Source organism: Rhinoderma darwinii, chromosome 8 (genome assembly GCF_050947455.1).
Source record: "Rhinoderma darwinii isolate aRhiDar2 chromosome 8, aRhiDar2.hap1, whole genome shotgun sequence".
Taxonomy (NCBI): domain Eukaryota; kingdom Metazoa; phylum Chordata; class Amphibia; order Anura; family Rhinodermatidae; genus Rhinoderma; species Rhinoderma darwinii.
Window position 1 is genome coordinate 44,776,277 of NC_134694.1, and position 72,089 is coordinate 44,848,365.

Here is a 72,089-nt window from a genome sequence, read left to right on the forward strand (position 1 = left end):
TTTTGTTGGACGTTACACGGCTTAGAACTTTAGCAGCAATTTCTCACATTTTCAAGAAAATTTCAAAAGGCTATTTTTACAGGGACAAAATGATAGTTTTTTACCGCTCAGACGGTTGTAGATGTAAAGTCTGAAGTGTCCATCAAGGGTTTGACCTTCCCCTCAGCTAGCATGCAGAAAGAACGATCCAAATTTCCACTGGTGTGTATATCTCGCTCGTACTTGTGGTTCCACACAGAAATGTAACTGCAGAAATGCAACTGCTTGCTGTGTAGATCCTCGTACTTGATGTTCTAAATCTCCAACAAGGGAGAAAAAGGAGATAGTGCACTACCTTTTGGAAACTACAAATTCCACGAGTTTATTCCATACTTACAAAAATAGATATAGATAAAAGCATAAGATAAGCTCTTGTAACACGCCAAATAATGCAACCCGACCCTGGGTTTCGCCCTTCTGGCTTCTTCTGGGGCATATTTTTACAGGGACCAGTTCAGTTCTGAAGTGGCTTTGAGGGCCTTATGTACTAGATAGACCCCATAAATCACCCCTTATTAAAAACTGCACCCCTCAAAGTATTCAAAACAGCATTCAGAAAGTTTCTTAACCCTTTAGGCGCTTCACAAGAATTAAAGCAAAGTAGAAGTGAAATGTACAAATTTTCTTTTTTTTGCTGAAATTCATTTGTAATAAAAAAAATTCTGTAACACAGAAGTATTACCCGAGAAATGCAACTCAATATTTATTGCCCAGATTCTGCAGTTTTTAGAAATATCCCACATGTGGCTCTAGTCTGATAATGGATTGAAACACCTGCCTCAGAAGCAAAGGAGCACCTAGAGGATTTTGGGGCCTCCTTTTTTTAGAATCTATTTTAGGCACCATGTCAGGTTTGAAGAGGTCTTGTGGTGCCAAAACAGTGGAAATCCCCCAAAAGTGAGACGGTTTTGGAAACTACACACCTCAAGGAATTTATCTAGAGGTATAGTTAGCATCTTGACCCCACAGGTCTTTTGCTATATTTATTGGAGTTTGCCTGTGAAAGTGAAAAATCTACTTTTTTTCTGAAAAAATATTAAAATAAATGATATTTGCAAGGAATAAAGATTAAAAAGCACCCCAAACCTTGTAAAGCTACTTCTCCCGATTACGCCAATACCCCATATGGTACTAAACTGCTGTTTGGACCCACGGCAGAGCTCAGAAGGGAAGGAGCACCATTTGGATTTTGAAGCGCAGATTTTGCTGGATTGGTTTTCAGTGCCATATCGCGTTTGCAACGCCCTGGAGGGCGCAAAACAGTGGAATCCCCCCAAAACTGACCCCATTTTGAAGACTACACCCCTCAAGGAGTTTTTCTAGGGGTATAGTTAGGATTTTGACCCCACAGTTTTTTTGCTGAATTTAGTGGAATTAGGCCGTGAAAATGAAAATCTGAAAAAACATAGAAATGTTTAATTTTTACAATGAATAAAGGAGAAAAATCACCCCAAAATTTGTAACGCAATTTGTCCTGATTACAGCAATACGCCATATGTGGTAATAAACTGCTGTTTGGACCCACGGCAGGACTCAGAAGGGAAGGAACAATATTTGGCTTTTGGAGCTCAAATTTAGCTGGAATGGTTTTCGGGTGTCATGTCGCATATGCAAAGCCCCTGAGGTACCAAAACAGTGGAAACCTCCCAAAAGTCCCTTTAGGGGACTGGAACGAGCGATCATTAGGTCGCTGGTACAATACACTGCAATACTAATGTATTGCAGTATAATGTCATTTTACAGGCTCCTGTAACAGCGCGATCGCTGTTCCTGTCCATTAGTCCCGGGTGTCAGCTGTAATAAACAGCTGACACCTGCAGAATATGGAGCGGGCGCAGCGCGAGAGCCTGCTCCATATATAACCCCTCGCACCACGACATGCTATTAAGTCGTGGTGCGCGAAGGCGTTAATGCGCAGCGGATGGTGCAAATTGAAAATTAAACTGTTCCACTGATATGCCATTTTAATGCACAATATATTGTGCCTAGTTTGTGCCACTGAAGACAAATGCCTCATACAATGTTGAGCGGGTTCTCCCGGATATAAAATATCATAGATGTGCACGTAAGCTGGTGTTTGGGCACGCTGTGTGGTTCAGAAGGGAGGGAACGCCATTTGGCTTTTGGAGCGCAGATTTTGCTTGGTAACTGTTCTGTTTGGGGTTTTGCTGGTATTTCAATTTATAATGTGGGGATATGTGTAAACTGGGCAGAGTACATCCAGGCATAATAAGAGGGTATAATAATGGGGTAAATAAATAATAATTCGCAGATATGTGGCCGGTGTCGAACTGATAAATGTCGCCCGATCTTATCCGCTTTTGGAACACTGCACATTTTGCATCGCCATATTCTGAGAGCCAGAACTTTTTTATTTTTGCTCCGACGGAGCTGTGTGAGGACTTATTTGTTGCGGGAGAATTTGTACTTTTCATTGGTACCATTTTAGGGTACATGTGATTTTTTTTTTATCACTTTTTATTAGATTTTTTTTGGCAAGCAAAGTGACAAAGAAACATAAATTCTGACAATGTTTTTTGTATTATTATTTTTTTTTTACAGTGTTCACCTTGCGCTATAAATGACATTTTACCTTATTCTCCCTGTCGGTACGATTACGGCGATACCATATGTATATAGGTTTTTTATGTTTTGTGGCGATTGCGCAATAAAATCACTTTTCGATAAAATTATTTATTTTTTGTGTCACCATATTCTGAGAGCCATAACTTTTTTATTTTTCAGTCAAAAAAGCGGTGTAAGGGCTTGTTTTTTGTGGGACGGGTTGTCGTTTTTATTGTTAATCGTTGGCTTTAGATGTTGTTTAGACTAGTAATTGTAAGGGCATTGGACTAAAAGCGACATTCTTAGGCTTATTCAGACGAGTGTAATTCTCATCCTTATGACGGATGTTTTTTAACGGCAGTCGCACGGACACATGTATTTCAATGGGGCTGTTCACACGGTCGTTGTTTTAACGGACCATTTGAAGGGCCTGTAAAAAAAATAAGACGTCCTATTTTTGTCCATTTTCACGGTTCCCGCAATAGACTCTGAGGGATACTTGAAAGCGGGTGCTTCACAGGTGTGACTTGGACGTGAAAAACTGACGTTTTTCACCTCCGAGTTTGCACTTGTTCGTCTGAATCAGGCCTTAATATGTAGTATGGGCTTGAGCCTCTCATAGATAACTACCAACTCAGCAAGGCAAGCTGTGCTATGGTATCTCTGAAGATGGGAAAATCTGCAGTCCTCTAGAGAAATAAAAGGTCTTCCTGCTAACGCAGTAATGTGATTCCATCAGAGAGGCAGTTTGTTTACGTGGAGCTTGTTACTTCGATTCTGGCACATGTATGCGAAACGGGTGTGTATTAATAGAAAAAGTCATGTATATGTGCTTCAATGGGCAATTTCCTCCTAATAGGAAAAAATAAACCCACCAATAGAACCCAGTAGGTTTCATATGCTGATTTAAAGTCTACGTTAACTTCTTAGAAAAAAAAAGAAAACTTTTTTTCATATATATGTATATATGGTTCCTAGCAGGAGGAACTTGGAGAACTTTTCCTTCCTCCCTCTGCTTCAATCCAATCCCATTTTTGGAAGAAATAGGATTATGGATCAGAACAGAGACCTCGGATAGGGTTGTAAAGCTAAGCCCTAAGGCATCTTTGAGCGCTCAAGCAGTTTGTTCTCCTATCCTGAATATAAGGACTGTTCTCAAAGCCAGGATAATATTTCTGTTGGCAGTAAAACAAGTAAAAGCTACTTTATTTCTGGCTGACCTAGAGAGAGAACCTGCAAAATCTTCTTTTTTTTTTTTTTTTAATTAACTTCAGACAATTTATCCCTTGTTCTGGGACACTGCAGAATTGGGACGAGAGGGGCAGCAACTTTCCAGCTGCATTTTCCCGAACAGCAGAAGTAAACAATTAGTCTTTTCATTGCTTTACAGTGAAGTCCTTCCCCAGCCACAATCATTACACGCTCAGCTCACTCCTGTCAGTGTCATTAAAAGTCATACAAGGCAGCCTAGCTTTTTCATTATACAGTTATTCATTCCCATTCCTTGCGGTGCCTGACTCCCCTCGCCTCGGCAGGATAAACCTAGCTCCTGTGATTACAGTATTTACAGTGCACCCGGAGATATTTTGGGAAGATCCATCTGACCAGTTCTTTGGAGTACGCTCGGGGAACAATGAAAGGAAATGCTTTCTTAATCACTTAATAAACGTCATCTCCACGTAGTCTCCAAATTTTCCTCTTCTGGATCAAACTTTTATCTGTTCCAGTACAGAAAGGTAAGTTATGTGAACTTCTGCTAAATTTCTAGTGTAGAGTTATTTTTCTGTACGTTTATGTGTAATCCTTGTGATTGGGAAACAACATTCCAGTTATGTAGCTCTGATATTAATTGGTCCCTTAAAGGGTCCCTCTGTGAGTAAGTCAATTATTTTTATTGGAGCACATGACACACTTGTACATTGTAAAATGCCATTATGTACACTGTGCATCCCTTAGCCATATGCCACATGTAAATTCAAACTACAGCCCCTGTGATTGTGGTCGTTTACATCTGCACCCGGAGACTGAACTAAAGCGTATAGGGTAAGGCCTCACGCACACGATCGTATTACAGCTCTGTACAGGTTCCAAGTGGAATAGAACTGCAATATGGTGGCAATCTTAACCTGTGAAGATATCTATACCTTCATGTGACATGTACGCACGCCGTATGCCTGAAAGAAAAAATGTGTGCCAAGCTCCATTACATATTGTATGGTTGCCGACTTTCCTCCATAGAATAGAGCCAATGGCGACAGAAAATTGCAAAGGTGTAAACATTTCTGCCCGTGTAGTTTTTCACTGTAAACTATTGGCGAAAAAGAACTGTTTTTTAAGCAGGAAATACTTAGGTACCAGTGGAACCATACAGAATTTTAGAAGTTCAGTTTTTACATCTAAACAGTAGTGTGCTGGGTTGTTATATTTATGAAGCCCCCACCCCATCATTCGTGTTGCAAAAAGAGGGTTTTGCTTTTACATCACAACAATGAGACTGATTTATAAATGTTTTCCACTAATGTCAGGTACAGCCTGGCTATTCTCCAATAGTGCACGTAAGGGGATATACTTACCTGCTTACGAATCTCATACACATTAATGTAACATCGGGATGCTGTAGAGGCCTCTTTTTTTTTTTTTTTTTTTTTTTTTTAAGCAAAGCTCAGTATTTTTCTTCAGTATTTTTAAGCCAAAACTAGGGAGTGGAGCCTTCACAGAAAAAGTATAATGGAAAGATTTACACACCTTTCATGTCTTGGACTCCCTCCTGGTTTTTGGCTTCCAAATACTGTTAAGAAAACTGATTTTATAGCAAGATTGTAAATTAGCTACAAATATAATTATCCAAAAGTACGTGTGTTTTTACTTCTGACCGGTTATTTTTTCGTAGTTTTTCGTTTTATATTCACCTTTTTTTTTATTTTTTTTAATGTTATGTATTTTGTAACTGAGTTCACACAAACGTTAAGGCCTTATTCACATCTGTGTTGGAGGCTCCGTTAAGGGCCTCCGTTGCAGATCCAGCTGAGATTACCAGGGACAATAGTGCAGCATGCTGCGATGTCTCTGGTAAAATCACGGACACCCGACAGAAATCTGACGGAACACACTGATGCAGGTGTGAACGAAGCCTAAGAGCATTATTATTCTAAATGTGCCGATCTCACGTCACATCGTAGGGGTGAATGACACTACTGAGTTTATTAATTTACCACATAAATCCACGTCCACCTACTCTAGATGACAGGATTATGCTAAATTACTCACATAGGTTTCCAACACCCCAATAATTTATACCACAGTATGCTACCACTACCTATACTTAACTAGGCAATAGGGGCCTACATACCTATATTCCCTTAACACCAGTTAGTCACAATAACACAGGTTATCTTAATGGAAAATAAAAAACTCCAAATTAACACTGGTAGCGTTCTTCACTTTAGCAAGATCTGTTAGACTACAAGGAAGAGACTTATTAATATTTCAAATTTAATACACGATAGTGAAGTGCAATACAAAAAGTAGTAGTCAAATTAAAATATGAAAAAATATAGATACAGTTACAATGCATTCAGTTTGAGAAAATAAAAGGGATAAAATAAACAGAAAAAAACCTTACTGATGTACAGCAGGGATATCCTGGCTGTGGGGACATCTGAAAATATGGGCAGTCACTTCAACCAAGATATGGATCCCCAACGACTGATAACTGACCCTCTCTCTTCCTACCAATTTAAACCCAATTTTTTCCCTCCAGTTCACTGGCTGGTGTTGTCACTCATGATCGATAGGTATCACAGTGGTAAGACCCACAACGGTCAGACACTGGGTATAAATGTCTTCTTCTGAAGTAACCCATGAAGAATAGCAACATTTTATTTACATTTTATTGCACTTGTTTCATTGTTTGTGGACATGACTGGACAACTCCTTAAACCCCTGCCGTATACAGTTTGTACAGCATAAAACTATAGATATCAGCATGGACTGAACAATGGTAAGGATATGCAGAGAGTTGCTGTTTCACAAAAATGAATGCTACCACACATCATCTCGCTGCAGATCATACAGTGATTACAGTACTGATGGGTCACAGGGAAAATAAACATTTACATATAGTGACTCACAGGTGACGTCTACTCAGATTGGAGTAGTTCTCTCTTCTCCATCCGGTCCGGACCTCCATGGTAACCTCTCCTGGCCACGGCCCATTTCTGCAGAGTTTACCACTCAGACCTCTTTGGCTCCTCACTTTTCCAGCATTTCTGCACCAATAAATGAAGATAAAATTCTCATGGTGCCACACTCTATGCCCCTGAATATAATAGCACTATAGACTGTGTCCCTGAATTTAATCACAGAGCCCCCTCTAGATATTGCCATTCACAATGCCCGCTTATATAGTGTCCCATATAGAGCCCCCTGTAGATTGTGTCCCTCACAGAGCTCCTGTAGATTGTGTGCCCTGCAGGTAATGCCCCTCATAGAGCCCCCTGTAGATAGTGCCCCCATAGACACTCCTGTAGATAGTGCCCCCAAAATGCCCAATATAAAGCACCCTGTAGATAGCACTCGCCATAGATTCCCCTTTAAAGGGAATGTGTTGCCAGAAAAACATGTTTTTTTTTTAAAAATTAAACATTTAGTGTGTGGGTGATTAAACATGGTTCAAATTTTTTTTATTTTTTTCACGAGTCAGGCAATAGTCAGGAAATATTATAAATTAATTCTAATTTATAATACTACCCATTTTTGGTCACTAGATGGAGCTAGTTCCCAAAATTGCAGCATTGCAACATTGGGTTAAAAGCCCTCGCTCTAGTGAGCTCTCAGCATCCCCCCCTCCTTTATCCTGGCTAGTGCCGGGATAAACGAGGGGTTTGAACGGTGTAACCTCCTACACTGTGTGTCGCCATTTTTTGAGGTAACCCACAGTGTAGTAGGTTTACATACAGTAGTAAACACACACAAACACTAACATACATTGAAATCTCTTACCTGCTCCTGCCGCCGCGGCTCCCTCCGGCCCGTCCGCTCCCTTTGCTGCCGCTGTTCCATGTGCACAAGTCCGGAAGCCGCGACCGGAAGTAGTAATATTACTGTCCGGCCGCGACTTCCGGTCCACAGGAAAATGGCGCCGGACGGCGCCAATTTCGAATAGGACTGTGTGGGAGCGGCGCATGCGCAGTTCCCACACAGACGCCGTACACGGCAGTCAATGGGACGGGAGCCGTTCGCAGTCCCTATGGGACTGTGGCTGCCGTACTCCATGTCTGTGTGTGTCGTTAATCGACACACACAGAAATGGAACAAAAAATGGCAGCCCCCATAGGGAAGAGAAAAGTGTAAAAATAAGAAACAGTAAAACACAAACACACAAATGAAAATAAACGTTTTTATTAAAGCACTAACATCTTTAACATATAAAAAAATTATTTGTGATGACACTGTTCCTTTAAATAGTGTCCCCCAGAGAGTCATCTGTAGATAGTGATCTCAACACTGCCCACTGAAAAAAACATTACATTCTCACCTGTGCCAGCGCCATCCTCCATTGACGCAGGTGATAGGGAATAATTAAGAAATGAAACTTTTTACAAGTGTATCAATTTGGAGAATGGTGGCATACGTATCTTGTATGAGAACAGAAGCTATACTGATTCTATTGTGTGAGTTAACAGACCGGGAGTGACAGGAATTCCATCTGTTCAACAAACCATTATATATAATAAATTAACCTTTATCTTTACCACATTATATTATATAGACATGTACCACTTTGTATATCCTAAATTAACCTAATCTTGATTACATTGTATATTCTAAATGAACATGATCTTACATATATTGTGAAATGTAAACATATGTTATTGTACATTTAGTCTCTCTATCTGCTGGTGCACATGTCACTCGTATATGTAATATTGGCTATATAAACTGCTGTAATTAATTATGTCCGTTCTGAATAGGAATTCAGAGCTCTGTGTGTACACAATAAACCTTCTTAACCTGAGGAAGCTGAATGATGTGAAGTCCTACTGGAGATTGAGAACTTTTTTATACTGCCGTAACATTTGGTGTTTCTGCCCAGTTCTTCAGGACGTCCAGACGGGAGCCAGGAGTGGTGCTAATTGAGGCAGGGCCCAAGCAGGTGAGCACTCATTGCCTGTGACTCCACTCTGTCAGCCGGCATACAATGTTCCTGTCTTTGAGTCACCTGAAGGTACCATTTTATTTAATGATTTGATGTCCAATCTCCATAGGAAGATTTTAGTTTATATTATAGATTGTAAAATATGTGTAATATTGTAAAATATGTGTAGTACTGTTATGCTAACTTTGTTTGCGGTTTGAATGAACAGAAGTATATGGTATAGTCTCTCTGTGTTTTACAGACTTATTCACCAGAACGTGGGTCTAAGTTAGAGACATTCACTGTTTTCTGTGATATTGAAATTGTGCTCCCACAAAATATCAAAAGGTTAGAATTCATGTAATTAATGAGTAAAATTTGTAATTTTTATTAGATAACTCTCTAAAAACAGGGGTACAGTCACCACTGTGAAAAAAGCCCCACCGTGTTTGTTTAAAATCGTATTAAATTGTAAATAACAATCTCCAGTTCATTTGTGAACCCTCCTCTGATTGTACTTTTGAAGTAAGAGAAAAAACGGGATAAACGGCGCTGCTTATAAAGGTACGGTTTATTAGAAGGATGCTACGCGTTTCGGCGCCGGACCGGCCTTCTTCATCAGGCATGTCGCAGGGTTAAAAACCACATGTATATATACCAAATACCATAGGGTAAATTACAAACTGATTGGACCAGTTCAGACCAGCCTCCTGGCCAAAAACCGCCAAAAACAGCAGGTCAAAGTTCAGAAGTTGATACAAATAAAGAGAGAAAAAAAAACAAACAAGGAAATGCAATATGCAAACATATAACAAGGAAATAACAATATATGACAAGGATGGACCTTAATAGGTTTATGCGTAAACGAACACTCCTACGACATTTTGCACTAATACCCAAAAATTCTCTACCTGAGCTCCCACACCAAATGGTCCTATCCCCCCATTGTCCTAAGCCCATCAGTGTAGACGTTGGGCCTAGATCTACGTTTTATCCCCTCCACCACCGTGGACCAGCTCTTGAAACTTTTTATAACCTGGTCAGTAATGATCTTAAAACAATAGAACAACCCATACATTCTCTGGATAACCTTACGCGATCTGAGCGTATTTCATTAAAGAATCTCCAAAAGAACCACCAAATTGTTATACGGTCCGCAGATAAAGGTGGTGGGATTATCATCCAGGATCGTTTGGATTATACCAATGAGGCCTATAGATTGCTGTCCGATACTAATTACTATGAGAAACTGCAATGTAATCCAATACCCTTGTTTCAAACTAAATATAAAAATCTTATTGAAACTGCTTTCAGGGATCAGATTTTAAATAAAAAAGAAAAATTATTTTTAACTGTTCCATTTCCTACCACACCGTTCCTCTACCACTTACCTAAGGTTCATAAATCCCTATCTAATCCCCCTGGTAGACCCATCATATCTGGAATAGGGTCCCTTACAAGTAATCTATCCCACTTTATAGATATTCATCTCCAGACACATGTGTCTAAATTACCATCTCATCTTATAGACTCAACTGATCTAATTAGAGAGCTGTACCACTTACAAACCATTCATGATTTTACGGATCTTTGGTTTTTAATAGCAGATGTTTCATCATTATACACGAACATCCCCCATGATCTTGGTATGCAGGCATCACAAACCTACCTAATGTCTGATCCACGATTACCAAACAACCAGATCAATTTTTTAATGGAGTGCATTGATTTTATACTTCAACACAATGTGTTCACATTTGAAGGGAGTTTTTATAGGCAGTTAAAGGGCTGTGCGATGGGGTCGAGATTTGCCCCATCGTACGCCAATCTGTACATGGGGGCCTTTGAAGATTTTTATATTTATGGTAATGATAAATTTAGGGACAATATTATATTTTATAAACGGTATATCGATGACCTCTTTTTTTATTATCAAAGGTGAGGCGACAGTTATTTCAGATTTTATCGAGCATCTTAATGATAACAGTTATGGTATCTCCTTTACACACACATCTTCCCGTGAATACATTGATTTTTTAGATCTTACAATTATGAAAAATGGTCACCTCATTAGTACTAAAACACATTTTAAAGGAGTTGATGTGAATAGCTACTTGGATTTTAAAAGTGCACATTACCAACCTTGGCTAAAAAACGTACCCTTTGGCCAATTCAGGCGGATAAGGAAAAACTGCACTAATGACAAAGATTTCTCGACTGAATGTAATTTATTAAAAAGAAGGTTTAAACAAAAAAACTTCCCAGCAAGCCTGATTATGGGAGCAGAATCGAGAGCAAAGGCATTAACACAATTAGATTGCATTAATCCGAGTGCTTGTATAGAGAAATCCACAGATTTTAATTGCAATTTTATTACTACTTTTAACAAAGGAAGCAAATTAATTAGTTCAACAATTAATAAACATTGGCATATCCTTAAGAACGACCAATATATGAAAAGTATTATTGCCACTAGACCCAAGATCACTTATAGAAGGGCTAAAACATTGAGGAATTTAATTGCACCTAGTAGATTACGGAAAATTAATTGTGACCCTCATAAAACAATTTTAACATCTAATGGCTCAAATCGTTGCGGCAAACCAAGATGCCTCTGTTGTTCCAATATTGCGAACAAAATAACTAATTTTATATCGGTAAATACCAAGGAAAGTTTCCCGATTAAAAACTTCCTCAACTGCGGGAGCGACTATGTTATATACCTATTACAATGCACATGTGACCGTCCATACGTGGGTCGTACCACCCAAACCCTTAGAAATAGGATCAATAAGCATAGATTTAATGTCAGGACTGGTTTCGTTAAACATAGTGTATCTCGCCATTGTGCCACTGTACATAACTGTAACTTTGGCGCTATTACTGTAACTCCTATAGAGAGAATACCTATCGATATACCCGATAGATTTACCAGATTAAAACAAAGGGAAAATTTCTGGATATATAAATTGGGAACGTTATACCCCAATGGTCTTAACGATATTACAGAGTCCGCATTGGATTAATGATCTTATGTTTATGTTTATATAACTGTTGACCTTGCTTTTTAACCATATTTCCGTATTGGATTAATGATATAGAAGTCTTGACGATTAATTTAACCTTGCTTTTAGATTTTGTTCCTCATAAGCGTTATGTTACTATTTTACAATAACCCTTCTATCTTCATTTATGCAGTTTTGTTGTAAGTATTATTATCATTGTGCTATGTAATTTTACCCTAACATTTTATGTGAATTTTATTAGCTGAGGCTAGTTCATACTATATATTTTTTATATATATATATATATATATATATATATATATATATATATATTTCTTTACGCTCTATAATAATATTATTAATTATTATTTATAGTTCGTGCATGTCTAAATCAATATTGAATTTCTTCGGCTATTGTATCTAGTATTGCCGTCCTAATTGTCTATATGTCCCCGGGTTAGGTCCTTTATTATGTCCCTCTAAATCTTCTATTGTAATTCATTACTGTATTAATCAGGTAAATCCTGTTTTTATAATCCCAGCATATCGCTCGTATCTGCGGTCCATTATGCGTATCACTGTGCTTCACTTCCGGGATTTTTGTTGTCAGTGGTTTCCCTGACAACGTTCCACCATGCGTTCCATTGAGACCGCTTTACCTCTTCCGGATTGTATTGTGTATGTGTTTCCTGGCAACATACAACGGCCGCTGCCCTTTTCTTAAACTACCATCACGTATGTACTTCAGCAATGTTTTTTATTATAATTATATATATTTTTTATTTCTATTATCGTAAACTAGCTGGTAGTTCACTCTGATTTGTATTTATCTTCTTTGTAGTTCGGCATTTCGAGACAGGCTTTTACAAACATCTGTCTTAGTTTTAATATACCTATTTAATCATCCATGTCTTTTATCTAATCATCCTTGTCATATATTGTTATTTTCTTGTTATATGTTTGCATATTGCATTTCCTTGTTTGTTTTTTTTTTTTTTCTTTCTCTCTCTTTATTTGTATCAACTTCTGAACTTTGACCTGCTATTTTTGGCGGTTTTTGGCCAGGAGGCTGGTCTGAACTGGTCCAATCAGTTTGTAATTTACCCTATGGTATTTGGTATATATACATGTGGTTTTTAACCCTGCGACATGCCTGATGAAGACGCCGGTCCGGCGCCGAAACGCGTAGCATCCTTCTAATAAACCGTACCTTTATAAGCAGTGCCGTTTATCCAGTTTTTTCTCTCACTTCAATATTACTTTGGCATCTCCACGGGGATTGCGTCTGGGATTGGCAGCAGCTTATTGATACAAATTACATGCCGGTAATTTGCCACTGAACAGGTGAGCATTTATGTACCGTTTTTTTGCTCCTTATACTATTGATCACGCTACTAGGCGCCGTGTCTCCCTTTTTGCTTTTTTTCCTAGTTCTGATTGTACTTGAAAGATATAGATTGGATCAGCGTTTAACATTGGTGTATCAGTGTATGGGAGCCTGCAAAAACACTGGAGCCTGCTGTTACCGCTCCTAAAACCCCCAGTGCTGGGGTTACCCAACGATACCGCTGTCACTTACGCTATAATCCCTTCTCCACTGACCCTACAAGTTTCTATATACTAATTCATCAGGGGTCTATATTTGTCAAAGTCTAGCCAAAGCGCCAGTGATGTAGAACTGTAACAGATATTCTGTTACACACACGGAAGCGTGCTCGCATGGATGTCAGCGGCACGCTTCACTACGGACTCAGAGTTAATATAATTAATGCTCCTCCCCCTGGGCAGAGGCAAAGCCTCAAACGGCCAATCACTGTCGTCCACGTCAGCCGCAACGTGCGGTCATGTGACTCCCGGCACGTCAGCTGACCTACTCGGAAGTCCAGCACCAAACCGCGTCCGACGCGCAAGCGCAGAGAGAGGCATCTCATTAATGCCCAGAGCCCTCCCATCTAGGGGACGGAGCTAACGATACTTGCATGGGAATGAAGATTACTGTCCAACTCACTAACCGCAACCTGGCAGCCATACGTCTAATAGACACTCTGTTAACACATTAGTGTAGATAAACAGGCATAGTATCTTAGTATATGAGCGATATTTCGAATATGATAATACATGAATAAACGAACAGATCAATCATCTAAGACTAGGCTAAGATGATTTTGAACATGATGGAAGCAAAGATTATTTTTCTGCTTCTGATGGCACTCTCAGATAAAGCAGGTATAGTTCATCTGCTCATTTAGACCCACCGGCTGTGTACATACCAGTCTGTAGATCCACTGTGCCTCCTTCCTAAGAATAAGATTGTCCCAATCTCCTCCACGTTTTGGAGGTCGCACCAGTTCAATCGCCTGAAATCTCAAGCATTCTGCTCTACCATGGTGTTTAGCATGTACATGCTTGGATATAGGGGTGTCTCTCATATTTGTCACGTTTCCTACATGTTCCCTAATTCGACGACGAAATTGTCGAATCGTTTTACCCACATAATTTAGTGATCGTGGACATGTAATGAGGTATACCACTCCTGCTGTTTTACAATTCACAAAATCTCTTATATCATACTCTATTCCGGTGGTAACTCATTTGAATTTTCTCCCATTCTGAATAAAATTACAAGCTCTGCAACTACCGCATTTATATGTGCCTGGAACCTTCCTATCCAGCCATGTTTCTTCGTGTGGTATAGGATCAAAGCAACTTTGCATTACCCTGTCCCTGATGTTTTTACCCCTACGAAACGTAACTGATGGCTGGTGAGTGATCTGATCCACCAGGTCCATATCTGCACTGAGGATACGCCAGTACCTTTTCAGTATTGTCATAATTTCTGATTGTTTGGAGTCAAACGTGCCTATAAGTCTAGTGATATTTTCCTCTTTCCTTTTCTTTGGAACTAACAGACCTGTCCTATCAGAGTCTCTCGCCACCTCATAGGCCTTTTGAATTACTCCTTTAGGAAAACTTCTATCCTTAAGTCTAGAGGCAAGATCCTGTGACTGCAGCTCAAAATCGTCAAGGGAGCTACAATTCCGACGAATTCTCATGAACTGGCCTCTAGGGATACCTCGTTTAAGGGGATAAGGGTGACAACTGTCCCACTACAAGAAACTATTGGTTGCTGTCTCTTTCCGGTTTACTTTGGTACAGATTGTACCTTCCTTTGTTTTATTGATCTCAAGATCTAGAAATGATAGCGCTTGATCACTGATCTCACTTGTGAATCTAAGCCCTAAATCGTTCCTATTAAGAGCAGATACAAAGGCACAGAATTCTTCAGCAGTGGAATTCCAGAATAACAGCACGTCATCAATATATCTTATCCAGAGACCTATTGATGAGGTCCAATCAGAAAATTTTTCACTAAAAAACACTGTCTCTTCCCACCAACCAAGGTACAGATTTGCGTATGTGGGTGCAGTAAGACTCCCCATCGCCATACCTCTTTGTTGGTGAAAAATGCGATCCTCAAAAACAAATACATTTTTTTCAAGCACAAAATGTAGCATTTTCAATATAAGTTGATTGTGAGCCATATATTGAGTACCTCGTGTTTTAAGGAAGTATTCAACCGCTTGGCAGCCAAGCTCATGTGGAATAGAGGAATACAATGCCTCTACATCCAGGCTTGCCAGCATAGTACCTCGTTCTAGCGTGACACCGTCAATTTGTTTCAGAACATCCATAGTGTCACGCACATACGATGACAAACTCCGAACAAAGGGACGTAACACTACGTCTATATATGTGCTCACATTTTGAGTTCGATTATTAATGCCTGATACAATTGGCCTACCACGTAAAGGTGGATACCCTTTGTGGATTTTTGGTAAACTGTAAAAACAAGCTAAAGTAGGAAATTGTGAATATAAAAAGTTGAACTCATTAGCACTAATGAGTGCTCCACTCTTTGCATCACGAAGGATGTCTAGAAGTTCCTTTTTAAATTGACCTGTGGGGTTCTCTTTTAGGATGATGTAGCATTCAGGATTAAGCAGTATGTCCTCACACATCTTTTTGTAATCGTCCCTACTCATAACTACAATGTTCCCACCCTTATCGGATGCTTTCAAAACTATATTTTGTCTCTTTTCCAAAGTAGTCAGGGCTTCACGTTCAGACTGGGACAGATTATTCTCCATGCCACTGACATCCTGATCCAATAACTTGAACTCATTACCCACCAATTCCACAAATAAATCCACATTTATGAAATCACCAACTGGTGGCAATTTCCTACTTTTAGTTTTTAGGTTAGTAAACGGTCCCTGCCCTGGAATTCTGCTTGATTCCTCCAGCAACCCTTCCAAGGCTTCTAGACCTTCAAAAACAGACTCCTCTAAACCCATTTCTAAGCATTTCTTTTTGTTGTGATGCTTAAAGAACTTAATCTATTTTAATTTTCGAGCAAAAAGGTGTAAATCCTTCACCCAGGTAAATTAGTCAAATCTTACTGTTGGGACAAACGAAAGCCCCTTCTCCAAAAGCATAATCTCAGATGTTTTTAGATGGTATTCTGATAAATTAATAATCTGCAGTTTGTCAATGACTCTTCCCTTTAAACATCCCTTTGCCCCCTCAGCATGTAGTGGGAAATGGGGGGGTTGTTGGATAAAAAATTATTACCACTATTGGCAGAGGCCCTACCACGACCTCTATTTCTGCCTCTAGCACCTCCCCTAAACTTTTGTCTCCCACCAGTAGCTCCAAAGTATGGGCCCACTCTCTGAGTCCGTAGTTTCACTCTCTGATGTGGAAGGCTCAGACTCTCTTGGCCCCCTACTCTGCTGTTGTTGTTGATTGACAAAGTCGTATGCTTTTTTCTCCCTAAATTCCTGCAAGTCCCTTTGGAATTGGAAGTGCTTACGTTCCTTTAGATGATTAGTAAACCTCTCGAGACTGCTGCAAGGTTTTATCTTTTTTCTCAAAGCCAGGGGTATCAACTAGAGTCTTGGCTGTCTCAATTTCCTTTTTTAGTTCTACACTAGTGTGCTCAAACTGAATTTTCTCCTCATCTACCAGAATTTGCATTCATTTCAGCGAGCTACCTGTGATCTCCTGCTCCTACCTCTCTTTAATGTTTTGCGTCTTCAATCTGGAGGCTGGGACAATCGGGATCCTCAGGCCTCTAGGTACTATTTTGTTTTTGAGATAATTCTCAAGACTCTGAATTTCCCACCAGCTCCTAGTATAATCCTTATGTAACTTCGTGAGGTTTTTAAAAGTGGATTTTAGGGAAGCACCTTGAGTTGCGTATGTCAGTTCACACTCAGAAAAAACACTTTTAGCCTCGCTCATCCATCCCTCTGTGCTTAGATCAGAGTGCGCGAAGGCAGCCATTCCCAGATATCAATTTATAAAGAGCTGTATTAAATTCATAAAGCATTCACTGTTTTCTGTGATATTGAAATTGTGCTCCCACAAAATATCAAAAGGTTAGAATTAACTGAAGTAATTAAGTAAAATTTTTAATTTTTATTAGATAACTCTATAAAAACAGGGGTACAGTCACCACTGTGAAAATAGCCCCACCGTGTTTGTTGAAGAGACAGTGGTTTTTAGTGAAAATTTTTCTGATTGGACGTCATCAATAGGTCTCTGGATAAGATATATTGATGACGTGCTTCGAAGTTAGAGACACTCTATTGTAAACTCTGTGTGTGCAGTGGAGGGTAACCACTCCCGTCCGCAAATCTGGACCGCATTCTTGCACGTCCACGTTGTGACTATTATTACGCACGTGGTCAGGAGTGAGTTAGCGAGTTAACAATTGAGCAAAGAAAGATAAAAGTATATGTATGACTTGTTCTTTATATTTTCTGTTGGGGTAATTACCGTTTCCAGTATACTTCTATGTTGTGTTCCCCTGTGATGTGGATGTATGGACTGTTCTCTCACTAGCAGTACAGTGAATGAATGAAGAAGGACCTTTGAAAGGTGTGTGAATGTATGAGATGAGGCAAGTGAAGGGTTACTCCTGAAGTCTCTGAATCCTATAAAAGGTCCACTGTCTAGTTTTAATTCTCTGTGTTACACTCAGTAGCAGGAGTTAGTAGAGAGTGAAGAAGAGAATATTTGTGTACTGAATGATAGTTTGATTCTTTGTATCTTTAAGAGTGTTTCTCTATTGTATATTTCTGTGCCTGCTTGAGTTACTAATCTCTGACTGCTATGCTATAGAAGCCAAATGTGACTTGTAGTAGTAAGGTTTAGTACGGGGATATTGTCTGCCTACGAAAGGTGGTCTGACGAGATCCATATTGTGTCCCTGTAGTTTGGGACTTCCGTAGATGAGTGAAATTTGGGGTTATGGTAAAACCCCACCGCAGGGGACACATGGTAAGAATGTATACAAAATGTGGAACGGGTGGAGAACTGTGCCTCCAGCTCTACCTTTGGATGGTACTCTAAATACTAAAGTGTCGAAAACTATTGCTCCGTATTGTAAGAACGATCTAGAAAAGAACATGTATTATGAATGGTTGGATTTAGCGAACGTAGATATTAGAGGAGACGCTCTTACAGCAACTATAACCCCACATTCTCCAACAATATACTGTGTGTCACCAAACATGATGATGATCTACTAAACATGATAAGCAGAATGTCAAAAGCCTAGAATAGGGAGATATATCCAAGCAATGAGTTACAGGAAGTTAAAGAGGCTCTGTCACCAGATTTTGCAGCCCCTTACCTGCTAACGCCGATGCTGCTGCAGAATCAACTGAAGCCTCTGGTGCCGATGTGTCCTCGCTCGTCTGACACGATGCAGGACCTGTGAGTGACGTCACAGCGTGATCTGGCAGAAGCTGGGCGTTCTGAAGAGAAGTGGATGATACTTCTCGTCAGAGCGTCCAGCTAGTAAAAGTATTAAAAACGCCCCGATGTACGCAGATAATACACGCCCACTTGGACTTTTACTTTTAAATACACCCACTTGGACTTTTGCAAGCCTCATTTGCATAACTACAAAAATGGTCATAACTTGGCCAAAAATGCTCGTTTTTTAAAAATAAAAACGTTACTGTAATCTACATTGCAGCGCCTATCTGCTGCAATAGCAGATAGGGGTTGCAAAATCTGGTGACAGAGCCTATTTAAAGAAGGTTTGATGACTGACTGACTGGTTATACGAATTTAGAAACCTCCAGCATGATTGAGTCTAAAACACATTCGCAAATGAAGGATGCTCCTGTCTACACACTGCAAGTACCGACAGGTCCTAACAAAGAGCAGTGGCTTATGAGAGAGCCTTGGTCTTGTACTGAATTGTTGGGGTTGAGGAAACAAGTAGGTGATTATAGAAAGCACCCAGGAATGGCATGGGAATTTCTCAACACAATGTTTTCCACTCTTGATCTGGGTGGTCAAGATGTTCTGCAGATGTTGAAGGCTATCTTCACCCCTGCTGAAGTGGAAGGGTTGTTGGAGAAAACTGGATATAGTCGTAAGCCCCGATTTTTAAAGGTCCAATAGAGGATGAATGGAATTTGATAAATGAAACATTTGTTCACATGTTCAAAGAACATGTAGATTGGAGTGCTATACACACCATTCATCAAGGGGCAAATGAAACCGTTCGAAAATACCAAGACAGGTTTTGTTAGCGGATAAAGATGTGTGAAGCTTGAGATTTCTGATATTACTGTTATATTGGTACAGACCAGGGGCGTAACTAGGAAAGACTGGGCCCCATAGCAAACGTTTGACTGGGGCCCCCCCTCCCCTGGGTGTCACACAACCCCCCCCCTTGTAGATAGTGCATTTTTTACAGCCCCCCCCTGTAGATAACGCTATACAGCCCCCCCCTCTGTAGATAGCGCCATACATCCCCCTGTAGAGAACGCCATACAGCCCCCCTGTAGATAACGCCATACAGCCCCCCTGCAGAGAATGCCATACAGCCCCCCCCCTGTAGGGAACGCCATACAGCCCCCCCCCTGTGTAGAGAACGCCATACAGCCCCCCTGTAGGGAACGCCATACAGCCCCCCCTGTAGGGAACGCCATACAGCTCCCCCCTGTAGGGAACGCCATACAGCCACCCCCCCCTGTAGGGAACGCCATACAGCCACCCCCCCTCTGTAGGGAACACCATACAGCGTCCCCCCTCCCAAAAAAATGTGACCTACAGTGTGTCCTACAAAATACATGTATCCCCTCTCCACAGGATAGGGGATACATGTGTGATCGCTGGCAGCGATAGGGAGAACGGGGGACTGAAAGTCCCCCTGAACTTCTCCATGACAAACCTCGGACTTCCGGGGTCTGCGCAGCTCAATAAAAATGAAAGGAGCGCTGGTCACGCATGCGCACAAGCACGACCGGCGCTCCATTCATTTCTACGGAGCTGCCGACACAGACCCCGGAAGTCCGAGGTTTGTGATGGAGAACTTCAGGGGACTTTCAGTCCCCCGTTCTCCCTATCGCTGCCAGCGATCACACCTGTATCCCCTGTCCTGTGGAGATCCTGTGGAGAGGGGATATATGTCCTGTGGAGAGGGGATACATGTCCTGTGGAGAGGGGATACATGTTCTGTGGAGAAGGGGGGGGGATACATGTCTTTTGCTCTATTTTGCGCCTTCAGGACCAGACACCGTTTAGCCCTTTTTAGCACGTGTTCGTTAAATGGCTCTAACTTTTTTATTTGTTGGGCTAACGACGTGATTTTTGCGACGTTTTTTCCGTAGACAATGCAGGTTTCTTTTTTTATCGTTTTTATGCACACCTTTTTTGCTATTTTAGAATTTTTATTCATAAAGTTTGAAAATAATAGTAAAAAAATAAGCTTTTTTACATTTCAGGTATTTTTTTTTGGTAATAACATAGTTTTACCCTAAAATAGACCTTTTATTTGTGATCGTCATTGTCTACCGTAAATTTTTATATATTACATGTCTATATCAGGGTAATTGGGTCAGCGCTAGCGTTACAACAATGATTGGCGGGGGGAAACGTTTTTTTTTGGGGTGGGTATTTTATGTGTATTTATTATTTACATTTTTTTTGCACTTTATTATTTTTTTATTACCATGGTCTGTCCCCCAAAGGTCAAAGAAGACCTTTGGGGAACTTTATATATTTTTTTTCTTCTTTTACACCATGTTTTTCCACTGTAACTGGAGCTGCACAGCAGCCCCAGTTACAGGGGAAATCAGCCCTCTCATAGTGACGATTGTCACTAATAGGGCTGTGCTGGGTCTTGTTAGACCCAGCAGCAGTCTGCCACTAACGGTACCCGGTGATCATGTGACCAGTCACATGATCACCGGGACCAATAGAGACAGCGCCGCTGCCACTGCCTCTATTCCTGTACACAGCGCGCATTGAGCGCTGTGTACAAGTGATCAGAGAAGACAGAAGCAGCGAAAGCTGCTTCTATCCTCTCCTCAGGGTCCCCGGCAGTCACTGACAGCCAGAGACCCGACATTCAGCTGCCCGATCGCGCGGGCAGCAAGTTAAAACCCGAGCCGTAGAAAGTCTATGGCTCGGGTTTTAAGGACCCTGACCGCTGGCCGTAAAAATACAGCCAGCGGTCGGGAACCAGTTAATGGCAGAGCGGGGAGATACCTCCCTGCTCTGCCGTAGTGTTCAGTGGCGTCCCGCTGTAGCAGCCATAGCGGCTGCTAGCGGAGTCTCCGGCCATGGTGGGGGCCCGTGCCGGCGGGTGACACGGGCCCCCTCATGCCGCGGGCCCCGTAGCAGCCGCTACTGCTGCTACGGCGGTAGTTACGCCACTGGTACAGACCTTTGTAAATGGTTGAAGCTCCACTTTTAGAACTAGATTTGTGACTGGTATGCCTATGACAGTTAGACAGATGCCATACATCTTGTTGTATGAACATAAGAAAAATCCTGAAACTAAATGCAGTAAGGCCTCATGCACACGGCCGTGCCCGTAATCAAAGTATGGCAGCACGGCCCGTAAAAAAACAAAAAATAGGACACGATTCATAATTCCCAGCACGGTTCTAAGGCATGGACACCCTTCCGTAGCGATATGGAAAGTTGTCGGCTGCCAATAGAACTGGGCTGGTCCATAATTGTGGACCATATTGCGGTCCGCAATTTCGGAGATTTTTCACGGTCGTGTGCATCGGGCCTAAGAGGATGTTATGTTTTCACAATCTTTCTCATCCGTTGGAGCCTGAATTGTAATATCGCAGGATATAATATACCTTTTCTTGTTGATACAGGAGCCTCTGTATCTGTAATCAGTAATTAAATTATTTTCTTATCTGATCGGAAAGTGAAAACAGTGGGAGTCATAGGAGATCCAAAATATCTTCCTATTTCTAACCTCACCACTGTTTCTGTAGGCCCCATAACTACTGAACGTTATTTTTTGTTGTTAGCAGATGCCCCGATAAGCCTACTGGGATGGGACTTGCTTTGTAAGTTGGGATGTACCATTTACAGTACACCAGATGGCGTACATCTCCAGGTACCATTAGAAAACAAGAAGGATACTGTTAATCTGTTATATCTTACCCCACAGTTAATAGAAAACAAGCAGATTGCTCTTTACAGATCCTGCAGTAGAGGCCATGATACAAAATATACTGACCCATTTATGGAACTCTAATTCCACTGGAGTAGGTATAATGCGCCAAGTTCAGAGAGTGCAAATTTCACTGACACTGTACTGTGTTCTGCCTAGAGAGACCCAACATCTTCTGGAATCGGAGGCAGAAATAGGAATTGGCCCTACAGTTGACTCATTGTTGAAACGAGGCGTCCTTAAAGGGAAGGTGTCATGAATTATTTTTTCTTATCATATTGCTTTTAATATGATATTAACATAAATTTTATTTATGTGTTCTCATGTTCTACTTTTTACATTGTTCTTACTTTTACTTCTCTATGGGGCTGCCATTTTTTTTTCATCTCTGTATATGTCGATTAACGACACATACAGAGATGGAATACGGCACATACAACCCCATAGATAATGCGAACGGAAGCCGTTCCATTCTCAGAAGCGTACGCTGTCTGCGTGGGAACGGCGCATGCCACACAGACCAAAAGGAAGCTCGTTCGCAGAGCCAGTCAGATGACGACTTCCAGCTGCGGCTTCCGGCCATATGTTCAGGCGCAAGGAAGAGGAGCGTAGACTAGCGGCGGCGGCAGCATGTAATTTATGTTCGTGTACGTGATGTGTGTATTATGTTCGTGTGATACGGTCTGCTGAGCCCTGTATCTAATCCTCCTACACTGTGCAGTCGCTCAGAAAATGGCGGCACACAGTGTAGAAAGTTTGAAGATTGAAACCCTTTTTCTGGCACTAGCCAGAAGAAGGGAGGGGGGATTGTGTGAGGACACTAGAGGAGGGTGTGTCCACCCCAAATTTGCAGCATAAATCAATGAGGTTACTTTACCACATTGACCAAGCTGCAATTTTGGGAACTGCTCCCTCTAGTGCCCAGCACATGGAAATGTTATAAATTAGAATCTAATTTATAATATTTCCTGACTTGTGAAAAAATTAAAACAATGTGTAATCACTTAAATAATAATTGTTTAACTGGAGAAAAAAATTAAAAAATTCTAGCGACACATTCCCTGTTAAGAAAACTAAAAGTACTTGTAATAGCCTTATTTACCCCATTAGGAAGCATGGCAATAGTCAAGCATTAGGACTGGTGCAGGATCTGGGAACTATTAATAAAGTTGTGGTACCCCTGCACCGAGTAGTTCAGAGTCCAGCCACTGTATTGATGCAGATCCCCTCTGACAGGACTCATTTTTCAGTCACTGGATTTGTGGTCTGCATTTTTCTCCATCCCCAAACACCCTGACTCACAATATCTGTTTGCATTCACTTACACAAGACACAGTACACATAGACACGTCTACCTCAGGGTTTTCTATACCTTCCCACCATTTTTAGTCAAGTCCTCAGAAATAATCTTGCTGATCTTCATCTACCTGGAGGATCTAAATTGATTCAATATGTAGATAAGATTTGCTCTGCTCACCGTCTAAAAAGGTTTGTCTTCAGGACACGGAAACTCTTTTACATTTTTGGCAGAACATGGACACAAAGCAGCAAGTTCAAAATGCAGTTGTGTGAGACCAAGGTGACGTACATTGGGCATTGCATAACACAGGGGTACAGACATCTACTCCAACATAGAGTTGCTGCCATACAACAATTTATAATCCCACAAAATAAAAAACCGATGAGAACACTTCTGGGATTGGTGGGATACTGTATTCAACTCCGCTGTATGCTCTGATTAAAGACGGTGTCTAAACCTTTTGAACACGCTGACGAGAAGCACACAGCTTTTGATCATCTGAAGCAAGTGCTTTTATCTGCCCCTGCGCTTGGACTACCAAACTATAACATACCTTTTCACCTTTTCTGTCATAAGGTACAGGGCCATGCCCAGGCTGCACTTACACAACATCATAATGATGCAAACAGACCACTTGCCTACTACAGCTCTCAGCTGGACCCTGTTGCTAAGGGAATGCATGCTTGTCTCAAAGTCGTGGCTGCTGCAGCCTATGCTGTGGAGAAATCTATGGAATTGGTTTTGATACACACTTGGTTGTCTAGGTCCCGCACTCAGTATGTGCGTTACTCAACTGTCACAGGACTTAGCACATTACACAGGCACGGCTGCAGGGGCGTAACTAGGAAAGACTGGGCCCCATAGCAAACTTTTGACTGGGGCCCCCCCTCCCCTGGGTGTCACACAACCCCACCTTGTAGATAGTGCCTTTTTTACAGCCCCCCTGTAGATAACGCCATACAGCCCCCCCTGTAGATAACGCTATACAGCCCCCCTGTAGATAACACCATACAGCACCCCCTGTAGATAACGCTATACAACCCCCCGTAGGTAACGCCATACATCCCCCCTGTAGGTAACGCCATATATCCCCCCCCCTGTAGGTAACGCCATACAGCCCCCCTGTAGGTAACGCCATACAGCCCCCCTGTAGGTAACGCCATACAGCCCCCCCTGTAGGTAACGCCATACAGCCCCCCTGTAGGTAACGCCATACAGCCCCCCTGTAGGTAACGCCATACAGCCCCCCCTGTAGGTAACGCCATACAGCCCCCCCTGTAGGTGGCGCCATACACCCCCCCTGTAGGTAACGCCATACACCCCCCTGTAGGTAACGCCATACAGCCCCCCCTGTAGGTAACGCCATACAGCCCCCCCTGTAGGTAACGCCATACATCCCCCCTGTAGGTAACGTCATCCATCCCCCCTGTAGGTAACGTCATCCATCCCCCCTGTAGGTAACGCCATACAGCCCCCCTGTAGGTAACGCCATACAGCCCCCCCTGTAGGCAACGCCATACAGCCCCCTGTAGGCAACGCCATACAGCCCCCTGTAGGCAACGCCATACAGCCCCCCTGTAGGCAACGCCATACAGCCCCCCCTGTAGGCAACGCCATACAGCCCCCCTGTAGGCAACGCCATACAGCCCCCCCTGTAGGCAACGCCATACAGCCCCCCTGTAGGTAACGCCATACAACCCCCCTGTAGGTAACGCCATACAACCCCCTGTAGGGAACGCCATACAGCCCCCCCTGTAGGTAACGCCATACAGCCCCCCCTGTAGGTAACGCCATACAGCCCCCCCTGTAGGTAATGCCATACAGCCCCCCCTGTAGGTAATGCCATACAGCCCCCCCTGTAGGTAACGCCATACAGCCCCCCCTGTAGGTAACGCCATACAGCCACCCCTGTAGGTAACGCCATACAGCCCCCCTGTAGGTAACGCCATACAGCCCCCCCCTGTAGGTAACGCCATACAGCCCCCCCTGTAGGTAACGCCATACAGCCCCCCCTGTAGGTAACGCCATACACCCACCCTGTAGGTAACGCCATACACCCCCCTGTAGGTAACGCCATACAGCCCCCCATGTAGGTAACGCCATACAGCCCCCCCTGTAGGTAACGCCATACATCCCCCCTGTAGGTAACGTCATCCATCCCCCCTGTAGGTAACGTCATCCATCCCCCCTGTAGGTAACGCCATCCAGCCCCCCTGTAGGTAACGCCATACAGCCCCCCCTGTAGGCAACGCCATACAGCCCCCCCTGTAGGCAACGCCATACAGCCCCCCCTGTAGGCAACGCCATACAGCCCCCCCTGTAGGCAACGCCATACAGCCCCCCCTGTAGGCAACGCCATACAGCCCCCCCTGTAGGCAACGCCATACAGCCCCCCCTGTAGGCAACGTCATACAGCCCCCCTGTAGGTAACGCCATACAACCCCCCTGTAGGTAACGCCATACAACCCCCTGTAGGGAACGCCATACAGCCCCCCCCTGTAGGTAACGCCATACAGCCCCCCCTGTAGGTAATGCCATACAGCCCCCCCTGTAGGTAACGCCATACAGCCCCCCCTGTAGGTAACGCCATACAGCCACCCCTGTAGGTAACGCCATACAGCCCCCCCTGTAGGTAACGCCATACAGCCCCCCCTGTAGGTAACGCCATACAGCCCCCCCTGTAGGTAACGCCATACAGCCCCCCTGTAGGTAACGCCATACAGCCACCCCTGTAGGTAACGCCATACAGCCCCCCCTGTAGGTAACGCCATACAGCCCCCCCTGTAGGTAACGCCATACAGCCCCCCCTGTAGGTAACGCCATACAGCCCCCCCTGTAGGTAACGCCATACACCCCACCTGTAGGTAACGCCATACACCCCCCTGTAGGTAACGCCATACAGCCCCCCCTGTAGGTAACGCCATACAGCCCCCCCTGTAGGTAACGCCATACATCCCCCCTGTAGGTAACGTCATCCATCCCCCCTGTAGGTAACGTCATCCATCCCCCCTGTAGGTAACGCCATCCAGCCCCCCTGTAGGTAACGCCATACAGCCCCCCTGTAGGCAACGCCATACAGCCCCCCCTGTAGGCAACGCCATACAGCCCCCCCTGTAGGCAACGCCATACAGCCCCCCCTGTAGGCAACGCCATACAGCCTCCCCTGTAGGTAATGCCATACAGCCCCCCCTGTAGGTAACGCCATACAGCCCCCACTGTAGGTAACGCCATACAGCCACCCCTGTAGGTAACGCCATACAGCCCCCCTGTAGGTAACGCCATACAGCCCCCCCTGTAGGTAACGCCATACAGCCCCAACCCCCCAAAAAAATCCCACCTACAGTGTGTCCTACAAAAGACATGTATCCCCTATTCACAGGATAGGGGACACATGTGTGATCGCTGGCAGCGATAGGGAGAACGGGGGACCGAAAGTCCCCTGAAGTTCTCCATGACTAACCTCTGACTTCCGGCGTCTGCGCAGCTCAATAAAAATTACAGAAGCGCTGGTCACGCATGCGCACAAGCGCTACCGGCGCTCCATTCATTTCTACGGAGCTGCCGATACAGACCCCGGAAGTCCGAGGTTTGTGATGGAGAACTTCAGGGGACTTTCAGTCCCCCGTTCTCCCTATCGCTGCCAGCGATCACACATGTATCCCCTATCCTGTGGATAGGGGATACATGTCTTTTGTTTAATGGCAGAGCGGGGAGATACCTCCCTGCTCTGCCGTAGTGTTCAGTGGCGTCGCGCTGTAGCAGCCATAGCGGCTGCTAGCGGAGACTCCGGCCATGGTGGGGGCTCGTGCCGGTGGGCGACACGGGCCCCCTCATGCCGTGGGCCCCGTAGCAGCCGCTACTGCTGCTACAGCAGTAGTTTCACCACTGGCTGCTACGTACATGTACGTGGCATGTCGATAGGGTGTTAAAGGACATGTCTCTGGACATTTCTTATTGATGGTCTATCTTTATGATAGGTTATCAATATTAGATCGGCGGGGGTCCAGCTCCCGGAACACCCGCCGGTCAGCTTTTTTGAAAGGGCCGTAGTACTCGTCGCCTTGGCCTCTTCAGTGTTTACCAGGCACAACGCCGTACACATCGGTAGCAGCTGCGCCTGGGATTGCAGCTCAGTCCCGTTCACTTGAATGCAATCCCAGGCACAGTCGCCCCGTGTGTGTACGGTGTTGTGCTTGTTAACTGGGAAAAGTCAGACGAACGCTATGGTCCCATCAATCACGGACCCCCACTGATCTGATATTGATGGTCTATCCTAAGGATGGGCCATCAATATAAAATGCCCAGAGAATCCCTTTCTTTAATGTAATGTGTGTGAAGTTTGACGTTATATAACGTGGCAGAGGGCAGGGCCAGGCAGGCATCAGTATATGAGTTTTTCAGCATGCTTTTTTACGCGGAAAAACGTGTAAAAAAAACGGATGCATTTTTTCCAGCGAGCGCTAAAACCGCTCACGGGAAGTAGCGACTTTCCCCTATCTTCATGCGTTTACGTCTCTGACCTCCCATTGACAATAAGAGGCAGAGAAATTTGCCTGCAAACGCTGATGCTGCTGCAGAATCAACTGTATCCTCTGGTGCCGATGTGGCCGTCACGATGCAGGACCTGTGAGTGACGTCACAGATCTGCACTGTCAGAAGCTGGGCGTTCTGAAGAGAAGAGGATGTTACTTCTCTTCACAGCGCCCAGCTAGTAAAAGTATTAAAAACGCCCCGATGTACGCACATAATACACGCCCACTTGGACTTTTACTTTTAAACACACCCACTTGGACTTTTGCAAGCCTCATTTGCATAACTATAAAAATGGTCATAACTTGGCCAAAAATGCTCGTTTTTTAAAAATAAAAACGTTACTGTAATCTACATTGCAGCGCCTATCTGCTGCAATAGCAGATAGGGGTTGCAAAATCTGGTGACAGAGCCTCTTTAAGGCTTCAGTATAGGTGTTAGGGGGAATTCACACTGAGTTTTTTTGACGCGGAAACCGTGGCAAAAAACGTCCGAAAGTGCCTCCCATTGAAATCCATGAAATTTTTCCTGCGAGCAGTAAAAAACGCCTGCGGGAAAAAGAAGCGTAAGGCTATGCTCACACTGAGTTTTTTTGCAGGAGGAATATCTGCCTCAAAATTCCGTTTGGAAGTTTGAGGCAGATTTTCCTCTCCCTGCACGCCAATTTTCGCTGCGTTTTTCGGCATAAAACACCGCGAAATATGCTTTCTCTGCCTCCCATTGAAGTCAATGGGAGGTCAGAGGTGTAAACGCCCGAAGATAGGGCATGTCGCTTCTTTTTCCCGCTAGGCAGTCTTACTGCTCGCGGGAAAAGGACGCCGACGCCTCCCATTGAAATCAATGGGAGGCATTTTCGGGCCGTTTTTGACGAGTTTTGCAACGCGGTTTCCACGTCAAAAAACTCGTCAAAATACTCCGTGTGAACATAGCCTAATGCCCTTTCTTCGGGCGTTTCTATCTCCGACTTCCCACTGACAACAATGGCAGGCAGAAAATGCGTTTTTTGCTGCGTTTTTCTGGCCACGGCCCGATGGCCGAAAAAGTCACAAAAAAAGCAACGAAAAAATGCGGGAAGTGTTCAAAATATGCCTCAAAATTCCGGAAGGAATTATGAGGCAGATTTTTCTACCTAAAAACGTTTCCCTTCTCCCATAAACTTTTTAACTTCATGTACCTGTCCTCTGCAGTCTGCACGTCCCCACCCGTCCTATGAGATACTAGTACTCCGGCAGTCCTGACTGTACCGTTCTCCGCCCAAAGTCTCGCGTCGTTCGTTCCCTTCAGCTCCGCCCCCTGTCCTCTCATCTGCCTGAGCGCTCCTCCTACGACCTATCGCCGTCCTATTCAACTGTGTGGCAGACTATCAGTGAACAGTGTGCAGTGCAGCGGCTATCACCCGCCCCCCCCTCGCGGCTATCACCGGGCCTCCGGGCCCCCTCCCGGATGCCTAGTGTTACGTTGGTGATGCTACTACTAGGCATGAGGGGGCCCGTGCCTCCAGGCCTGGCACATAATGTAATGTGCCTGTCAGGGAGATACGGGCCCCCACCATGCCATGGGCCCCGTAGCAGCTGCTACGGCAGCTACTGTGGTAGTTACGCCTCTGCACGGCTGACACGTTCGGAGTTAACCCCTTCAGGACGCAGCCCTATTTTAAATTTTCACTTTTTTTTTTTTTCTCCCCACCTTTCAAAAGCTATAATTTTTTTTATTTTTCCATCTATATTGCCATACGAGGGCTTGTTTTTTCCAGAACAAGTTGTAGTTTGTCATGGCACCATTTATTGTACTGCATAATGTACTGGGAAGCTGAAAAAAATTATTTGTGGGGTGAAATGGCCAAAAAACAGCGGCTGTCATATTTTGGGGACTTTTGTCTTTACAGAGTCCATCAGGTGGTAAAAACTACATGTTCACCTTATTCTACAGGTTGATACGATTACAGCGATACCAAATTTATATGTTAGTTTTATGTTTTACCACTTTAAAAAAAAAAACAAAAAAAAACATTTGGTAAATTAAAAAAAACTTTTGTGTCGCCGCATTCTGAGAGCCATAACTTTTTTATTTTTCCATCAATTTAGCGATGTGAGGGCTTAAGTTTTGCGAGGCAAGCTGTAGTTTTCACTGATACCATTTTAGGGTATATGCGACTTTTTGATCATTTTCTGTTTTCATTTTTTTGGAGCACTAAGGTGACCAAAAAACAGCAATTTGCGTGTTTTATATATATATATAATTTATTTTTTTTACAGCATTGACCGAGCAGTTTAAACAATGCTATATTGTGATAGTTCTGACATTTACGGACACGGCGATACCAGTTATGTTAACTTTCTTTTTTTTTTTACATTGTTTTTTTTTTTAAATTTTATTACTTTATTATTTTTGGAAGATAACAAAAATCTTTATTTAACTGTTTTTTACTTTTTTTTATTAGTCCCCCTAGGAGACTTGAAGCAGCGATTGTTGTATCGCTTGCATGATATACTGCAATACTTATGTATTGCAGTATATCGTGATTCTGACAGTCTCCTTTGAAGCCCTGCTGGAGGCAAAGGAGTACAAAGATGGCAGACCTGGGGACTTTAGTTCGGCCCCCAGGCTGCCATAGCAACCGTCGTAACTGGCCGATCGTGCCCGTGCCGCAGGGGGGGGGGGCGATCGCGTGTCTGTGGGAGCGCCCCTCTGATTCTAACACTTTAAATGCCGCGGTCGCGATTGATCGCAGCATTTAACCCCTTCCCGCTCCTTGACGTACTATTACGTCATGGCAGCTGTATCGTTCGCGCTCCATGACCTAATAGTATGTCTCGGGAGTAACGTCCTCCCGACACATACAGGAGCTGTGACAGCTCCTACAGCGGAGACCGATCGCTGTGTCCCCGCTGATTAACCCCTTAAAAGACGCGTTCAATAGAGATCGTGGCTTTTTAGGGGTTAAGCTGCCATCGCCTGCCTGCTACACGATAGCGGCCGGCGATGGTGACTATGTCAGGACCCACTATGCTTGCTGTCAGTGAGTAGCTTACAGTTCTAATACACTGCACTACGCATGTAGTGCAGTGTATTAGAATAGCGATCAGGGCCTCCTGCCCTCAAGTCCCCTAGTGGGATTAAAAGAACTAAACCTATTTAGCCTTGAGAAAAGACGACTAAGGGGGGACATGATTAACTTATATAAATATATGAATGGCGCATACAAAAAATATGGTGAAATCCTGTTCCATGTAAAACCCCCTCAAAAAACAAGGGGGCACTCCCTCCGTCTGGAGAAAAAAAGGTTCAACCTGCAGAGGCGACAAGCCTTCTTTACTGTGAGAACTGTGAATCTATGGAATAGCCTACCGCAGGAGCTGGTCACAGCAGGGACAGTAGATGGCTTTAAAAAAGGCTTAGATAATTTCCTAGAACAAAAAAATATTAGCTCCTATGTGTAGAAATTTTTTACTTCCCCTTTCCCATCCCACTTCCCCTTTCCCATCCCTTGGTTGAACTTGATGGACATGTGTCTTTTTTCAACCGTACAAACTATGTAATACTATGTAAACAAAAAGATGTGTCAAAATAAGAAAATAAAAGTAAAAATCCCCCGTTTTACCTTATCAATCCTTTATTATTAATAAAAATATATAAACAAGCAAACTATACATAATTGGTATCGCCGTGTCCGTAACGGCCTGAACTACAAAATTATTTCGTTATTTATCCTGCACGGTGAACGCCGTAAAAGAAAATAATAATAATAAACCGTACCACAATCACAATTGTTTGGTCACTTCACCTCCCAAAAAATGGAATAGAAAGAGATCAAAAAGTCGCATGTACCTAAAAATGGTACTGATCGAAACTACAGTTCGTTACGCAAAAAATAAGTCCTCGCACGGCTTTATTGATGGAAAAATAAAAAAGTTCTGGCTCTTAGAATAAGGTAACACAAAAAGTGAATGATTTTTTACAAAACATATTTTATTGTGCAAACGCCATAAGACATAAAAAAACTATAAACATATGGTATCGCCGTAATCGTATCGCCCCGCAGAATAAAGTGAATATGTCATTTATAGCGCTCGGTGAACGCTGTAAAGAAAATAGAATAAAAAAACAATAGTAGAATTGCTGTTTTTTAGTCACCACGCCACCTAAAAATAGAATAAAAACTGATCAAAAAGCCGCATGCACCCCAAGAAAACTACAATGAATTCCTCAAGGGGTCTAGTTTCCAAAATGGGGTCACTTTTGGGGGGTTTCCACTGTTTTGGCACTACAAGACCTCTTCAAACCGGACATGGTGCCTAATAAAAAGGAGGCCTCAAAATCCACTAGGTGCTCCTTTGCTTTGGAGGCCGGTGCTTCAGTCCATTACCGCCCGAGGGTCACATGTGGGATATTTCTCAAAACTTCAGAATCTGGGCAAAAAGTATTGAGTTGCGTTTCTCTGATAAAACCTTTTGTGTTATAAAAAAAAATGGTATAAAAGGATTTTCTGACAAAAAAAAATTTAAATTTCACCTCTACTTTGCTCTAAATTTGTGTGAAACACCTAAAGGGTTCATAAACTTTCTAAATGCTGTTGTGAATACTTTGAGGGGTTTAGTTGATAAAATGGGGTGTTTGATAGGGGTTTCTAATATATGGGCACCTCAAAGCAACTTCAGAACTGAACTGGAACCTAAAAAAATTAATAAATGAGGCAATACTTCGCTTCTTACATTATACTGATAATGTGCCGTGTCCACCCCGAGATGACCCCAGTTTTGACCGTTTGTTTCAACGGAGACCCCTATTAGACTGTTTCAGTGCCCGGTTTTCCCAAGCATACACCCCCGAGAAGTGTATTTCTATTGATGAGTCCTTGGTACATTTTAAAGGGAGGGTTCAATTCCGCCAGTACCTGCCGGGTAAGAGGGCAAGGTATGGCGTGAAGATGTATAAGCTATGTGAGAGTGCATCAGGGTATACCTACAGATTTAGGATATATGAAGGGAAGGACAGCAGTATTCAGCCCCCAGAATGCCCCCTGTTACTGGGAGTTAATGCAAAAATTGTGTGGGATTTGGTGCACCCACTGCCGGACCAGGGTTACCAACTCTACCTGGATAATATTTATACCAGCATCCCACTCTTCAACTGCCTCGCTTCCAGTCCTGCGGCATGCGGCACTGCTAGAAGAAATCTGAGAAGCCTCCCTAAGACTCAGAATGGGTGAGAGCAGGGCACATTCTAGCAATTTTAATTACCAGCCAAATTCAAATAAGTACTGTGAAGAAACTATGGGGTCTAAATGGTCAAATTACCCATAAATGAATACCTTGAGGGGTGTAGTTTCCAAAATGGGGTCACTTCTGGTGGGTTTCCATTGCTTTGATACCTCTGGGGCTCTGCAAATGCGACATGGCACCCGAAAACCAAACCAGCTGTTAAGGATCTGCCAGGCACAGCTTCTGTATCCACGCCCATAGGTAATCAGTCTGCACCTGCTTCTATGTCTGTGAGACTGACTCCATCTTCCACCACTCAGGATGGCAGGCTTGGGAGTGGGAGAGCCTATCACAGCCTGGCCAGACGGAGCTAGCTCCCGCCCTCTGTCTATTTATACCTGCCTTTCCTGTTCCTCCTTGCTTTTGATTCTTCTCTGTTGGTTTCCTGGCCCTGCTGCAGCTTCTTGAACTACTTTTCCCAGCTTCGTATTGACCCTGGCTTACTGACTACTCTTCTGCTCTGCGTTTGGTACCTCGTACACTCCTGGTTTGACTCGGCTTGTTCACTACTCTCCTGCTCTGCGTTTGGTACCTCGTACACTCCTGGTTTGACTCGGCTCGTTCACCACTCTTGTTGCTCATGGTGTTGCCGTGGGCAACTGCCCCGTTTCCCTTTGTTCTGTTTTTCCTTGTCTGGTTGTCTGGCGTGCACTTACTGAGTGTAGGGACCGTCGCTCAGTTGTACCCCGTCGCCTAGGGCGGGTCGTTGCAAGTAGGCAGGGACTGAGTGGCGGGTAAATTAGGGCTCACTTGTCTGTTTCCCTATCCCTGTCATTACACCATCAAAATCTGCACTCCAAAGAACACACAGCGCTCTTTCCCTTCTGAGCCCTCCCATGGGCCCAAATGGCAGTTTATCACCAGAAATGGGATATTGCCGCACTAAGGACAAATTGGGCAACAAAATGGGGTATTTTGTTCCCTGTGAAAATAAGAAATTTTGATCACAGATGACATTTTATTGGAAAAAATGACATTTTTTAAATTTCACAGCCCAATTCAAATAGGTGCTGTGAAAAAACTGTGCAGTCAAAATGGTAACAACAACCATAAATGAATTCTTTGAGGGGTGTAGTTTCCAAAATGGGGGATTCCTACTGTTTTGGCACCTCAACACCTTTTCAAACCTGGCATGCTGCCTAAATTATATTCTAATAGAAAATAGGCCTCAAAAGGCACTAGGTGCCTCTTTGCTACTGGGGCTTGTGTTTTAGTCCACGAGCGCACTAGAGCCACGTGTGGGACATTTCTAAAAACTGCAGAATCTGGACAATACATATTTAGTAGTGTATTTCTGGTAAAACCTGAAAAAAAAAATGTAATAAAATTGAAATTCAGCAAGAAAAATGAAATTTGCAAATTTCACCTCCACTTTGCTTTCATTCCTGTGAAATGCCTGAAGGGTTAAAAAACTTTCCAAATGCTGTTTTGAATACTTTGAGGGGTCTAGTTTTTAAAATGGGGTGCTTTATCAGGGTTTCTAATACATAGGCCCCATCAAAGCCACTTCAGAACTGAAGAGGTGCCTTAAAAAAAAGCTTTTGAAATTTTCTTAAAAATATGAGAAATTGCTGTTTATGTTCTAAGCCTTGTAACCTCCAAGAAAAATAAAAGAATGTTCAAAAAAACTATGCAAATCTAAAGTAGACATATGTGAACTAGTAACTATTTTGGGTTGTATAACCGTCTGTTTTACAAGCAGATGCATTTAAATTCTGAAAAATGCTATTTTTTCAAAATTTTCTCTATATTTTGCAATTTTTTATCAATAAACACTGAATATATCAACCAAATTTTACCACGAACATAAAGCCCAATGTGTCCCGAGGTTTAAGCATTCCGACGTTATTATCACATAAAGTGAAATATGTCAGATTTGAAAAATGGGCTCTGAGCCTTAAGGACAAAACTAGGCTTCGTCCTTAAGGGGTTAAGGTGTTAAACGGGCGGAATCAAAGTGAACTTTGATTCCGCTCATTGCAGGGAGGTGTCGGCTGTGTGTGACAGCCGTCACCCGCTCTGTATGGAGCGAGCTCAGCCCGTGAGCTCGCTCCATACTTCCCCTTAACCCGCATCATGAACAGTTACGTGATTTTGCGTGAAGGGGTTAACACTTTTACAGCAGAGCCACATCATTCTACGTCGGTGTTCACATTTTAACCCTGCTACTTTGCTTCCTTATGAGACAAGTTTGTCTCAGAGAGAGGATGGGGAGGATGATGAAGGGGGTTACATTTTTGATTCTGACACTGATCATGACTGTCTTGAACATACACAGACTCTACCATGAACTGACATGAGAGAGGACCCACTGCAAAACCCGGATTATGTGTTTAATGTAGATGGGAGTTGTCACAGACAAACGGAGACAGGCTCATTACACTCAGGATATGCAGTAGTTGATCATTCTGTCATACATGCGGAATCTCTACACCCACCTCATTCTGCACAATGAGCTGAACTAAGAGCTCCGACAAAAGCATGTCAATTAGCAGACAAAAAAACTAAATGTATACAGAGACTCAAGGTATGCTATTGGAGTCGCACATGATTTTTGTACAATTTTGAAGATGAGAAACTTTCTCACTGCAAACGGATCACCTGTGAGTCATGCACAGGAAATCACAATGCTCAAAGCTATACAACTACCTAAAGACGTAGCAATTCTAAAGTGCCAAGCTCACACTACAGGACATGACCCAGTAACTAAAGGAAATCACCAAGCTGATGTAGCTGAAAAGCAAGCAGCCAGTAAAAGTCTGACACATCAACTGATGACAGTAAAAATAGATATTGTGACAAATTTACCAGACTTTAAGAGACTTGTAACTATGCAAAACAGTTGTTCTCAACAGGTAAAGACTAGATGGAAGGACAAGGGATTCACCCAGAACACTGATGGTCTCTGGCATGATAGTGAAAGTAGCACCAAAATCATTGCTGTTGGCATTAGCTGAGGCATCGCATGGTTTAACCCATGGAGGTGTCACGGCGCGGGGTGTGGACCCACTGGGCCGTACCGCGTAGCGGGGTAGCAGCTGGCCAACTAGGTTCAAAACAATGTCTATAGTTCAAAACGGGTACCTGACGCAATAGTAGACCGTGGCAGGATCACGACTTGGCTTTCACAGCAGGTGACGCCGCGGATTCAGCGGGAAGGCACGACTTGGCTTTCGCAGCAGGTGACGCCGCGGATGCGGCGGAAGACACGACTTGGCTTTTACAGCAGGTAACGATAGTACGGGATACAGGGTACAGGCAGCAGGAACGGGCAACACTGGGAACTTGAAAACACTGGGAGACCTTTAGCAAGACAGACTAGGGTATACAACAACGCTCAGGCAAGGAACCAGTGGGCAGAGCTCATTTTTATAGTCCAGCAGCCATTTGGGCTAATAACTGATTACTGGCAGCTGGACGCGTACTGGCCCTTTAAGGCCGTGCGCGCGCCCTGCGGGGAACGGCGCGAGGACCCGGAAGACAGTGCCGGCGACTGCCAGAGGGAGGAGGACGCCGAGCAGAGAGGACGTAACAGTATCCCCCCTCTTACGCCCCCTCCTCTTGGGACCAGAGCGGGAAAGAAATTTCTTCACGAGGACCGGGGCATCGATATTCTCCTCTGGCTCCCAAGACCTCTCCTCTGGACCAAATCCCCTCCAATCCACCAAGTAAAATGTCCTGCCTCCTACTTTCTTTGGTGGCCAGGATCTCCCTCACTTCAAAAGTTCCGGATGAACTGCCAGGAGCCACTGCGGAACTAGGAGTCCTGGAGTAGCGATTTAGAACCACGGGTTTTAGCAAGAAGACGTGGAAGGAATTAGGGATCTTGAGGGCAGGAGGCAGTCGAAGCTTGTACGACACAGGATTGATCTGCAGCAGAATCTCGAAGGGTCCAAGGAACCTGGGGGCAAACTTGCAAGATGGCACCCTCAGCCGGATATTCCTGGAAGACAGCCAGACCTTTGTACCTGGAAGAAACTGGGGAGGTTCTCGTCTTCTAGTGTCTGCCTTTCTCTTCATGCGGTCCACCGCCAGCAGAATAGAAGACCGTGTCTGCTGCCATATTTGCAGAAAGTTCCTGAAGGTAGAATCGGCTGCAGGCACCTGAGACATAGTAGAGCCGGGCAGGGGTATTCGAGGATGTTGGCCATAGACTATAAAGAACGGACTGGAAGTGGTGGACTCACTGGTATGGTTATTATAAGAGAACTCCGCCCACGGAAGCAGCTGCAGCCAGTCATCATGTCTTCTGGAAACAAAGTGCCGTAGGTAGTTCTCCATAATTTGATAAATCCTATCAACTTGCCCATTGGACTGAGGGTGATAAGCTGAGGAGAAGTCCAACTTTACCCCGAGTAGGCCACAGAGTGCTCTCCAGAACTTAGAGGTGAACTGGACCCCTCGATCCGAGACAATATGCAGAGGTAATCCATGCAGACGGAAGATGTGTTGCATGAAGAGGTCAGCCAGTCGAGCGGCAGAAGGCAGGCCAGTCAGGGGAACAAAATGAGCCATCTTTGAAAAACGATCCACCACCACCCAGATCACACTGCATCCTGCAATCCATAGCAATATGCCGCCAGGGGGCCTCGGGCACTGGCAGTGGTTGGAGCAGACCGGCTGGTCTGGAGTGGGAACCCTTGTTGGCTGCACACACCGTACAGGAGGAGACAAAGTCTATGACGTCTTTGGGCAGCGTGGGCCACCAGAACTGACGGGCAATCAGGTCTCGGGTCTTACGGGCACCCGCATGTCCTGCCAGCTTGGAACAGTGACCCCAGCGAAGGATTCTTCCTCTGTCTGCCAGCCGTACGAAAGTTTTTCCTGGGGGAATGCCTCTAACCTGCAGAGGGTTGACAGGGTAGATGCAGGAGGGATCGATAATATTCTGTGGGGGCTCCACAGTGTCCTCTGTTTCAAAAGACCTAGACAAGGCATCGGCCCTCACATTCTTGTCGGCAGGTCGGTAGTGGAGTTCGAACTGGAACCGTGCAAAAAACAATGACCATCTGGCTTGTCGAGGATTCAGTCGTTGAGCCGTCTGTAGATAGGTCAAGTTCTTGTGGTCCGTGAAAACCAGGATAGGATGAGCTGCGCCTTCCAGTAGGTGTCTCCATTCCTGCAGAGCCATCTTGATGGCCAGTAACTCCCGGTCCCCAATCGAGTAGTTGCGCTCTGCAGAAGAAAACAGCTTGGAGTAGTAACCACATACCACCGTCTTGCTTTTCGAACCCCTCTGGTACAATAGAGCCCCGGCACCAATAGAGGAGGCGTCCACCTCTAACGAAAACTGCAGAGACACCAGGATGGTGCAGAATGGAGGCAGACGTGAAGGCTTTCTTTAAGGTTTCAAATGCGATCTCCGCCTCTGGAGTCCATACTTTGGCATTCATACCCTTTTTAGTAAGGGTGGAGATGGGAGCTGTCAGAGAAGAGAAGTTGGGGATGAATAGTCTGTAGAAGTTGGCGAATCCCAGGAAGTGTTGTATGGCCCTTAAGCCTTGGGGACGTGGCCACTCCAGGACAGCCTTGACCTTCTCAGGATCCATCTTGAGACCCTGATCAGAGATAATGTAGCCCAGGAAGGGAAGAGACTTTTCTTGGAACACACACTTCTCCAACTTGGCGTAGAGATGATTCTCTCTTAATCTAAGCAACACCTGGCGGACATGGCCCTGATGAGTCACAAGATCTGGGGAAAAAATCAACATATCATCGAGGTACACCACAACACAGACATAGAGGAGGTCACGAAATATGGCATTCACAAATTCTTGAAATACTGCGGGAGCGTTACACAGACCGAAGGGCATGACCAAATATTCGTAGTGTCCATCACGTGTGTTAAAGGCAGTCTTCCACTCGTCTCCCTGACGGATCCAGATTAGATTGTAGGCCCCCCGCAGGTCAAGCTTGGAAAAAATTTTCGCCCCCCCCCCGTATACGATCAAAGAGCTCAGAAATCAACGGCAAGGGGTACCTGTTCTTCACCGTGATCTGATTGAGACCCCGGTAGTCAATGCAGGGTCGAAGGGATCCATCCTTCTTTTTTACAAAGAAAAACCCGGCTCCGGCCGGGGATGAAGACTTTCGTATGAAGCCCCTCTCTAGATTCTCCTTAATGTAGGCCGACATAGACTGGGTCTCTGGCAAGGAGAGAGGGTATACTCTACCGCGAGGAGGAGAAGAGTCAGGAATCAAGTCGATAGGACAGTCGTATTCTCGATGTGGTGGCAATATCTCTGCCTCCTTTTTGTCGAAGACATCAGCGAACTGAGAGTAACAAGGAGGTAGCCCAGACAATGACTGAGGCGAAGAAGGCTGGGATGGAAGGACATGACCCAGACAGCTGTCTAGACACTTGGGACCCCACTGAAGAACCTCTCCAGAGTTCCAATTCAGGACTGGGGCATGAAGACGGAGCCAAGGCAAGCCCAGCAGCACGGGGTTGACGGCCTTGGACAGGACATACAGAGAGATCAGCTCGGAATGAAGAGCTCCCACCTGGAGTCTCAACGGCTTGGTCACAGACAATACTGGGTCAGGCAAAGGCAGTCCATCTACCGAGGCAACGATCAATTGTCTCTCCAGCAAGACAGTGGGCAACTGAAGGAGATCCACAAGGTCTTGACAGATGAAATTGGCTGCGGAGCCAGAGTCCAGGTAGGCAGAGACTGGATGAGGTCTCCCGCCAGCGACAATGGTTACAGGAATGAACAGCTTGGACGAGAATTCTCTATCAAGTGCAGTAGCGCCCAGGGTTGTCTCTCCAACCAATCCCAGACATTGGGGTTTCTTAGGCCTCTGGGGACACAAGACGCACGACATGGCCAGCGAGGCCGCAATACAGACAGAGTCCAGAGGTGCGCCTGTGCTGTTTCTCCTGATCAGACAGTTTAAGCCGATCCACCTGCATCGGGACCTCGGATGCAGCAGAAGAACAGGGCAAGAGGGGTTGCTGGAAGTTGGGCGCCAGTCTAGGAAGCCGTCTCTCCTGAAGAATCTCTTGGGATCTCTCTCTGAGCCTTATGTCCATGCGGCTAGCCAGCTGAATCAGATCATCCAGGGCAGCTGGGAGATCTCGAGCAGCCAGTTCATCTTTGATCTCAGGCGATAGGCCATGCCAGAGGGATGCTACTAAGGCCTCATTATTCCAAGACAATTCTCCTGCCAGAGTCCGGAACTGGATGGTGTATTCGCCCACGGAGGCGTCCTCCTGACGCAGGTTAAAAATAGTAGTAGCAGCCGATGAGGCTCGTCCAGGCTCCTCAAATACGGAACGGAACAACCGCACAAACCCCAGGAAGTCTCTGGTCACGGGTCCCTGTCGTTCCCAGATTGGGTTCGCCCATGCCAGGGCCTTGCTGGCGAGTAGGGATACAATAAAGGCGATCCTGACTCCGTCCGAAGGAAATGCTTGGGCGTGCAGAGTGAAATGGATTTGGCATTGGTTCAGGAACCCCCTGCACAAACTTGCATCTCCATGAAACCGTGGTGGCAATGGCAGCGAGAACCGAGAGTCCGAACTGGAGCTGCCAGGAGGTGTAGCTGGAGGGTTGATCGGAGGAGTTTCACTAGGAGCGATGACGGAAGAAACTAGTGCACCAAGATGCGGCGCCATGGAGCCACAATGAGTTGATCCTGTCGCGCTTGCAGATCCTGCAGGTCTGCCTGCATGGCTTGGGAGGATGACAGACTCTTGACTTGGCCAGCGGGGTCCATGGCCTGAGCGTACTGTCACGGCGCGGGGTGTGGACCCACTGGGCCGTACCGCGTAGCGGGGTAGCAGCTGGCCAACTAGGTTCAAAACAATGTCTATAGTTCAAAATGGGTAACTGACGCAATAGTAGACAGTGGCAGGTTCACGACTTGGCTTTCACAGCAGGTGACGCCGCGGATTCAGCGGGAAGGCACGACTTGGCTTTCACAGCAGGTGACGCCGCGGATGTGGCGGAAGACACGACTTGGCTTTTACAGCAGGTAATGATAGTACGGGATACAGGGTACAGGCAGCAGGAACGGGCAACACTGGGAACTGGAAAACACTAGGAGACCTTTAGCAAGACAGACTAGGGTATACAACAACGCTCAGGCAAGGAACCAGTGGGCAGAGCTCATTTTTATAGTCCAGCAGCCATTTGGGCTAATAACTGATTACTGGCAGCTGGACGCGTACTGGCCCTTTAAGGCCGTGCGCGCGCCCTGCGGGGAACGGCGCGAGGACCCGGAAGACAGTGCCGGCGACTGCCAGAGGGAGGAGGACACCGAGCAGAGAGGTGTCCATGGCCGGGATCGTCAGGGGGTGAGTTAGAACGGCGATCCCCGGCCATGGACGTAACAGGAGGTAAGACTGCAATGCGAAATTTGGTTTTCACTTACTGGTGTGCCATGGGCTTCACTGCCGTTGCGATAAAGAATTCTGCGTCTTGCCTCACCAGCCTTCAACAGAATGCAGTAGGCGCAGTAAAAGACCGTCCTTCATATCTTCCATCAACATCTGGTCCTTTACACATTCTTCAAATTGATTACATACAGCTACTAATGGTGGGAAGGTTACAATATGTGTTGGTATGTGTAGATCAGTTCTCAGGATGGGTTGAAGCCTATCCAACAGCATCACAAACTGCTGCTGTTACTGTTACTAAATCTGCAGAGTTTGTTTGTAGATATGGCATTCCACAGGTTCTTTCCAGTGATCAAGGACCGTCTTTTACTGGTATTTCAAACAATCTGCTCTATGCTAGGGATAAAACAACAGTTACATACACCTGATCACCCAAAAGCTAGTGGAAAGGTTAAAAGTTATAATTGAACCATTAAAGAAAAGCTGGCTACATGCTGCAACTGTCACCTTTTGAGAGACTTTTTGGAAAACGTCCTATCTTCCACTTTCACCCTCAGACACAAACCTGACTGTGCCAAATACTATGAATGTAGACTCTGTCTCAAGATTACATAAGCAACTGAAGGAGATTCATCACTACGTTAAACAGCATCAATCAACCGCCGGAAACCACCTCTGTGTGTCACGACATTCAGCTTGGAGACTTTGTACTGATGCGCAAGTTTTTAAAGGTCTGGTTCTCTTTCAGAACGCTGGGAAGGTCCACATCAAGTTCTTCTGACGACCCCTGCCGCCATCAAGGTAGAGGGCAGAGGTACGTGGAACCATGCGTCACACTGCAAATGTGTAAAATCTGCTGTTGAACCATCTGACCAAGTGAAGGAGCTGACTGATATCCTCGACACCAGTCACCCAGATCTACAACTGTGACACTCAGTGGACTGTGGTCTGAGATAAGAGGACATAATATAGCCTACCTCAGGACCGCAACCTAAGCCACAGCTGTAGCAGTAAAAAAAATATGCTGCTCTTCCATCGCGTGAAGATGATACTCTACGAAACAATGTTTGGAGCACAGCCAGATAAAGTACTTTGGAACATAGTGTTGGTGTAAAGGATCTGCCAGGCACAACTTCTGTGTATACGCCCATAGGTAATCAGTCTGCACCTGCTCCTGTGTCTGTGAGACTGACTCCATCTTCCACCACTCAGGATGGCAGGCTTAGGAGTGGGAGAGCCTATCGCAGCCTGGCCAGAAGGAGCTAGCTCCCGCCCCCTGTCTATTTATACCTGCCTTTCCTGTTCCTCCTTTGCTTGTGATTCATCTCGTGTGGTTTCCTGGCCCTGCTGCAGCTTGTAACTATTTGACCCTGCTTCATACTGACCCTGGTTTACTGACTACTCTCCTGCTCTGCGTTTGGTACCTCGTACACTCCTGGTTTGACTCGGCTCGTTCACCACTCTTGTTGCTCACGGTGTTGCCGTGGGCAACTGCCCCATTTCCCTTAGCTTTGTGTACCCTTGTCTGTTTGTCTGTCGTGCACTTACTTAGCGTAGGGACCGTCGCCCAGTTGTACCCCGTCGCCTAGGGCGGGTCGTTGCAAGTAGGCAGGGACTGAGTGGCGGGTAGATTAGGGCTCACTTGTCTGTTTCCCTACCCCCATCATTACAGTTGGTTCGATTTCTCATTATGACAATGGGCGTCCACTTGGCAAATGAAGTTTAATGTAGATAAATGTAAAGTTATGCATCTGGGTACCAACAACCTGCATGCATCATATGTCCTAGGGGGAGCTACACTGGCGGATTCACTTGTTGAGAAGGATCTGGGTGTTCTTGTAAATCATAAACTCAATAACAGCATGCAGTGTCAATCAGCTGCTTCAAAGGCCAGCAAGATATTGTCGTGTATTAAAAGAGGCATGGACTCGCGGGACAGAGATGTAATATTGCCACTTTACAAAGCATTAGTGAGGCCCCATCTAGAATATGCAGTTCAGTTCTGGGCTCCAGTTCATAGAAAGGATGCCCTGGAGTTGGAAAAAATACAAAGAAGAGCAACGAAGCTAATAAGGGGCATGGAGAATTTAAGTTATGAGGAAAGATTGAAAGAATTAAACCTATTTAGCCTTGAAAAAAGACGACTAAGGGGGGACATGATTAACTTATATAAATATATTAATGGCACATACAAAAAATATGGTGATATCCTGTTCCTTGTAAAACCCCCTCAAAAAACAAGGGGGCACTCCCTCCGTCTGGAGAAAAAAAGGTTCAAGCTGCAGAGGCGACAAGGCTTCTTTACAGTAAGAACGGTGAATTTATGGAATAGCCTACCGCAGGAGCTGGTCACAGCAGGGACAGTAGATGGCTTTAAAAAAGGGTTAGATAATTTCCTAGAACAAAAAAATATTAGCTCCTATGTGTAGAAATTTTTCCTTCCCTTTTCCCTTCCCTTGGTTGGACTTGATGGACATGTGTCTTTTTTCAGCCGTACTAACTATGTAACTATGTAACTATGTAACTTGTTTGATATGTTATATGTGTCATGTTTCTGGTACTACCAGCTTTACTGCTAATAGTCTAGATCCGTACAAAATAACCCACAATATATCTACTATTATGATTAGTAAGTGATAGAGAGAGGAGTGATAGGGAATAATTAAGAAACTAAACTTTTTACTAATGTATCAATATGGAGAATGGTGGCATACGTATCTTGTAGGACAGGGGTCTCAAGCACACGGGCCGCATGCGGCCCCTGAGGCTGTCATCTGCGGCCCTCGGGACACAGAGCCACTAGTATAGGCTCTGCTCCGAGACTCTGGAATTCCCTGACATCGCTGTCCACTTATGAACAGCGATATCTGGGGCTTCCCCAGAGCCGGAGTCCCGGGCAGAGCGCTAGTATAGGCTCTGCTCCGGGACTTTGTGGAATTCCCTGACATCGCTGTCCATATATGGACAGTGTGTCAGGGTCTTCCCCAGAGCAGGAGTCCCAGTGATGTGAGGAGCACAGTTGGAGTCCCAGGAAGAGCCTACTAGCGCTCTGCCCGGGACTCCAGCTCTGGGGTTGCCCCTGACATCTCTGTCCATATATAGACATTGATGTCAGGAGCAGAGCTGGAATCCCCGGCAGAGTGCTAGAAGCGGCTCTGCTCCGGGACTCCAGCTCTGGGCAAGCCCCTGACATCACTGTCGCAGCATCAGCGTTTGGCACTGTGGCAGCATCTGCGGTGGGCACTGGCAGCATCTGCGGAGGGCACCGTGGCAGCATCTGCGGAGGGCACCGTGGCATAATCTACGGAGGGCACCGTGGCATCATCTACAGAGGGCACCATGGCAGCATCTACAGAGGACACTGGCAACCTCTACAGAGGGCACTGTGGCAGTATGTACAGAGGACACTGGCATTATTGTGTTGCGTTATCTACAGAGGGCACTGTGGCATTATTTAGGGGTGCGTTGCATTATCTACAGAGGGCACTGTGGCATTATCTACAGAGGACTCTGTGGCAGCATCTACAGAGGGCAATGTGGCAACATCTAAAGAGGGCACAGCGGCAGCATCCACAGAGGGCACAGCGGCAGCATCCACAGAGGGCACAGCGGCAGCATCCACCGAGGGCACTGTGGCACTATCTAAAAAGGGGCTGCCCAATCTTGACGTGTGTCTGCCAAACGCTGCTAACTGAGCCGTCGGACTGCATTTAGCGACTGTTTTAAACTGGAAAACTGGATTGTTGAAATAAGCATGTGGAGAAATATCAAAAATTTTAAACCTAGCGGTATTATTATAGTAATATAGTGTTATAGTAATATAGTGTTATAGAAGTTCAAATAACTAATTGATTAACAATAATTTTGTATTGTATCAAATTTTAAAGTAATGCGGCCCGTCAACTTCACATTTTTTCTATATGTGGCCCACTTACCCGGCCGAGTTTGAGACCCCTGTTGTAGGAGAACAGAAGCTATACTGATTCTACAGGTTGGGCCATTTATATGGATACACCTAAATAAAATGGGAATGGTTGGTGATATTAACTTCCTGTCTATGGCACATTAGTATATGGGAGGGGGGAAACTTTTCAAGCTGGGTGTTGACCATGGCGGCCATTTTGTATCCAACTTTAGTTTTTTCAATGGGAAGAGGGTCATGTGACACATCAAACTTATCGAGCATTTCACAACAAAAACAATGGTGTGCTTGGTTTTAACGTTTCTTTATTCTTTCATGAGTTATTTACACGTTTCTGACCACTTATAAAATGTGTTCAAAGTGCTGCCCATTGTGTTGGATTGTCAATGCAACCCTCTTCTCCCACTCTTCACACACTGATGGCAACACCGCAGAAGAAATGCTAGCACAGGCTTCCAGTATCCGTAGTTTCAGTTGCTGCACATCTCGTATCTTTACAACATAGACATTTGCCTTCAGATGACCCCAAAGATAAAAGTCTAAGGGGGTCAGATCGGGAGACCTAGGGGGCCATTCAACTGGCCCACGATGACCAATCCACTTTCCAGGAAACTGTTCATCTAGGAATACTCAGACCTGACACCCATAATGTGGTGGTGCACCATCTTGCTGGAAAAACTCAGGGAACTTGCCAGCTTCAGTGCATAAAGAGGGAAACACATCATCATGTAGCAATTTCAGATATCCCGTGGCCTTGAGGTTTCCATTGATGAAGAATGGCCCCACTATCTTTGTACCCCATATACCACACCATACCATCAATTTTTGTGTTCCAACAGTCTTGGAGGGATCTATCCAATGTGGGTTAGTGTCAGACCAATAGCGGTGGTTTTGTTTGTTAACTTCACCATTCACATAAAAGTTTGCCTCATCACTGAACAAAATGTTCTGTGTAAACTGAGGGTCCTGTTCCAATTTTTGTTTTGCCCATTCTGCAAATTCAGTGCGCCGATCTGGGTTATCCTCGTTGAGATGCTGCAGCAGCTGGAGTTTGTAAGGGTGCCATTTGTGAGTAGCTAATATCCGCCGAAGGGATGTTCGACTGATGCCACTCTCCAGTGACATGCGGCGAGTGCTACGCTGTGGGCTCTTGCTGAATGAAACTAGGACAGCCACTGATGTTTCTTCATTAGTGACAGTTTTCATGCGTCCACATTTGGGCAAATCCAACACTGAACCAGTTTCACGAAACTTGGCAAGCAGTTTGCAAACTGTAGCATGGGTGATGGGTGGTCTCGTAGGGTGTCTTGCATTGAAATCTGCTGCAATGACCCGGGTACTGCGTTCACCAGACATCAACACAATTTCTATCCGCGCCTCACGTGTTAACCTCTGCGACATGTCAATGGCTGTAAACAAAGAGAAGCTTGTAAATAACTCATGAAAGAATAAAGTAACGTTAAAATCAAGCACACCATTGTTTTTCTTGTGAAATTCTCGATAAGTTTGATGTGTCACATGACCCTCTTCCGATTGAAAAAACTAAAGTTGGATACAAAATGTCCGACTTAAAAATGGCCGCCATGGTCAACACTCAGCTTGAAAAGTTCCCCCCTCCCATATACTAATGTGCCACAAACAGGAAGTTAATATCACCAACCTTTCCCATTTTATTTAGGTGTATCCATATAAATACTTTAAAAAATAAAAAAATGGGACCACCGGCGCTGCAATGATGGACAGGAAAATGAAGGACTTTAGACAAACATCACGGCAAAGGTTTTAATGTCAGAGGCTACGCGTTTCAACACCGGACTGGTGTCTTCATTAGGATTGGCCTGATTAAGACACCAGTCCGGTGTTGAAACGCGTAGCCTCTGACATTAAAACCTTTGCCGTGATGTTTGTCTAAAGTCCTTCATTTTCCTGTCCATCATTGCAGCGCCGGTGGTCCCATTTTTTATTTTTTAAAGTATCAAATCTGTGTTTTGGACCTGGCAGCAGCCCCAATGCTCGTTTGACACCTAATGGTGTCCATTGGTCTAGGTGAGCTTATTTCTAACAAAGTTTGCTCCCTTGCCTAATCTAGCTTTTACTTTGCACTATGTGGCGCCGTGTGTCTTTTTTTTTTCTCCTGTTCTAGTATCCATATAAATGGCCCACCCTGTATTGTGAGTTAAGAGACAGGAATTCCATCTGTTCAACTAACCATTGTATATAATAATTTAACCTTTATCTTTACCACATTATTTTATATAGACATGTACCACTTTGTATGTCATAAATTAACTTATTCTGGACTACATTGTATATCATAAATTATCATTATCTTACATACATTGTGTAATGTAAACATATACTATTGTACACTTAGTTTCTGTCTACTTGTGCACATGTCGCACATACGTCATACTGGCTATATAAACTGCTGTAATTAATGATGATGTCAGTTCTGAATAGGAATTCAGAGCTCTGTGTACTCACAATAAACCTTCTTAACCTGAGGAAGCTGAATGATGTGAAGTCCTATTGCAGATTGAGAAAGTTTTTACACTGCCGTAATACAGGTATGGAGGTAGATACAATTGAGTGCAGGAGACCATCTCTAGAAGAAAAAAAACTTTCATACTTACCCCAGTCGTAGTCATTGCAATGCGTCCCTCCGTTGTCGAGCGGTCCCAGGAGGTCGGCCTGGAAGGAGAGCAGAAGAAAGCGTCAGTATGACAACGACCGGGTTGTAAGCATAAGCTTTTTTAAAAATTTAATTCAATGGGGAAAACCTCCAACAGAAAAGCAATGAAAACGCAGCATAAATTGACTAAATTGTTTTACAGCGATCGCAGTGTTCCTGGCTGTTTAACCCCTCAAATGCTGCGGTCAATAGCGGCCGCAGCATCTGTGGCGTTGAAAAGAGCTCATCGCCCTCCCCCTGCAGCGAGATCGGGGGTAACGACGGTTGTCATGGCAGCCGAGGGCACTAATGAAGGCCTCCAGGACTGCCTTCACTCTGCCTCTGTTAAGTCCTACATTAGTATTGCAGTGTATTGTACCAGCGATCCAAAAATCACTGCTTCAAGTCCCCTAGGGGGGCTAATAAAAAAAATTAAAAAAAAGTGAATTACGTTTTTAGTAGTAACAAAAAAATATTAAAAGTTAAAAAAAATCCCCTTTCCCCATTGTAACCCCCCTTTCTCAATTTTTCCTCTAAAGTAATTTAAAAAAAAATAAAAATAAACCAAATTGGTATAGCTGCGTCCATAAAAGTCTGAACTATTACAATATAACATTATTTAACGTACACGGTGAACGACGTAAAAAGGAAAAATGTCAAACTCCAAAACCACTGTTTTTTGTTCAACTTCGCTCTTACATAAAATGTAATTATAAGTGATCAAAAAGTCATATGTACCAAAAGACAGTACCGATAGAAACTACAGCTTGTCTCGCAAAAAATAAGCCGTCAGACTGCTCAATCTATGAAAAAATAAAAAGGTTTTGGCTCTCAGAATCTGGCCACCCAAAACAAATTAGTTTTTTTAACTCAGTTTTTTTTCTTTAAAAGTAGTAATATATAAAAAACGATATTCATTTGGTATCCCCTTATTCGTATTGAACCACAGAATAATGTTAAGTTGTCGTTTTTACAGCACAGTGAAAGCTGTAAAAACGAAACCCAAAAAACTATTGAGGAATCCGTTTTTTACTATTTCAGCCCGCAAATAATTCTTTTCAGTTTCCCAGTATAGTATATGTTACTTTAAATGCTACCAATAGAAACCAACTCCTCCCGCAAAAAATAAGCCTACACACCACTCTGACAGAAAAATCATGGCTTTTGGAAGGTGGGGAGTGATAAACGATAATTAAAAATAAAAAAATGGCTCCGTCTTGAAAGGGTTAAAATCTGCACCGCAGGTCAATCTATGAACTTTTGCACGGCGTTATTTTCCTGCAGCATGGCCATGTATTTATCTGAAAATGCTGCGGAATTGCCGCATAAAATTTAGTTGCGGAAATTCTGCAGCATTTACTCTACGTGGGAACGTGCCCTCAGTTATTGAGGTACAGCAAAGCTTATGCATCTCATTTGGTTCAGTTATATTTAGAGTAGGGACTCACAGATGTGACGTGGTCGCCTGCAGCACATTGGGGATGATTTATTAATAATGGCTTAAAGATGGTCTGAAACTAGAGGTGCTAAGCAGAAAATGCGCCAAATTTTTCAATGTTGTGCATGCTGTTCTAAAGATTTAGCGCATCTTTGCACATGTTAGACTCCTTTCCCTTCTTTATATCACCTATTAGGTGGTATAGACTAATAGTCCGCGCTATAAACTGGCGCACGCAAGTGTTAAAACTGTAGCATTTCGTGTCTCTACAAATCTATGGCCATATTCTAAGTATGTGACCCGACGTGGCGAGCATGTCACAAATCAAGGTTTGTTTTGGCACACACATTAATAAATTTGGCCAACAATATATGTGCCAAGAAAATAGCCGCACAAAATGCAAGAACCGAGTCTCAAAGACAATAATAAATATGCCCTATTTTGGTAGGTACTGCTTTGGAAGCAGGAGTGTATGGAATATCAGTCTCTCCACGGACTTTGTTACAAAAAACCTGAGCTTTTATCCTTTGACATCCAGGACCGATTCCATGGACAGGTTCCAATGGGCAATCGAAAAGGATCTCCAACAACTGTCCGAAAATACAAAGCACAGCAAAAGGGACTATAACATCTCTAAAGCTCTCAATATGGCAAAAAAAATAGTTGAAAGATAATAATGATATTGTTATCAAAATGTCAGATAAGGGGGGCAGTATTACCGTATTGGATAGGGAAATGTATAAAACTCAAATCTTAAAGCTCTTAGGAGATACAGATACATACAAAAAATTAACATGTAATCCAACTAGTATGTTCCAAAGGAAGCTAGACAAACTTATAAATGATGGCTTAAACAGTGGTGTACTAACAAAAAAAACAGAGTATATCATTGTTCAATGCCCCACTATCCCAATTATGCACGCATTACCTAAAACACACAAAGGTATAATACCTCCTCCTATGCGTCCCATAGTGTCAGGGATAGGTTCAATGACAGAAAAGCTCTCAGAATGGCTAGACTCTCTGCTACAACCTTTAGCAGTAAAAACTCCTGGCTACCTACGTGACACCAGAGTTGTCTTAAAGAGGCTCTGTCACCAGATTTTCAAACCCCTATCTCGTATTGCAGCAGATCGGCACTGCAATGTAGATAACAGTAACGTTTTTATTTTTTCAAAAACGAGCATTTTTGGCCAAGTTATGAGCATTTTTATATTTATGCAAATGAGCCTTTCTTAACTTTAAACACGCCCACTTGTACTTAAGTCCAAGTGGGCGTGTATTGTATGTGTACATCTGGGCGTTTTTACTTGTTTTACTAGCTGGGCGTTGTGAATAGAAGTGGATGATGCTGACGAATCAGCATCATCCACTTCTCTTCGTTAACACCCAGCTTCTGGCAGTGCACAGACACACAGCGTGTTCTCGAGAGATCACGCTGTGACGTCACTTCCTGCCCCAGGTCCTGCATAGTGTCGGACGAGCGAGGACACATCGGCACCAGGCGATTTCTCCATTGTAGAAAATAAACCTAGAGATTCACTATTAGAGTCAAAATACAATAAAGACACCATTCGAAACACACCCACCTTGGTGTTACAGTATAGTACTCCGTTTAATGCAATTAAGAAAATTGTTCAGAAAAATTTAGTCATCCTTATGGAAGACAATATCTTGTCAGATATACTTAAGGATGGATGCCAGGTGGTATCCAGAAAAGCCCCGTCTTTGGGTGATATTCTATCTCCCTCTGTCTTCTCTTCTAATATATCAAAACCTACTTGGCTTCATTACGTAGGTTTTTTCAGATGCGGCTCTCATCCCTGTAAAGTTTGCTCGTATGTCAAACCTACCAAAATCTTTAAAGATTCAGACAATACAACCAGCTTTACAATTCAAAATCACATTAATTGTAATAGTGAGGCACTAATATACATCATAGAGTGCAATGTATGCAATCTTATGTATATTGGATGTACTAGCCGCAAATTCAAAGTGAGAATATTAGAACATCTGGGTTACATAAAGAACCCTAACATTGCAAACATTTCTAATGTTGCAAGACATTTTATAACCCATCATAACAGATCCACCACAAGCCTAAAATGTTATGCCATATAAAAAGTTAAAATGCCAACCAGAGGGGGAAATAGCAAACACAAATTTCTATCACGAGAAGCCTACTGGATTTTCACCTTAAAAACTAGGGTTCCCGGTGGACTAAATTTAAGAAAAGAACTTATGTTTCATTTTTAATGAAAATAAATTATACAAAACAACTAATTAAATTAGAGATCTACTAAATTATTGACCAACAGAGCAGTACTGTAACCTCATTGGTGTCAAAATAGTCATATTGATTTGTCGGGATATATTTGTCTGTATATAATATGCAACTTTCAGGATTATAGAATATATAAGAACAAAGCTAATCTGCCATATTAATTTGTCAGGTATATAATTATCCGTACATAATATGTAACTTCCATAGTTATAGAATATATAAGAAGCAGGTAAATTCCCTGCTAGTGTTCCACTATTACAATTCCGAATAGTAATAATCTATTCCAGTTCAAACCTTTTCTTAAATTGTTCAAAAATTTTTTTTGCCTATTACAGTTATTTTTAAATTCTCGATGTGAGTTAAACAGAGGTTTATATCCGACAGTCCCATAAATCCAAGTCAAATATTAACTTTCTATTTATTAATATAGGCCACAACTTAACTATTTCTGTCTTTTTTACTATCATGGACAGTAATTACAACAATCATATTGCAAATACGATATTTACTATGAAATAAAGTATAATCCATTACCGGCGTTCTGTTTCAGCACTATTCTGCTGGACAGCTCCACTACGCTGGATAATTCTTATTCACAAATAGTTTGTCAGTTGTGCGCCCTCTTGTGTCCAAAAATCATTATGCTGGACAGCATCACCTTGCTGAATCAGTGTTAATTATCACCTGTAGATAACCGGATATAAACCTCTCCTAGGTAGTTTGTTACTTAGAAAAAAACCATGAGGAAGGACGTGGAGAGCGTCTGAAACGCGTAGGCATCTATCTACCTATATCTAAATACCACACTCGGGATTGATTTTGTTTTAAATATCCCAATAAAATTGGAACTTTGTTCTATTTTAACTGATTGCGCTGGATCCTCTACTTTTGTTCGTTTTATTTTCTGTAGTTTGGTTCTCAGATGTTTTGGATTGAAACCAGTGGAACTCTGCCCACTGCAAAAAAAAACTTTCCACCAAGTTTTCTATATTCAGAGTGGCCTCCATGTAATCTATAAATGTTAACTTTTGTAAAACCATTTGTCATGTGGTAGTAACTGATCTGGAGACATGTACATTTTGTTTGATACTTTAGTTCTATTTTCTATATCATTAATTTTCCCTTTTTCTGTCACATGGTCATGAAGTTTGGGATGGGTAACTGCATTATGAGAGCCCACTATGTACCCGCAATATACTGTCTAAGTTGTCACAGGAGCCCTATATAGAATGTAGGTATAATTTTACTACTTACTGGGGTGATAGTGTTCTCTATACTAATCAACATTTTATATTTCTTCAATTTATAAATTCAGATTTTTTTATCTTTTTTTTTCGCAGGATCTATTGCTAAAAATCCAGCAGCAAAAATGAAAGACAGAGAAACAGTAGCAATTAGTCACTACCCCAAAGCAGCCATAACTGGTTGGAAGACAGCAGTTATAGGGGCACCTTCCTTGCCTAATGCAGGACTCCTAACATCGTCAGGTGTGACATCACCTAAGCAAAATACCTTTGGATTAACCACATCCCAGCACTTTCGAGCAGGCGTGCAAATTCAGATGCTTAATAGCCAATACCAAGGACCTGCTGACACACATCATTGGGCTTTGAACAGTCCGGTATCCCTTGCTAGTAGTCCTGGAATATTTGACTTGGATCGTGTTGATGAAGAGGTCCTCAAGTCTTTGGTTTTGGAGATGGGCCTAGACCGAGCCAATGAACTCCCAGAACTCTGGTTGGGGCAAAATGAATTTGAATTTGCTTCAGAACAATTACTGACACCAGAGAAATGAAAAAGCAGATTTACTTTGGAATACTGATATAAACTGACAAAAATACAATATATTCAGTATATGCAATAATTCTGAGCACATATTTATATGATCCGATTGCACAATACAATCCGTAATTTAGAGGCAAGTTGCATTTACCCGAGTGATTTTCCTCGCTTTATATTATGATTTGGAGACAGCGTTCCATGTAAACACATTTTAAATTCCTTTTGTTTTTAACTCTGAAAGGTGGTGATAAACCTGCAGTACAATGATTACACTACATGCAGGGGCATATCCAACAGGGGGTTTAGATGTGGCAGTCGCATCTGGCTTCTGGTGATTAAGGGCACCCTCTCCCACATAAGACACTATTGTTATAAATGGTAGGGGGGCAGATTTTGAATTTGGGGCGCAGGAGTTTCAAGTTAAACCTCTGACTGTACATGTATATTTTCAGATTATTCAAAAATAATTTGGTTATTTATGTTATGGAAATCATTTTCTGGTGTAATGCAATTTCTTTATTAAATACAGAGGGGAATGTAAGCACTTATTATGTTTTAGTGCTACCTTTATATTTGGTGATGGTCTACAGTTCAATACCAATCTATTATCATGCTGTGCATGAGTTCCACATGTCACTACCAATTCGGTAAAATAATCAATTCATCATCTATCTTGATTGTAATCTTCCAAATAAAGTAGTTAATTTACCTACAAATATTGCTTAGCCTAGTCTCTTCCTTTAGGCAAATTCACTAGTGCATCAACTCAGAGTGTGCGGTCAGCACAAAAATATTTGTACAGACGTAACACTCCATGCACAACTGATACACTGGTTTAGATTTACTATATCAAATGCTCAGGATTTTGATGCGATTTGCACCAAAAAACTGGCGTACATGCTGCGCGCCAGATTTGTTACTTCCTAAAGGTATTCAAGGACCACAAGAGAGAATCCTTGTCATGCACTGCCCCCTTAGTCCCTTAATTAGGCATGACATAGCGTGTGTCAGTTTTGCTTAGAGTGTCCCAGGGGTGTAAGTGGGCCCCCTCTCCCCTGCAAACAACAACCCCTCCACCACAACTACCGCCCTCCCGACAATGAAAATTTTTCAGTTTTGTGTACAATGTAAAAATACAGCTAGGCCACCAAGTGTTCTCTTATTAAGGCCTCATGCACACTTCTTTCATCGTTTTAGTGGCCATTTTTGACAGATCCGTGTGCCCGTTTTGTTATCCGTGTGCACTCTGTGTTTCCGAGCACCGAGCATGGTACTGTCCAGGGTGCTGAAAGAGCATGGTTGTTCAGTGCTAGTCACTGTACAGGGTGCTGAAAGAGTTAATGGGCTGCACTGATTGGCGTTAACTCTTTCAATACCCTGGACAGTGACTAGCACTGAAGAATGACTATGCTCGGCGCTTGCAAAATACAATTCTAATGAAATAAAAAATAAAAAAATCAGTTCATACTTACTCAGATCTCACTGCTTTTTCCTCCTGTCCAGCCTCCTGGGATGACGTTTCATCCCATGTCACCGCTGCAGCCAATCACAGGCTGTAGTGGCGGTCACATGGGATAAAAGTCCTAACAGAAGGTCTGAATGGATGACGTCAGAAGGCCGGTCTCCTGGGATGACATTTCATCCCATGTGACTGCCTCTGCAGCCAATCACAGGCTGCAGCGGACACATGGATTGCCGCGTCATACAGGAAGGTCGGACTGGAGGAAGAAGAGGGACTCGTCACCAAGACGACTGGGGTACGTATGAACTGCCTTTTATTTTATTTTTATCAGCAGCCTCTTCTCTCTATCAGTGCTGGATAGAGAGACGTGGCTGCCGATTAGTGTGATACCTCTAATGTACTTCTGCCCGCCCGGCCGTTGCTAGGCGCCGGCTCCTTCACACACAGATGGCACACGGATGCCTTCCGTGTGTCTTCAGTTTTTTTGACGGCCCCATTGACTTGCATGGTCCTCATGGTCACGGAATCTCGGACCAAAGTAGGACATGCTCTACTTTTGTCGGAACGGAGCAACGGGACCGTCAGAAAAACTGAAGTGTGCATGGCCCCATTGAAATTAATGTATCAGGGTGCTAGCCGTCAGAAAAATGTAACAAACAAATAAGCGGCTATATTTTTGAAAAATTTTATAAATTGAGCTATTTCATAGTCATAATAGTTGATTAACCCCTTAAGGACACAGCCGATTTTTTTCAAATCTGACGTATTACTTTATGTGGTAATAACTTGGGAATGCTTTCACCTAGCTAAGCGATTCTGAGATTGTTTTCTCGTGACATATTGTTAGTGAAAGAATTTGGTTGATAAATTCAGTATTTATTTGTTAAAAACACCCAAATTTTGAGAAAATTTTAAAAAATGTGCATTTTTCTTAATTTAAATGTATTTGCTTGTAAGACAGATAGTAATACCACACAAAATAGTTACTAGTTAACATCCCCCATATGTCTACTTTATGTTTGCATTGTTTTTTGAACATCCTTTTATTTTTCCAGGTCTAGAACTTTAGCAGCAATTTCTCACATTTTCAAGAAAATTTCAAAAGGCTATTTTTACAGGTCCAGTTCAATATTGAAGTGGCTTTGAGAGCCTTATATATTAGAAAGTCCCCATAAATTACCCCATTTTTAAAAAATTCACCGCTCAAAGTATTCAAAACAGCATTCAAAAAGTTTCTTAACCCTTAAATAGATGTGAAATTTACTAATTTCCTTTTTTTTTTTTTTTGCCAAAATTAATTTGTAATAAAAATATTTTGTACCACAGAAGGTTTTAGCCAAGAATCGCAACTCCATATTTATTACCCTGATTCTAAAGGGAATAAAGGTGAAAAAGAACCACAACGTTTGTAAAGAAATTTCTCCCGATTACGGCAATACCCCATATGTGATAATAAACTGCTGTTTGGACCCACAGCAGGACTCAGAAGGGAAATCGCGCCATTTGGATTTTGGAGCACAGATTTTGCTGGAATGATTTTCGGTGCCATGTCGCGTTTGCAACATCCTGGAGGGACCAAAGCTGTGGAAACCCCCCAAAAGTGACCCCATTTTGGAAACCACACCCCTCAAGGAATTCTCCTAGAGGTATAGTTAGCATTTTGACCCCACAGGTTTTTTGCAGAATTTAGTGGAATTCGGCAATGAATATGAAAATCTAAATTTCTTCTAATAAAATGTTGAAATTTGTTATTTTTATAAGGCATAAAGGAGAAAAAGCACCCCAACATTTGAAAAGCAGTTTTTCCCGATTACGGCAATACCCCATTAGTGGTCATAAACTGCTGCTTGGACACACGGCAGGGGTCAAAAGGAAAGGAGAACCATTTGGAGCTCAAATTTAGCTGGAATGGTTTTCGGGTGCCATGTCACATTTGCTAAGTGCCAGTAGGAACCCCCCAAAATTTACCCCATTTTGGAAACTACACCCCTTAAGGAATCTATCTAGGGGTATAGTAAGCATTTAGACCCCACTGGTCTTTTGCTAAATTTATTGGAAATAGGCCGTAAAAATGAATATCAGGGTTTTTTCCACTAAAAAGTTGACTTTTTTAATTTTCACAAGGGATAAAGAGGAAAAAACACCCCAGCATTTATAAAGCAATTTCTCCCGAGTAGGACAATATGCCATATGTGGTAATAAACTGCTCTTTGGACAGGGCTCAGAAAGGCGGGAGCGCTATTTGGCATGCAGATTTTGCTGGCTTGGTTTTTGGGTGCCATGTCGCATTTGCAAAACCCTGAGGTACCAGAGTACAGTGGAAGTCCACAAGAAGTGACCCCATTTTGGAAACTACACCCCTCAAGGCATTTAACGTTTGCCTGGACATATGACTGAGCTCAGAAGTGAAGAGAAACCTGCGCATTTGAGGTCCATTTTGGTGATTTTCACAGCATTGGCCCACAATTGCAGGGCTCTAAGGTCAAATAGCAAAACAAACCCCCAAGTACTGACCCCTATTTTGGAAACGACACCCCTTGAGGCATTTTAAGGGGTGTAGTGAGCATTTTGCCCCAACAGGTATTTTTCCATCAGTAATTAATGCGCAGCGGATGGTGCAAAGTGGAAATTGCAATTTTCCGCTGATATGCAATTTTAGTGCGCAATATGTTGTGCCCAGTTTGTGCCACCGAAGATACACGTCTCGTAAACTGTTAAGCTGGTTCCCCCGGGTATGACGATGCCATATATGTGGACATAAACTGCTGTTTGGGCACGCTGTAGGGTTCAAAAGGGAGGGAGCGGCATTTGGTTTTTGGCACACAGATTTTGCTTGGCAGTTGTTCTGTTTGGCGTTTTTCTGGTATTTCAGTTTGTAATGTGGGGGCATATGTAATCTGTGCGGAGTACATCAGGGCATAATAAGAGGGTATAATAATGCGGTAAATAAATAATATTTCATAGATATGTGGCCAGCGTCGCTCTGATAAATGGGGCCAGATGTTATCCGCTTTTGGACACTCTGCACGTTATTTCTCGCTATATTCTGAGAGCCAGAACTTTTTTTATTTTTCAGTCAAAAAAGCTGTGTAAGGGCTTGCTTTTTGCAGAACAGGTTGTAGTTTTTATTGGTGCCATTTTGGGGTACATGTGACTTTATAATCACTTTTTATTGCATATTTTGTGAGGGGTGGTGATAAAAAAAAAATAGTGACTCCGGTGTTTTGTTTGTTTTTTGAGGCGTTCCCCGTGCGGGAAAAATAATACTATAGTTTTATAGTTTGGGTCGTTACGGACATGGCGATATCAAATATGTGTACTGTTTTTAAAATTTTCACTTTTTTCCAATAATAAAAGGCTTATTATAGGAAAAAAGGTAGTGTTTGTTTTTATTAACTTGAAACTTTTATTTTTACACTTTTATGAAACTTTTTTCAACTTGAGGTCCTGCACCTCTGATCTTTACTCTAATGCATTGCACTACCCACGTAGTGCAATGCATTAGAGCTATCAGTCATTCACTGACAGCAAGCATATTAGGTCCCGTCTGTGGGCGAGGCCTGATAGGCTATCGTACGTGGCAGACCAGGAGGCCATTATTAGGCCTCCGGTTGCCATAGCAGCAATCGTATTCGACACGATAACATCGTGTCGATGTTGATCGCTACAAACCACTAAGATGCCGCGATCGCATCGGAGTTGATGGCAGGTATCGGAGCTAGCTCCGTTCCCTGCCATTACAGCACGGTGTCCGCTTTAACATACAGCTGACACCAACGGCTGATGTCGCAGACTCCGCTTCTGAGCCTGCGCCATCTTGAAATTGCAGCCGGATGCCTTTTGGGCCCCGCCTCTGGGCAGGACCTAGCAGGCTTTGGTACTTGGCAGACGGGAGGCCATTGTTAGGCTTCTGGTCTGCCGGAGCAGTCATCGCAACGCCGAGATTTCATTGCAGGGTTCCGATCGGTTTTTGGGTCACTTCATCTCCCACAAAAAATGTAATAAAAAGTGATCAGAAAGTCTCATGTACCCCAAAATGGTACCAATAAAAACAGCTCTCCCCGCAATAAATAATCCCTCATACCGCTCAATTAACGGAAAAATAAAGTTATGGCTCTCAGAATATGGCGACAAAACTCAAATTTTATCTTCAACAATCCGTTTTTTCCTTGTAAAAGTAGTAAAACATAAAGGAACTATATAAATTTGGTATCCCTGTAATCTTATTGACCCGCAGAATAAAGTTTACATGACGTTTTTACCGCACAGTGAACGCCGAAAAAAATAAAACCCCCTAAAAGATTGAGGAACCGCGTTTTTGTTCCTATTCCTCCCCACAAATGATTTTTTTTCCAGTTTCCCACTACATTGTATGTTAAAAAAAAGTTATGTCTTTTGGAAGGTGGGGCGGAAAAAACAAGTGAAAATCCCCAAAATGGGTGTGGCGGGAAAGGGTTAATGGTATCTGATAAAATATTAATGTTTAAACAAATTATTCACACAGCCCCATTCCCGTGACGAACGGAGTGGCTCCACAGCCTCCTCAGCCATGTTAAGCTTGCAGCCTATGTGGGACCGAAACGGGACCCTTGTTTAGTCCAGCGTGATCCAGTGAAATAATTTCACTCGCCTGCACAGGGACGATGTCCCAGCCTCTTATGGGCTGTAGGACTAACATGGCCTGTAGCCTAGTGAATGGCAGAGCAGGGAGCTAACTGTTTAATTGTATCTGCATACTGTGGATGCAGATACAATTTAATGTGGCATTTGCTAGCACCGGGCCCCCATGCCCAGTGCAAGCAACGCCTCCGGCCCCCATGCCCGGTGCAAGCAACGCCGCTGGGTATAAGGAGGCCCGTGCAGGCTGGCATATAAATGTAAAGGGCTTAGCGGCATGGACCCCCTCTGGCCGTGGGCCCTGTTGCCATTGCTATGGCTGCTATAGTGGTAGTTCTGCCACCGAATCTCCCTTTAAAAGTATACCTCTAGTCTTTTAGAATGTCCCTCCTCCCCACCCTCTGTTTCTGAGACTGGTATTGCTGGCAAAATCGTGCGGCTGTTCACCACTGTATTGGGGGCGTAGTTTTGGCCACATCTGGCTGCCGCTCCGTGTGTTCTCACCATGAATTTGTAGTATAGAGAAACATTCAGCTGACAGCTATCAGCCCTGATTCACTTAGTAACAAGCACATTTGGCTCTGCTGATCTTGCAAGTTTTATACAGTTGTGTCATACAGCATTATCAGGCACTCAGACACATGAGCTAACTGGCTGTAGAAATAAATTTAAGGCAGAAGTTGTTTTTTGTTTTTTTTAAAGAGCCATAAAATTGCAAATGCCACCCTATCATTACCGCCACCATGCTGCCCTAGGTGGCTACCTACTTCGCCTACCCCTTGTCCTAACCTGTCCATTATTAGTCCTTGTAAGGGCAGGTTCGTAGCAATAAGGAGTGCAGAGGTAGAAGTCGGACACAGTTCCTGGTGCCTGAGGGAACCCAAAGGCTATTGTGCCACTTAAGACCACACCAGTATTATAGAGAGCAAGAGAGATGCACTAACCGCGGGCACTCGTAAGAAGACTTTACTGTTTAGAAACCACTACTGATCCCTGCTCCATTTGGAAAATACAAGCTCTCTGCAGAAGAACGCCTCATAAATAATCTCTGTTTGTCCTATGGATGCAAAACACATTTTCAAATTGACTTAACAGTGAGGCCAGGAAACTCCAATACTTAGGGCAAGTAGGAGAGGCTACCCTAGGCAGAGATTTTTCTTGTCCGATTATCTGTCCAACCCGTCGAGCCCACTTCCCTGTCCAAGCATTTCTGAATTCTAGCTGTGCATGAAATTTTCTTTGTCATTCTCTAGTCTCCCGATTTTGAATTCTTGTTCTCCAGTTGGACAAGCGTCTTGCTATAGTCTCTTTAGATGGTGAATTGTCTGTCAAGTTATGAAACCAATATCTATGCAAGTAGGAACACTCCAACAAATTTCCTTTTATGTATTGCAGAATTCCCTCAGTCTTCTTCTCCTGGGCCTACCGTGCTTACAAAACCACTCTCCGACTATTGATTGTACTTCTGGTCAGATAACCCGATGGGGGAAGACTTGCCACCAACACTATAAAGCAATGGACAGCACCTGAGTGAAAGTCCTTCTGGGCTTGGTACGACTTAACCATACAATATCAACAAGTTATGCAAAATTGGCGACAGCACTCCAATCAAACTTTTTTCAATCCAACATACAACGTTTCGGCTGACATATTGCATGTCTGATTGAAAATACCTTGATTTTCCACTACCTCCTAAGTGGACTGACTGCTGTGGCCAATTTTGAATAACTTGCTGCCACCAACACGGTCTGCCTCTCATCCATCCACTAGGCGTCGGCCTATGGATCAAGAATTCTAGTTTTAAACCTAATGCTAGTTTTGTTCATCTAATTTGTAAACACCAAGCAGAGACTCTTACTTGTCACAGACCTTATGATTGTACCATTGAATTGCTACCTGACTTCACTCTACCTCAGGGTAAAGTATATCCATTATCTCTGCCTGAGACTGTAGCACTATGTCACTCTATGTTAAGGAAAACTTAGAACAAAGATTTATTCATAAATCCTCACCCTGAGGCGGGCTTATTTTTCGTTGAAAAAAAAAGATCGTACCTTATGAGCCTTAAAGAGGCTCTGTCACCACATTATAAGTGGCCTATATTGTACATGATGTGATAAGCGCTGTAATGTAGATTACAGCAGTTTTTTATTTAGAAAAACTATCATTTTTGACGGAGTTAGCTTTATGCTAATGAGTTTCTCAATGGACAACTGGGCGTGTTTTACTATATGACCAAGTGGGCGTTGTACAGAGGAGTGTATGACGCTGACCAATCAGTGTCATACACTTCTCTCCATTCATTTACACTGCAAATAGCGATATAGCTATGTGCAGTCACATAAACACACTATAATGCTACCCATGTGTCCTGACAATGAATATACATTCAGCCAGGACGTGATGTGTATTCATTCTCCTTACCACTTCTGTAGCGTCTCTGTGATTTACAGCATAGCAGGCGTAGTCTCGCGAAATTACACTGTAAACTGTCATTCACAGCGAGATCTCGCTGTGCTGTGCTGTAACTCACAGAGACGCTACAGAAGTGGTCAGGAGAATGAATACACATCCTGTCCTGGCCGGAGGTAATCTATATTCATTGTCATGACACATGAGTAGCGTTATATCGTGTTTATGTGACTGCACATAGCGATATAGCTATATCGCTATTTGCAGTGTAAATGAATGGAGAGAAGTGTATGACGCTGATTGGTCAGCGTCATACACTCCTCTGTACAACGCCCACTTGGTCATATAGTAAAACACGCCCAGTTGTCCATTGAGAAACTCATTAGCATAAAGCTAATATAGGTCATAACTCCGTAAAAAATTATTGTTTTTCTAAATAAAAAAACACTGCTGTAATCTACATTACAGCGCTGATCACATCATGTACAAGATAGGGCACTTATAATGTGGTGACAGAGCCTCTTTAACAATTTAAACAAATATCCTTTGCCATTGATCACTGAGCTTTTTGATCAGCTACATGTAGATGCTGCATCGGTAGGAGTGGGTGCTGTTCTTTCTCAGAAAGGGGATAGAGGTAAAAGCCTTTGCTGTGTTTTTTTTCCCACCAAAATCTTGTCCTCAGCCCAAAAAAATTATGGCATCGGTGATGCCCATGAAGAATTTGTTAAAGGGAGCTAGTTATCCAATTACCATTTACACCGACCATAAAAATTTACTTTACTTTAAGACAGCACATCACTTGAGTCTTCGTCAGGTTTATTGTGCATTGTATTTCTCTCGTTATAATTTCTTCCTCCATTACCAACTGGCAGATAAGAACATAAAAGCTGATGCCTTATCTTGTTTCTTTGACTCTGAGGAACAGGTGCAAAAACCGCAATACATCACAGACCCCAGTCCGAAAAAGACATTGGTTCCTTCTAATCTAAGAGAACATTTCTCCATTGGGATCATTCCTCTATAATCACTGGACATCCCGGTTAATGGGAAACTCAGGATCTAATTTCTTGTCACTATTGGTGGTCTTGATTGTCCATGGCCGTTAAGGATTATTTTGCAGCTTGTTCCACTTGTACACAAAACAAAACTTCATATCGAAGACCTGCAAGATTTCTTCCTTCTTTGCCTATTCCCAACTATCTTTTTGCTCACATCTCCATGGATTTTATAACCGATTTACCAACTTTCACATAATCTTGTACGTTGTTTCAAAGATGGAACACTTAATACCTACTTCTCCTTCCTTCCACTACCCATTTGGCTGCTCTCTTTATTGAACATATAATTCCCCTGCAAGGACTCCTGAAAAATATTTTGTCTGACAGAGGTATGCAACTTCTAAGTTCTGGATAGCACTGTGTAAATTACTTGAAGATAATTTGGACTTCTTGTCTGCCTACCACACCCAATCCAATGGTCAAGTGGATGGCATCAACCAAGTTCTGGAAATCTTCGTCAGAAATTTTGTGTCTCCTTTTTAAGACGATTGGACTAATCTCCTTCCCTGGGCAGAGTTTGCCTATAATAATCCACTCAGTTTCTCCTTTCTTTTTAGTTTGTGGACAACATCCTAGAGTTCCTCTTCCAGTTCCCACTGTCTCTGAAGCTGTAGCAGCAAAAAAATTCTCATGCAGGGTTCTTGCTTAGCTGGCAAGAGGTCAAGAAGTCATTAAACAAAGCCATTACTCGCTTTAAATCATAATGCTAAAAAGAATCACAGGATTCCTCCTCCGTTCTATACAGGAGACAAGATTTGGCTATCCTACACACACATTCATCTGAAAACCCCCAGGTTCAAGCTGGCTCCTCGGTTTTTGGGTCCCGATGATGTCTTAAGACAGATGAACCATGTTTCTTAAAAGCTGTCTTCCTTAGTCTTTCCGGATTCCCGATTCCTTCCGTGTATTGTTCCTCAATCCTCTGGTCTTTAATTGTTTCTCCAAGAAGACTTCTAGTCCACCCAGTTCCTTTTCTGATTCTAAATCTGAGATTAATAAAATTCTGGATGTCAAGAGGTCCAGAGGTAAACTCTTTTTTTGTTGTTTGGAAAAATTTGGGTTCTGAGGAGAGGTCCCAGGAACCCGAGGAGAACATTCATGCTCCCTCTCATCAATAAGTTCTACCAGCAATTTGGCTACACGCTTAAAAGGAGGGGGGTTACTGTCATGGCTGTGGCCACTTCCCCTCAACTCATACTTAATTTTACCCGCTTCCCCAATGCCGCCCGGTCAGTGGTCATTAATGGCACTGCTCTACTCCAGGTCCACTGCTATCTACCAGTGTGTGCACACTGGCCCTAACTGCCTTAAAGGGAATGTGTCGCTAGAATTTTTTTTATTTTTTTTAGTTAAACAGTTAGTATATAAATGATTACACATTGTTCTAATTTTTTTTAATTTTTCACAAGTCAGGAAATATTATAAATTACATTCTAATTTATAACATTTCCATGTGCTGGTCACTAGAGGGAGCAATTCCCAAAATTGCAGCATTGGCATGTGGTAAAGCAACCTCATTGCTTTATTCTGCAAAATTGGAGAAGACACACTCGCTCTAGTGTGCTCAAACAATCTCCCTCCTTTATACTGGCTAGTGCCAGGAGAAAGGAGGGGGTTGAATGTTCAAACCTCCTACACTGTGTGCCGCCATTTTTTGAGCGAAGGCACAGTGTCGGAGGATTAGATACAGTGGTAATCACACAGTATAACACGAACATACACACACATCACATACACAAACATAACTTACCTGCTCCTGCTGTCGCTGCCTCCGCTCCCTGTCCTTGCTTCTGAACATATGGACAGAAGCCGCGACCGGAAGTGGTCATATTACTGTCCGGCCGCGGCTTCCGGACCACATGAAAATGGCGCCGGATGTCGCTTTGCCGACGACCTTCCTTTTGGACTGTGTGGGAGCGGCGCATGCACCGTTCCCACACAGACGGCGTACACTATAGTGAATGGAACGGCTCCCGTTCGCATTCTCTATGGGGATGTATGTGCCGTATTCCATCTCTGTATGTGTCGTTAATCGACACATACAGAGATGAAAAAAAAATGGCAGCCCCCATAGAGAAGTAAAAGAGAGAAAAAAGTACAACACAAAAAACACAAATAAATAAAATTTATTTGAACATATATATAAAAAATAAATACAATTGTGACACCTTCCCTTTAAAGAGCCAGCGTGCTCTAAACCTCTCCGTTTTCCCTGGGTACATCTTTGCTTTGGGCCCTGAGCAATTAGGTTCCTTGCTTGTTAGTTTGTTCCTGCTAGATTACCTTATTGGAATAACTGTTATCAACTCTGCCTGAACTTTAACCATTCATTTTCTCCTGCCTGGCCTGACCTTCTGCCTATTTTCTGTCATGACCAAACTCTGCTGCCTTTACCTTTGGCTCTTATTATGAGTGTCTGTCTGCATCCTGCCTTTTTCTCTGCTAGTATTGACTGTGTTTCTTGCCTACTGTTTTGGTAGATTGTCCGTCTATGTCAGCAGTTGCCAACGGAGACTACACTGGGCATTCTTTGCAGCCTAGTTCACACCTCCATACAGAGGTTAACGGGTGCAAACCTAGAAATCCCTTAGCCCTATCCCAAATCCGTTGGCAACACCACCCTCGGTTGGCCTCTTGATATTGACAGGTACCCTGATTACTTAGAACGATGTTTTACACTAAAGCGTTTCAGATAACACATAGTTGTAAAAACTGCCGGCCTAGGGAAGAAGTTTTTGTTAAATGGGGTATATTTACATATACTGTCACCGCCGCCATATTTTGCAGATTTTGCTCATGTACGACAGTGTATGTATAAAGCATGTTTCTAATTTTTTTTTTTAGCATAAAAAAGTTGTAAGTCATGCTAGGTGTACATTGCGCATGCAATATGTTAATTATTTTTAAACATTTTCAGGTTTCAGTGCCCATGGTCCAGCATATAGCCGCCATTTTTAAAAAAGTGTCATCTTTACAACATTTTGTTTTTTCATGAAAAATTTGCCAGACCAGATTAAATTCACAAAATCAGATGAGTTTTTGTGTAAGGCAGTTTAAGGTTGATTTCACGTGATTGTAGTAAGTGGGTCAATAACAGACAAGATTTACAAATCTTCTCATAATATTTCTTCTCTGTGTAGGTGCCACTCCTGGTTTTGGTTTACAAATACTGATGCAAAATACTGACCAAAATACTATCGTGTGAATGTGATCTTATACAGCTCCTCTGCCCTCCCTACCGGCGGAGACGGGGTGCATGTTGGAAGGTTACCCCCTTTTCAGATTTCAGCACCTAGGACAACATTTTGTTAACCTGTACAACCACTTAGTATTTCAAACTTTTTTTATTGAAGAAATATGTGAAACACATTTTGACATCATAATGAAAAAGAAATGTCAAAATGAACAAAGTCAACATAACACTGCAGTATGGAGCAAATCGCAACAAATAAGTATATAACCACTCTAAATAAAATAGTCAATGCTCTGATGTTCTATGTCCAGTTATACATTTGAACAGAGGTGGCAGGGGTGCATATAATCAGCAAATGCTATGAAATTATATATAGTACTGACAATATTGAAGCCTCAAAAGTGCAAGCCACTGCCTGGAGCCATCTTCTTTGTTTAAAGAGGCTCTGTCACCAGATTATCAAACCCCTATCTCCTATTGCATGTGATCCGCGCTGCAATGTAGAGAACAGTAACGTTTTTGTTTTTTTTAAAACAATCATTTTTGGCCAAGTTATGAGCAATTTTATATTTATGCAAATGAGCCTTTCTAATGGATAAATGGGCGTGTTTCTCTTATTTCCAACTGGGCGTGTATTGTGTTTGTAACATCTGGGCGTGTTTACTTGTTTTACTAGCTGGGCGTTGTGAATAGAAGTGTATGATGCTGACATATATGAACAAAGGAACGGGGAGTGGGAAAAGCAGTGTGTTACATCAATGTTAAAAATAAAAAATACTTTATTGAATAATTATTAAAAACAATGTTAGATGAAAAAACGATGACGTTGTGCCAAAGTCCCCTAGATTGGCACACTAAGACAATATTATGTCTAAATTGATTGCTCCGTTTTATTAAAGATGTGTCTAGCCTCCCCCTGTGTATATGCGAGGAGGCTCTGTAATAGTCCCTGATCCAGAGATTAAAGTGTTAAATACTAGCAAATGGCTGTCCCCCTCAGTATCAATGACGAGACAGTCAACCTGCATATGACACTAAAGATTCCTCCAACGGGCTGTAATTAAAGCCCTGCGGGGGAGAAATCCCTGCATCAATACAACCATATGGGTTGTATGTGCATGTGTCCTATGCAAGTAGACACGGCACAGCAGAGTTGAGACCACTGGCGTAGCTATAGGGGTCGCAGCGGTCGCAATTGCGACCGGGCCCCGAAGCCAGGGGGGCCCACGGCCCCCCGCACCACATCAATAAAAAGTTACTATAGTAACTCGGGCCCCTGTTACTATAGTAACATACTGTACTTACCTTCCTGGTTCCGGATCGCAGCAAAGGTCCTGACGTCAAGCGCTGTGCGCAGCGCATGACGTCACAGCGCTATGCCGCCGCGCACAGCATCGAGACGACAGAACTCCCGCCGCGGCCGAAGAGGAAGGTAAGGTTAGCCCTGACTGGCGGGGTCTGACTCCCGGGACCCGCCAATCAGCTGTTTTGAAGGGGCCGCAGCACTCGTACGAGAGCTGCTCCCCTTCATTCCTGTCACTTCATTCCGGTCACACTGTGAATCCGTGTCGGCGATTCACAGTGTGAGCGAGTAGTGAAATGAAGGGGAAGCAGCTCTCGTACGAGTGCTGCGGCCCCTTCAAAACAGCTGATTTGCGGGTCCCGGGCGACACATCAGCTATTGATGGCCTATCCTGTGGATAGGCCATCAATGTTTAGGGACTGCACAACCCCTAAGCCTACGATGTATCAGGCTTAGGGGGCCCATGAGACAGGATCACAGATTGTGTGATCCTGTCTGCTGAACCCTGTATCTAAGCCAATCACATGGTAGGCTTAGATACATGGCCCATGCGTGATCCTGTCTGCTGGGCCCTGTATCTAAGCCAATCACATGGTAGGCTTAGATACAGGGCCCCAGCACACAGTAATCTTATACTGTATAAGATTACTGTCTGCTGGACCCTGTATCTAAGCCTACGTTGTGGTAGGCTTAGATACAGGGTCCCACAGACAGTATCACACATGGGCCCTGTATCTAAGCCTTAGGGTATGTGCACAGACACTAATTACGTCCGTAATTGACGGACGTATTTCGGCCGCAAGTACCGGACCGAACACAGTGCAGGGAGCCGGGCTCCTAGCATCATACTTATGTACGATGCTAGGAGTCCCTGGCTCGCTGCAGGACAACTGTCCCGTACTGTAATCATGTTTTCAGTACGGGACAGTTGTCCGGCAGCGAGGCAGGGACTCCTAGCGTCGTACATAAGTATGATGCTAGGAGCCCGGCTCCCTGCACTGTGTTTGGTCCAGTACTTGCGGCCGAAATACATCCGTCAATTACGGACGTAATTAGTGTGTGTGCACATACCCTAACACATGTGTTACTAATCGTTTTTCTTGTGTGTTTTCTTACAGGTTCGGTCGTTGGACTACGGCGGATTCCAGGACTACTTCGATGACAGCTTTTTTTTTTATTAATAAAATGGTTAATGAGGGTTGTGTGGGTTTTTTTTTTATTTCAATAAAATATTTTTTCTATGTCTTTGTGTTTTTTTTTTAAACTATATTACTACCGCCTTAGTAATGGCCGCCGGCTGATTGACAGCATCCATTGCTAAGGCGGGGCTTAGTGTTAGCCGATGCAGAGGCGAACACTAACCCCCTTTATTACCCCGGTACCCACCGCCACCAGGGGTGCTGGGAACAGCCGGGTATGATCCAGTACCCGACCATCTGTAGTGATGGTCGGCCACTGGGGTGGCCGCAGGCTGGTATTATCAGGAGGGGAAAGGCCAGATACAGTGGCCCTTCCCACCTTGGTAATGCTAGGCTGCTGCTGCTTTATTGTATCTGGCTGGTTACGAAAATGGGGGGGACCCCACGTCATTAAAAAAAAATAAAAAAAAATTGGAAAGAACGATGTGGGGTACCCCCCAATTTTCATAACAAGCCAGATACAACACAGCAGCAGCAGGCAGCATTACCAGGGTGGGAAGGGCCACTGTTTTTGGCCTTCCCCAGCCTAATACTACCAGCCTGCGGCCACCCCGGTGCCTGCCCGTCACTACAGATGGTCGGGTACTGGTTTGTACCCGGCTCTTCCCAGTACCCCTGGTGGCAGTGGGTACCGGGGTAATAATGGGGGTTATTGTAGCCTCTGCACCGGCTAACATTAAGCCTCGCCTTAGTAATGGAGGTTGTCAATCAGCCGGCGGCCATTACTAAGGAGGTGATAATAAAGTTAAAAAAGATACAAGCACATAGAAAAAATATTTTATTAAAATAAAAAAACAACCCTCATTAACCATTTTATTGAGAATAAAAAAAACGCCGTCATTGAAGTCCTCGAATCCGAAGTCCAACAACCGAACCTGTAAAAAAAACACAAACACACAAAAATAATCAGTAACACATAAAGAAGCAAAATTATTATTCTTACCTATCCTGGGTCCAGCGCTGGAGATGCAATGTCAGTGAGCTGAGCCCTGTATCTAATCCAATCATGTGTGATACTGTCTGCTGAGCTGTGTATCTAATCCAATCATGTGTGATACTGTCTGCTGAGCTGTGTATCTAATCCTATCATGTGTGATACAGTCTGCTGAGCTGTGTATCTGATCCTATCATGTGTGATACTGTCTGCTGAGCTGTGTATCTAATCCAATCATGTATGATACTGTCTGCTGGGCCCTATATCTAATCCGATCATGTGTGATACTGTCTGCTGAGCCACTGTATCTAATCCTATCATGTGTGATACTGTCTGCTCAGCCACTGTATCTAATCCTATCCATAGTTTATAGGGTTGTAGTGCTATAGATATGCTATGCTGTCTATGTATTGGGGCTATTTCCCGGACATTTGAAGCCCTGAGGGTATGTTCACACGGCAGCGTCTGTTACGGCTGAAATTACGGTGCTGTTTTCAGGAGAAAACAGCACCGTAATTTCAGCCGTAATGGCATGTGCAGGCGTCTTTTGCTGCGTCCATTACGGAAGTAATTGAAGCTGGTTTTCCATGGAAAACGGCTCCATTTACGTCTGAAGAAGTGACAGGCACTTTTTTACACGCCGCCTTTTGACAGCGACGCGTAAAAAAAAATGACCGTCGGCACAGAACATCGTAAGACCCTTTTAAATGAATGGGCAGATGTTTGCCGACGCTTTTGAGACGCATTTTCGGACGTAATTCAATGCTAAAACGCCCGAATTACGTCCGTAAATAGTGTGTGTGAACCCAGCCTTAGTGACGCCACCGGCTGCTAGTGCTGCATTGTTGGGTCACTTAGGAGACCCAGCGATGCAGCTGAAAGCGGACCGTCGGCCATGAGAAGTTTGCGGGGGGGGGGGCCCAGTAAGAATTTTTGCATCGGGGCCCATGAGCCTCTAGCTACGCCCCTGGTTGAGACTGTTGCGTGCTAGCAAAATAGGCTGAGTAACAATCCCTGACGGGCTGCCACTCAGCTGAGTTGCCCAGATAATAATCTCTAGTTAGCGTATTAGTACATTTTCAGAATGTCAGGCAATTCACATCTAGTCCTCTATGTATAAGCTTGACAAAGCAGAGCTGTAAGTGCTCCGTGAGGACAACTCTGCAGGAGGAGTAACTGATCAGATAGTGTGCTCACACAGTGATCTCCAGTCCCACGTAACCATTAGTATTCTGCCTGGCAGGCAGTTGTATCACTAAATCGAGGTGTGTTTACTTAGTGCAGATAAGGCTGCCGAAGTCAGTCACATACACATGGGAAGGGTTAAGAGGAGGTTAGCCGCGATCAGCTGTTTGAGTGTATTCGCAACTCAAACATAGCTCAACATAGCAGAGCTGTAAGGGTATGTTCACACGGCCTATTTACGGACGTAATTCGGGCGTTTTTGCCCCGAATTACGTCTGAAAATAGCGCCTCAATAGCGCTGACAAACATCTGCCCATTGAAAGCAATGGGCAGACGTTTGTCTGTTCACACGAGGCGTATATTTACGCGCCGCTGTCAAATGACGGCGCGTAAATAGACGCCCGCGTAGAAGAAGTGACCTGTCACTTCTTTGGCCGTAATTGGAGCCGCTATTCATTGACTCCAATGAATAGCAGCGCTAATTACGGCCGTAATTGACGCGGCGTTCAAGCGCCTGCACATGCCGGTACGGCTGAAATTACGGGGATGTTTTCAGGCTGAAACATCCCCGTAATTTCAGCCGTTACGGACCCCCGCCGTGTGAACATACCCTCACTGCTACGTGAGAACAACTCTACAAGAAGGAATAACTGATCAGCCACATTGACGGCCAGGCGGCCACACAGGTAGTGTCCTTCAGCAATGATCTCCAATCCCACGTAACTGTAAGGGTATGTGCACACACACTAATTACGTCCGTAATTGACGGACGTATTTCGGCCGCAAGTCCCGGACCGAACACAGTGCAGGGAGCCGGGCTCCTAGCATCATAGTTATATACGATGCTAGGAGTCCCTGCCTCGCTGCAGGACAACTGTCCCGTACTGTAATCATGTTTTCAGTACGTGACAGTTGTCCTGCAGCGAGGCAGGGACTCCT

At 43.7% G+C, this 72,089-nt stretch overlaps 1 long non-coding RNA gene across 2 annotated transcripts; it reads left to right on the forward strand.

Moving 5' to 3' along the window:
* The first annotated feature begins 4,094 nt into the window (after positions 1-4,094).
* Positions 4,095-53,378, forward strand: LOC142658667 (uncharacterized). 2 transcript variants are annotated; one of them, XR_012850145.1, is made up of 3 exons: positions 4,095-4,340; positions 8,577-8,758; positions 53,343-53,378. It is a non-coding gene; the product is annotated as an uncharacterized LOC142658667 (long non-coding RNA). The 2 variants fall into 2 exon arrangements; XR_012850146.1 differs by having other exon boundaries at positions 8,699-8,758.
* Positions 53,379-72,089: the final 18,711 nt, after the last annotated feature.